This window comes from Bufo gargarizans, chromosome 1 (assembly GCF_014858855.1).
Source record: "Bufo gargarizans isolate SCDJY-AF-19 chromosome 1, ASM1485885v1, whole genome shotgun sequence".
In the NCBI taxonomy this organism is placed as follows: domain Eukaryota; kingdom Metazoa; phylum Chordata; class Amphibia; order Anura; family Bufonidae; genus Bufo; species Bufo gargarizans.
Genome location: NC_058080.1, coordinates 510032975 through 510103752, shown reverse-complemented (window position 1 = coordinate 510103752; position 70778 = coordinate 510032975). Strand labels below are relative to the sequence as shown.

General features: G+C 46.0%; 1 protein-coding gene across 3 annotated transcripts; it reads left to right on the top strand.

The window, feature by feature from the left end:
* The first annotated feature begins 24713 nt into the window (after positions 1-24713).
* On the top strand, positions 24714-68892 carry LOC122924320 (GAS2-like protein 1). 3 transcript variants are annotated; one of them, XM_044275288.1, is made up of 7 exons: positions 24714-25255; positions 28118-28772; positions 32462-32569; positions 43865-43961; positions 45149-45395; positions 64268-65317; positions 68679-68892. In XM_044275288.1, the coding sequence occupies exons 2-6, from the start codon at positions 28149-28151 to the stop codon at positions 65310-65312; spliced, it is 2121 nt and encodes a 706-aa protein (XP_044131223.1). In that variant the 5' UTR covers positions 24714-25255; positions 28118-28148; the 3' UTR covers positions 65313-65317; positions 68679-68892. The 3 variants fall into 3 exon arrangements, with proteins under 3 accessions (XP_044131223.1, XP_044131222.1, XP_044131221.1); XM_044275287.1 differs by lacking the exon at positions 68679-68892 and having other exon boundaries at positions 24714-25251; positions 64268-66787; XM_044275286.1 differs by lacking the exon at positions 68679-68892 and having other exon boundaries at positions 64268-66787.
* The last annotated feature ends 1886 nt before the right edge of the window (positions 68893-70778 follow it).

Genomic DNA, 70778 nt, shown 5'->3' with positions numbered 1-70778 from the left:
GACAAGTATAGTGCTGTTCTATCAGCGGCCAGCTGTTCCGTAAAATACGGAACGCGCATGGACGTCATCCGTATTTTTTGCGGCCCGCTAAATCGCTACGGTTGTGTTCATGAGCTCTAAGAGAGATGGTGCAGCACTCTGAGCCTTTGATAAGAGGAGTGTAGGGTAGTGTGAAATCCACTTCCATCAGACAATGCAGCTAAGCTGTAGTAATGTTAGAGCTACACTTGGACACAATATTATTGTCTATAGGATGTGCTTTGAGTAGCTTAGTCTTTGCTGAAGCAATTTAATTGTTAGGGCTGAAGCATGCAGCTTTTTTTTTTTTCCTCCTGTCATGTGTTTTCCTTTTGACAGCAACCACAATGAAAACTGACCTATTAAAGAGTCTGTCACCAGAACAGTCACTGTCAGACCAGGCATAATTCCTTGTAGGGCTAGCTCAGCTGAATGTAATGATATATTTCACTTAGGCCTCATGCACACAACCGTTGTGTGTTTTGCAGTCCGCAAATTGCAGATCCGCAAAACACAGAAAGGCAAATTGCGGAACAGCCATTGATATAACTGCCTATTGTCTGCAAGACAAGGACAAGAAAAGGACTGTTTATATTTTTTGGGCGGAGAGCACACAAGGTGCTGTCCGCATCTTTTGCTGCCCCGTTGAATTGAATGGGTCCGCATCCAAGCCGCAAAAACTGCGGCTTGGATCCGGACCAAAACAACGGTCGTGTGCATTAGGCCTTAGGCCTCTTTCACACGACCGTATGGCTTTCAGTGTTTTGCAGTCCGTTTTTCACAAATCCGTTGTTCCTTTTTGTTTCCGTTGTGTTTCTGTTCTGTTTTTACGCTAGGCATAACCTTTTCAATAGATGGTTCCGCAAAAACGGAACGGATACGGAAGACATACGGCATTTCTGTATGTGTTCCGTTTTTTTTTTCACGGATCCATTGACTTGAATGGAGCCATGGAACGTGATTTGCGGGCAATAGGACATGTTCTATCTTTCAACGGAATGGAAATACGGAGTCATTCTGTTTTTTTTTTGTGGAACCATTGAAATGAATGGTTCTGTATAGAGACCGTAAAAAATGGCCTGTAAAAGAAAAAAGGCCTTAGAGACCTTAGTCTGGGTTTCCATGTTCAATTTTTTTATTTTTAATCAGAAGCCAGGAGTGGATTCTAAAAGAAGACTATTGGAGTCATTTATCAAACTGGTGTAAAGTAGAACCTGCCTAGTGCCCATAGCAACCAACCAGATTTCACCTTTCATTTTTACAGCTCCTTTGGAAAATGAAAGGTGGAATTTGATTGGTTGCTATGCTAAGCCAGTTCTACTTTACACCGGTTTGATAAGTGACCCCATAAGATTGGCTTCAAAAACCCAAAATGTAAAAGCACAGCATGAGAATAGGTTCACACACAAGTTTTTAATGGCATTTTTGCAGTAAAAACACCAGCTTCAGATGTTAGGTAAAAGTTTATGGGAAAAATGTATGCAGGGCGTTTGCTACTTATGTTTTTGGTAATAAAGTAGTGATTTTTTGAAAACTCAGCAGGCTGAAGCTTTTGGCGTTTTTTGGTCTACCCTTTTGACATCACTATAGGGGAAAAAGCCAGGAAAGTGTTTTACTCGGTCATTTAGAAAAAAGAAAACTGCAAAAAAAATTACCATATAAACTGCATGTGGTTTTTATGGCTTTTTTAATAGGTTAAGAAGAGTCAGTGTAGCTCATGTGTGGGTAAGGACCCATAGGCCTCTTTCACACAGGCGTTCCGGATTTGCTCCAGATGCGTCACGTGTGCATTGTGGGAAAAACCGCGCGAGTAGGCACACAATTCCAGTCAGTTTTGACTGCAATTGCGTTCCGATGTTCAGTTTTTTCCGCGCGAGTGCAATGTGTTTTGCACGTGCGTGAAAAAAAACTGAATGTGGTACCCAGACCCGAACCCGGACTTCTTCACTGACATGGTTATAAGGGAAAATAATGGTATTCTTAATAAAATGTGGATTGAGGGGTTAAAAAATAAAAATAATTAACTCCTCATCCAATTGATTGCGCAGCCGGCATCATCGTCTTGCTTCTTCTTTCAGGACCTGCAAAAGGACCTTTGATGATGTAATCGCGCTCACCTCGTGGTGAGCGCTGTGACGTCAGCGCAGGTCCTGCTGAATGAAGATTTCTATCTTCATTCAGCAGGACTTGCGCTGACGTCACCGCGTAAGTGCGATCAATTGGATGAGGTGAGCTAATTTTTATCTATTTTTTAACCCCTCCATCCACATTTTAGTTAGCATTCTGTATTAAGAATGCTATTATTTTCCCTTATAACCATGTGTAATAATAATACAGTGAACACACTTTAATTGGGGTCGGGGGTTGCTTTCATCCCTATCATCTCCTAGCAATCATGCGTGAAAATTGCACCGCACCCGCACTTGCTCGCGGATGCTTGCGATTTTCACGCAGACCCATTCATTTCTATGGGGCCTGCGTTGCGTGAAAAACACAGAATATAGAACATGTGGCGATGTTCACGCAATGCACAAGTGATGCGTGAAAATCACCGCTCATCTGCACAGCCCCATTGAAGTGAATGGGTCCGGATTCAGTGCAGGTGCAATGCGTTCACCTCAATCCGTTACCACAGACCATAATGCAATTCTATGACGGAATGCCTTTAGAGGCATTCCGTTATTCATTCCATCATAACAGAAGTCAATGTACTGCATAACGGATCTGTCCCGTTATGCAGGAGAGGACTCCAAAAATCCCAAGTGATTCGTCGGTATAGAAATCACTGATGTTTTAACATTTCATTGGTTTTGGTAAGGCTTCTAAATTGAATCATTCATAGTTTAATCCTTATTCTTGACTTGCCATGTCATATTGCTATATGCATTGTCTGCTTTTTAAGATTTACTTGGATTGTATCTATTCTTTTGAGTTATACCGTGCGTGTATGAGTCTCAGTTTCTATGGTATAGTCAAGAGCTGTTAGCTGTAAGTGCTTGTGTATTCCCATGCAATTGACACAATAAACTTTTTTCCTGAATAAAAAAATATATTACATCTGTTTTCTCTGTGGAATGGAATAACCCTGATAGATGATCCAAAAAGCCAGGAGCCTCCAAAATCCAGGTTTCCTAGAAGATCTAAAAGCTTTTTGTTCACCCGTAGCAAAGATGCTAAACAGTGATGCCAGTAGTCCAGTGGGAGGTCCTCTGTCTTTGTTTTCTCAGGACTGGGAGAGAATTTTATCAAGTCCATGGACCTGGTCCACTATCAAGTATGGTTTGTGCCTAAAATTCTGTCTGCCTCATGCCAGAAGACAGATTCATGAAAGACCTTTATAAGTCAACATGCCATGGAAGCCAAGGTAAGATCCCTCATCTCAAAGGAATTTCTAGTGTCTGTTCTTCATGAGCTGAGCCCTGTCCATACACAGAGGATGTCGGCTGTGTAATACCCAAACTCCAATCCTGGTCACTTAATCCCTCAGATGCCGCAGTCAATAAAGACTGCAGCATTACATTTGTGGACGGAGCTCCTGCAGTGGGATTCCAATTGGTTACTATGACAGGGGCCTTGCAAAGGCTCACAGGCCTCTCATAGTAAGATGCCTGTTAAGCCCTGCCTGCGGCAAGTCAAGCTCAGGGGAAACACTCAAGCAAATTTCCCACTTATTGTCAAAACACATCGTTTTATAGCAGGTAATGAAAACAAAGAAGGCATACTGCCAAGGGGGTAGAAATTGAAACAAATAATTTGATTAGTTATTCTTTGAAGGCAATACTTCCTGACCATACTAACAGCATCTTAGTAGTTAAAAAGCTTCTGCAGCATCTTATCTCAAGGTTAGGCTACTTTCACACTTGCGGCAGTGTGATCCGGCGGGTAGTTCCGTCGTCGGAACTGACCGCCGATCTGCCGCTGACTGAAAGCATTTGTAAGACGGATCCGGATGCGGATCCGTCTCACAAATGCATTGCAAGGACGGATCCGTCTCTCCGCTTGTCATGCGGACCGACGGATCCGTCTTGTACATTTTTCTCATTTTTACCGATCTGCGCATGCGCATGCCGGAACGACGGATCCGGCATTCCGGTATTCTTAATGCCGGATCCGGCGCTAATACATTCCTATGGGAAAAAATGCCGGATCCGGCGTTCAGGCATGTCTTCAGTTTTTTCCGCCGGAGAGAAAACCGTAGCATGCTACGGTTTTCTCTTATGCCTGATTAGTCAAAACGACTGAACTGAAGACATCCTGATGCAAACTGAACGGATTACTCTCCATTCAGAATGCATGGGGATATGCCTGATCAGTTCTTTTCCGGTATAGAGCCCCTGTGACGGAACTCTATGCCGGAAAAGAAAAACGCAAGTGTGAAAGTTCCCTTAGCCTTCTTTAGCAACATCATATGAACACAGAAAGAAAAGAACCTGTTTGAGCTTAAAGCTACAGTTTACAACAGTGCAGACCTTTTCCATCACATGTTGTGAACACCACATTTGGCCGATTTGCTTGTTTTTATCACCTACTCCCCTTCCCCAAAAGAAAATAGAATAAAAAGTGATAAAAAATTTGTACTCCAAAATGTTACCAACAAAAACTATGGCTCATCCTGTAAAAACAGACAAAAAAAGCAATATAACATCTCTGTAGATGGAAATATAAAAAAAAACTGTTATGGGTGTCAGAATATGGCAACTTGTCCCACAAAAAAATAAGCCCTTATATGACTATGAGAACAGAAAATGTTAAAAGTTATGGGTTTTAGATGGTAGGGAGAAAAAAAACTAAATGAAAATTGACTGGTCCTTAAGAGTTTAAAGGGAACCTGTCACCGGGATTTTGTGTATAGAGCTGAGGACATGGGTTGCTTGATGGCCGCTAGCACATCCGCAATACCCAGTCCCCATAGCTCTGTGTGCTTTTATTGTGTAAAAAAAACTATTTGATACATATGCAAATTAACCTGAGATGAGTCCTGTCCCTGACTCATCTCATGTACAGGACTCATCTCAGGTTAATTTGCATATGGATCAAATCGTCTTTTTTACACAATAAAAGCACACAGAGCTATGGGGACTGGATATTGCGGATGTGCTAGCGGCCATCTAGAAACCCATGTCCTCAGCTCTATACACAAAATCCCGGTGACAGGTTCCCTTTAAGCGGTATCTGTCCAAGGGTCAGTAACTCATCACGTACAGAGACTTACCATTTGGAATAACTCAAGCACCAAGAGTGTTTACCAAGATTACCTCATTACTCTTTCACACCTGCGTTCTTTTCTTCCGGCATAGAGTTCCGTCGTCGGGGCTCTATGCCAGAAGAATCCTGATCAGTTTTATCCTAATGCATTCTGAATGGAGTGAAATCCGTTCAGGATGCATCAGGATGTCTTCAGTTCCGGAACGGAACGTTTTTTGGCCGGAGAAAATACCGCAGCATGCTGCGCTTTTTGCTCCGGCCAAAAATCCTGAAGACTTGCCGCAAGGCCGGATCCGGAATTAATGCCCATTGAAAGGCATTGATCCGGATCCGGCCTTAAGCTAAACGTCGTTTCGGCGCATTGCCGGATCAGACGTTTAGCTTTTTCTGAATGGTTACCATGGCTGCCGGGACGCTAAAGTCCTGGCAGCCATGGTAAAGTGTAGTGGGGAGCGGGGGAGCAGCATACTTACCGTCCGTGCGGCTCCCGGGGCGCTCCAGAGTGACGTCAGGGCGCCCCACGCGCATGGATGACGGATCCGTCTTCAAATGCTTTCAGTACACTTGTGTTTTTCCGGATCCGGCGTGTAATTCCGGCAAGTGGAGTACACGCCGGATCCGGACAACGCAAGTGTGAAAGAGGCCTAAGGTTAGTTTCACACTAGCATATTTGCTGGGTTGCAGCCGGGCTTTCCGCAATGCTGGAATGCAGAGCTCCAGCGGGCTGTTCTCTGCTGATTCACTAGCCCTATTTATTCCATACTTCCTTCAGAAAAACAATGTCAGGTTTAGGTCTTCTGATTTGCTGACGTGAGATGGGCACAGTGCAGATTTCATTCCCACAGATTGACAGTAAAAAAATTGGATAAACTCACTGGATTTGAGTTTTTTCCTTTCTTCGGGTTATCACTGTTGTGGTGGACCATCCTCCAGGGGCAATAAGCAGAAATTCAAGCAAAGGAGTCCTCAAACTTCAAAGAACTACTAGTTGTCTTTCAGACTCTTTCTCACTCAGATAGCAGGCCACAACATTAGAATTTATTTGGACAGCAGAATTACAGTATCTTCATCAACAGATGGGGCACCAGATCAGAGAAGATTCTGCATCTAGCCCTGAGAATTTTTCATTTGGCAGAAAGTATTCTCTCCCTCAAAGAGCAGATTGAGTCAGGTAAGACTTAGACAGGCAAAATGTGCTCTAAACCCAGTACTTTTTTTTTTCTCAGAAATGGGGGGTGCCTTTGACTTATTTGCGTCCAGATCAAATTGGAAAAAATGAAGATTCTTTTCCCTGAAACCAGAAGACCATCCTACAGATTCATACAATGATAAATGCTTTGACACTGACTTCCCACAGGTCTTTCTCAACTCAAGGTTGTGAAGAAGATACAAGAATACGAGGCTGTAGTTATCCTCTTTGCCCCTATCTGGCCAAAGAGGGCTTGGTCCATGTACCTGAACAGTCTGTTGAGGGTCCATTCACACGTCCGTTTTTTCTATCCTGATCTGTTCCGTTTTTTGTGGAACAGATCTGGACCCATTCATTTTCAATGGGTCCTGAAAAAAATCGGACAGCACAATGTGTGCTGTCCGTTTCCGTTGTTCCGTTCCGCATGTCCGAATAAATATAAAACATGTCCTATTCTTTTCCGCAAAAATCGGATCCTGGTACAATACAAAGTCAATGGATCCGCAAAAAACGTAAGACATTCGTATGTCATTACGTATGTCATCCGTTTTATGCGGATTCCGTTCCTGGAAATTAACTCCTGCAAACAGAAACTTTTTTTTTTTCAATTTTTTTTCAAAGAAATCCAAACAACTTTATTTGCATATTGAAATTTATACATGTTTCCGTTTTCTTGCGGATCCGCAAAAAACGGATGACATACGGAAACATTTTCAGGAACAACGGATCCGCAAAAACGGACCGAAATTCGGGATATAGAAAAATACTGACATGTGAATGTAGCCTAACAGATCCATCCTGGATTTTCCCAGACAGATCAGATCTCCTCTCCAGGACCCAGTGCTACACCCACATGTTCATAGGCTTGATACGTTACAGAAAGGGTCACAGACAGTCATAGACACAAAGCATAGTATAGCATAGAAAGTATATTAGCATCTACCTTAGAGTTTGGAGAATTTAAATTTTTTTTTGCAGAGGGTAGACAGGATCCCTTAGAAGAACCAGATATTCTCTTGACTCTTGCTAAAAGTCCAGGTGTCAGTCCTTAAAGGGGTATTCCTATCTTGGACATGGGGGGCATATCGCTAGTATATGCCCCCAATGTCTGATAGGTGAGGGTCCCACCTCTGGGACCCTCACCTATACTTAGAGCAGAGCCTGCAAAGCGCCAGAGGTTGCACCGCACATGCATTGTCAGCCTCCATTCATTTCTATGGAAGTGCCAAAAATTGCCGAGTACGCCAGTGTCCAAGATGGGAATAACCCTTTAACTACTTCCTAAACTCTGGACTGGCAGAACATTACATGGTTAGGAGATTCCTGAAAAGTGGCCAACAGACTCAGACTCTTCATAGCTCTAGGGTGCTGTCCTGGGACCTGAATCTGGTTCTAAATGACCTAACCTGTCCACCCCTTGGATTCTATCTATATTTAAAAATATTTCAAGATATCTTTCAATTACCATCCTTTTTATCTAAAGCTATGGTCTATGGTCTTATCTTCTTTCCGTGATAATACCAAAAGAACAAGAAGGAACAATCTTTTCACTGCTTGGATCTTAGAAGATGCCTTATTCTTTGCATTGACTCTACTAGGGAATGGAGGACATTTGGGAATTTATGTTTGAAAAGTATTTATTGAGGTTTTACATAATAGTAAAGTACGGAGCACATCGTGCACAAAATAAAGGACAGTTTGTCCAGTCAAATGATCAATCCAAACAATTAAAATAAGAGACATAGAGACAGAAACAAAATACACAAAAATAATAAGAAAGAAAATAAAAATAAAAAAATATATATCCAATAAGGTCAGGGGTAGCAATCATGTAATGATGTATCTATTAGACTTAATCTCAGGTGGCATACGGGAAGGAGAAGACCCGGAATCCTATCACCCCCCCAGTTGCATATAGAACATACTGAATCCTATCATAGTTCTGGGTAGAGAGAAAGATTAGTAGAATGGGGGGGAGGATGACCAAGGCTCCCAGACTCCCCCAAATAAGGAAAATGTATCTGCGCGGATAGCCGATAGCCGCTCAAATTGATAAATCTTGTTTATCCTATCAAGCACCGCCTGGTAATTCAATGTTAGGGAACGCCACTGGGAAGCAATATATACCCTGGCAGCAAGCAAAATATACTGGGCCAATTTCAATTTAGCGTTTGGCAAGTGCGATGGCTTGTCACCAAGAAGAAAGACCGAGGGTGTAGGGGGGAGGGCGCGTCCCAACAGGGATGAAAGCAGATCGCTAATGCGACCCCATAACCTGGAGACTATGGGACATGTCCACCAGGTATGAAACATCGTACCCTCCTCTTCACAACCCCGGAAACAATTAGAAGGGACCTCTGGGTAGAAGTGATGTATTTTGGTCGGCACCAGATAAGTCCTGTGAAGGATCTTAATTGAGGTCTCCGCCAGGGTGGTTTGCCATGACCCTCTAGAGAGAGTCTGGGAGCGTTGGTACCATCTAGATACACTGGATTCCTCTAACAGATCAGCCTCCCACTCCAACATGTAACGAAGCTTAGATTCCTCTGGGGGTGCAGTGAGGATAGTATAGATTCAGGACAGTAAACCCTGTTTATATAGGGAGAAAGACGTTAGCCTTTCAAAAGGGGTATAGTCAATTTTATGGGAACCGTTTTTTAGGAAATGGAGGAAGGAGAAAACTCTCCGGACATTAAACAGTTCTCCATGAAATTTTGCATAGATAGGATTTTACCCCGAATTAGGAAAGCCCGGAGAGGGCACAATTTTTTTTCCACCCACCACGAAAAGGCCCCAGATTGAAGTCCCGGGAGGAAAGCCGGATTACCCAGGAGATATTCTAAGGGGGACGGTTTAGATTGGAGAGAGCGCTTGAACCTAATGGATCTCCATAAGAATAAAGCGTAATAGGAGAGCAGGGATTTAGCACGGAGTGTAGAGGGTAACGAGGAGGTGGTCCAGATAAGGGCTCTTCAGGAGTGCGGTGCCATCAAGGACTGTTCAAAGGAAACCCATATAGGTTGTGCTCGTGCAGAGAGATGCGTCAGGAACAGTTGGGCCAATCTGGCTGCTTTGTAATATTGCGCTAAGTCCGGCACTGAAAGTCCGCCATGAGCTTTGTGGCGACACATTACAAGTTTAGAGATGCGAGCTTGTTTATGAGCCCAAATAAATTTAAGGATATCAACCTGGAGAGCCCTTAGGTCAGATGCTGGGACCGGGATCGGTAAAGTGCGGAACAGGTATAGGAGCTGCGGAAGAACCACTATTCTTACTATGTGAATCTTACCCACCCAGGACACCGGGAGGGACTCCCAAGCCTGCAAATCTTTCCGAATCTGAGTGAACATGGGGGGATAATTATTTTTATATAGGGAACTGAGAGTCTTAGTTAGTGATATACCCAGGTATGGTAGGAAGTGTGGATTGTGTTGGAATGGGAATCCGTCCCGAAGGGTCTCACAGACCAGAGAGGTGACATTACTCAACAAAAGCTCAGATTTGGTTCATCTGTAGGCCTGACGCAGCTGAGAAGGACTTAAGGAGGGACAAAAGGGAGGGGAATGATATGATGGGATTGGTGAGTGTTAGCAAAAGGTCATCAGCAAAAAGGCTCAATTTATATTCCACACCCCCAGCCGAGATACCAGTTATATCTGGGTGGGACCTAATCTTAATCGCTAATGGTTCCATAGCTAAGGCAAAAACGGCCGGGGAGAGAGGGCAACCTTAGCGCGTCCCTCTGAAAATTGGTATAGAGGAAGGATGCAAGGAAGGTAATTTGAGGCTAGCTTGAGGCGAAGAGTACAGAGCTTGAATAGTGGGAAGAAAAGGGCCCCTAATGTTGAAATGAGAGAGAGTCCGCCAAAGATACAGTGTCAAAGGCCATACAGTGTCAAAGGCCTTCTCTATATCCAGCGCTAATAAGGCTACTGGAGTTGCTGTCCTGTTCGCCTCATGAACTAGGCCCAAGACCTTCCTTATATTATCAGGGGCTTCCCTGCTGGGAATAAAGCCAACCTGATCTTTATGTATCAGGTCGGGGAGAATTCTGTTAAGTCTACGCGCTAGGATAGAGGTAAATAGCTTATTATCTAGGTTCAGGAGTGAGATGGGTCTATAGTTGGAGGGCATGAGGGGATCTTTATGCGGTTTGGGGATCACTGTGATTTTGGCTGCTAGAAACTCGGGTGGGGGTGTGGAGCCCTGTAGCAAATGATTACAGTATTGGGTAATGAAGGGGGTTAGCTGATCGGCAAATTTCTTAACGTAAAGTGCCGTATAGCCATCGGGGCCTGGGGCCTTTCCCAGTTTCAGGGTTTTGATTGAGTAAGTCACCTCCTCCGTCGTGATAGGACTATTGAGTTCCCCTAGTGCTTCAGAGGAGACCTTTGGGAGGGAAGTAGAGGAGAGGAAGTCAACTGTCTTGAGGCTAGGGTTGTCCTTTTGTACCGAGTATAAATGTTTGTAGAAGGATTGAAAAGTGTTATATATGGTGTCTGGGTGAGTGGTGGTTCTGCCGGATCGTGTACGGATTTGGTAGACTTGATTGATTCTCTGCGTGCCCTTGAGCTGGCGAGCCAGCATCTTATCCGGCTTATTGGCATACTTGTAATAATAAGAGGACGTCTAGCGGAGAGCCTTCTCTGTATTGTTTGAGAGTAGTGCATTCAATTGAGTTTTAGTGTCTTTTATTTCTTTTAACAAATACAGGGTCGGGGATTGCTGATGGGCCCTCACCAACTTAGCCAATTTAGACTCTAGCGTAACCTGGGCTAAAGATCTATCTTTTTTAAGTCTTGAGGCAACCTGAATGAGTTTGCCCCGCATGACAGCCTTGTGAGTCAGCCACAGGGTCATTGGGTCAATGTCCGGAGTGTTATTGATCAAGAAAAACTGTTTAAGTTCGTCTAGTAACTTAGTAAACACAACCGGCCGGGTCAGCAATGATTCGTTTAGGCGCCAAGTGAAAGGAACATTGGAGCTATTGGTTAGTACAAAGTCAGCCATGACCATGTCATGGTCCGATAGAGAGGACACAACATGTCCGGAGTAAGCTAAAGAGGGAAGGCAAGAGGAGGAAGCTAAGATTAGATCAATTCGGGTGTATAATTGATGGGAAGGTGAGTAGTAAGTGAATCCCCTCTGGGGGCCGTTGTGCTCTCTCCAGGCGCCCGCCAAAGACAGGGATTTCAGCACATGTTTAATTTTGACGTTGTGGGACGATGGACGTGTTTGAACCGGGGGGGTGGAACGGTCAAGTACTGGGTTGGGTACAAAATTAAAGTCACCACACCACAATAGTTTGTGGAAGTTGAGGGGCACAATAATAGAGTGCATAAATACAAAAAAGGCAATAGGATCCTCCGTGGGAGCGTACACGTTTACAATACATAGGGTTTCTTCTCTGTAAGTGAGAATTACATATCTCCCTTTTGGATCTATTATGGAGCGTAGGGGTGTAAAGGGGAAGGAGTTACGCAGTAGGATGATAGCCCCCCTGCTTTTAGAAACATAAGTGGAGGAATAGAAACGTGTATACTGTGGATGGAAATATTTAGGGTGGGAAGTGGGCGTGAAGTGGGACTCCTGAAGGCAGATCACATCGGGTGTATGCTTGACATACGTGGAAAAAGCAGACTGGGGGAGTTAAGTCCCCTTACGTTGTGCGACAGCAACTTACACATGGTAGGATGACAAGAAGTATGTAGCAAGAGCAGAATGTGCCCATACGAGCCGCCTCAGGAGTGCCACCTCAAGTCGCCACCTATATAATAGAGCAATATGAGCAATTCCCCTGACATGGACAAAGACAAAAAAAGGAAAAAAATCATTAAGTTGGAAACATACAAAACAATATAGAACTAAGCCTAAGTAGGCCTGAGAAAAACAGGTGAGTGCAATAGGGTGGGGTGTGGACTCAAACGGAGTCGTCCAACCCAGCCTAAAAAGCCCAAACATAGGGGCAAACATGACAGTCCTTCACGCCGAGTCCCCAGTAGATGTTGAGCGTCGGGAAAAACAGCAGGTATTAGTGAAGGGACTCCAAATTCAGAACTAGTGTTTTAAAACACCAGGAGGTGAGAAAAGGGGTATGAAGTGGGACCGTAGGCGGTCCAGGAGGAGACGAGCAGAAGTCTCAAGCAGGTGGTGACGAAGTCGGCCTCCGCGAAGTAGAGGGTACCGTTGTCCAGACCCTGGCTGGCCGTTGCGGTTCTGGAGCGGCATCTGGAGCTGAGTCCTGGTCACATGGGACTCCAGCCTTCCGTAGGTTCTCGATTCCCTCTCTGGGTGAATGGATCACATGGTCCCGAGATGTCACGACCCTTGGTCATGGTCGTGACTCCTTGGGTGCCGCATGCTGTTGCCCGCGGTTTGGGAGTTCGTCAACCGCAGCTGGGGCACTTAGTTGTTTGCCTCAGGTGCGGTTGCCGCGGACAACTAGTGTGCGTGCGGTTGCCCTTGGCAACGGGTTTTGTGTGAATGCCCGTTCGTATGTCTGTGTGCACTTTGTGTTTGTTGTGCACGAGGTGATGTTTTATATGCACCTGGACTCCTCCCTTCACCTGCGGTTGTCCGCGGCAACGTCTGGCGATGTTTGCATGCTGTGGAAGTGTCTCGGCCTGTTGGCTGTTCTGGAGGACACGGTTGCCACGCATGCCGTTGCCGTCGGAGACAGGTGAGTGAGGTTGTGTGCTTTCCCCTTTATGTGAGTTTCCCTTCTGTGTTGCTGGAAGGGTTAACTCCCTTCCCAGTGTGTGTGACTTCACTGGGTGTGTGCTGATCGTTGGGTGGGGCCTCTTGGCCTATAAAGCCTCAGTCCCTGGCTGGGCTCAGTAGGTTGCTCTCAGCCATGCTGGCTGGAGCAGCCTCCTGTCTCCTCCATCTGCCTGGTGGGGACCATCCTTCTGGTCATAAACCTCTGTCAGTTTATTCTGTGTTTCATGGTGTTATCTAGGTGTGTGCGGGGTTATCTTGTTAGTGCAGCTTATGGTTTCCTGGTTTCCCTTGTATGTCTGGTGTGTGCTGTGTCCTTTATGTTGCTGTGGACATCAGCACTTGTTCATGGGTTCCAGGTTTGTGTGTCTGTGGCAGGTAAGTGCAGGACTAGTCTCACTTACCTGTCATTTCCATATGTCTGTTGATGTTCCCCCTGTGTTGCTTGGCCGTTGAGACTCCTGCTCCTCCGTGTCTAGGAGGAGCAGGTCGTCTTACTCTGTCCCCTAGTTCAGGGCCGACTTGAGGGCTTGTAGGGACTCTTAGGTTCCGGCGTATGAGCCCTCCTACCACCGAGGTCGGCTCATACAGACAGGAGACAGGGTCAGCGTTAGGGACGCTATAGGAGGTGACCTGCTCCCTAACTCTGTGGTCCCGGCCAAGGGGTAACCCCACAATCTCCTGGCACCGCACGGCTGGGGGTTTCCCCCACCGCCAGCCGTGACAGTATGACCAGAAGGATGGTCCCCACCAGGCAGATGGAGGAGACAGGAGGCTGCTCCAGCCAGCATGGCTGAGAGCAACCTACTGAGCCCAGCCAGGGACTGAGGCTTTATAGGCCAAGAGGCCCCACCCAACGATCAGCACACACCCAGTGAAGTCACACACACTGGGAAGGGAGTTAACCCTTCCAGCAACACAGAAGGGAAACTCACATAAAGGGGAAAGCACACAACCTCACTCACCTGTCTCCGACGGCAACGGCATGCGTGGCAACCGTGTCCTCCAGAACAGCCAACAGGCCGAGACACTTCCACAGCATGCAAACATCGCCAGACGTTGCCGCGGACAACCGCAGGTGAAGGGAGGAGTCCAGGTGCATATAAAACATCACCTCGTGCACAACAAACACAAAGTGCACACAGACATACGAACGGGCATTCACACAAAACCCGTTGCCAAGGGCAACCGCACGCACACTAGTTGTCCGCGGCAACCGCACCTGAGGCAAACAACTAAGTGCCCCAGCTGCGGTTGACGAACTCCCAAACCGCGGGCAACAGCATGCGGCACCCAAGGAGTCACGACCATGACCAAGGGTCGTGACACGAGAGTTGATTCTGAATGATAGGGAAAAGGGGAATCCCCATTTGTAACGCACTTGGGCGTTTTGCAGTGCCGTGGTTACCGACTTCATGTCCCTGCGCCTGCGGAGGGTGGATGGAGCCAAGTCGGCATAGAGATGCACTGAGGAGGGGAGACCGGGGAGTTCAGTGAGGTTGCGGGCGGCAGCCAGAACTTGGTCTCGTGTGCCCGGGTGATTAAATTTGAGAATAACGTCCCTCGGTAAGGCATCTGAGCGAGGTCTCCCCAGAGCTCTATGGACCCTATCCATCAGGAGTCTCGCCGGGTCTGCCTGTAGCAGCAAGGCCTGGAACAATGCGGACAATGTGGCCGACAGGTCTGTAAAGATTTCGGGCAGGCTCTTGATCCAGAGGTTACCCCTCCTGGTTCTATTCTCCAGGTCCTCTAGCTTGAGCTCCATCGCTGCAATCTGGGCCACATGGGATAAAATGTCCGCCTTGTCTGAATGTAAGGCGTCTGATAGATCATCAGTACGCGTCCCCAAGTCAGAGACCCGGGTGCCCAGGTCGTGGATCTGGCGGGAAAACTCGTCCACAGCTTGGTACAGCTCGGAACAAAATAGGGAGGCGATGTGTTTATAAAGTTCAGCCTGACCTGGGTCTTGAATGTCCGGAGGCAGCGAGCTGTTGCTGGCTTCCGAGGATGCAGGGACCGGATCCGCCATATTGCTGCGGCCTGAGTTCCTGAAGAGTTCCGGCAAGGTCTGCGAAGGCACGGGTGTCCCCATCGATTTTGTCTTCCCTTTGTTGCGGGTCATCATAGGAGTCCCTTGCATGAATGTTCGAGCCCGTGGAGCCGAGTAATCGGCGCTAAATGCGGGGTAAGTTCGTAGCGAGGAGCGGAGCTCAGGGGAACACGTCCGCCATGCGAGCCTCACGCATGCGCCTCCCATTTGAGAATTTATAAGCCCAATACCAGGGCAGGAATAAGGGCTCTCCTGCTAGCAGGGCCACTAGTATTAGGTAGATTAAACAGGCTATCAGGGTGGTTTATGACAGTCAAGACTTTTTGGGGGCTTACACCATGAGAGTTTCCACCGTCTGGGCTGAAATAGCCTCCTTAGATCAGATTTATTAGGTGGCCATCTGAAGTTCTCCTCATACCTTTTGTCATTTCAGTCGCATATTATAGCATATTGCTAGAATATGCCACCAATGTTAGATAGGTCCACCTATTTCTATAATGGGGCACCCAAGGTGAAGTAGAACACCCCGCACATGCGCAGCATGCTCTCCTTTAGGCTAAGTCTACACGACGACATTTGTTGCGCGACAATAAGTCACAACTACACTGCAACATTTGTAGCGCAATATTTTGTTGCACCAATGTCGCGCAACAATTTTTATAATGGCAGTCTATGGTGTCACACTGCAACATGCTGCGACTGTCGCAGAAAATCCAACACATTCCCGAAAGAGTAAGGGTACTTTCACACTTGCGGCAGGACGGATCCGACAGGCTGTTCACCATGTCGGATCCGTCCTGCGGCTATTTCGCCGTGCCCGCGGACCGCCGCTCCGTCCCCATTGACTATAATGGGGACGGGGGCGGAGCTCCGGCGCAGCACGGCGGTGCACGGAGAAAGGCCGCCGGACTAAAATTACTGCATGTCAGGCTTTTTAGTCCGGCGGCTTTCTCCGTGCACCGCCGTGCTGCGCCGGAGCTCCGCCCCCGTCCCCATTATAGTCAATGGGGACGGAGCGGCGGTCCGCGGGCACGGCGAAATAGCCGCAGGACGGATCCGACATGGTGAACAGCCTGTCGGATCCGTCCTGCCGCAAGTGTGAAACTAGCCTCATCCAGCTTTTCTCCAGACTGATCACTTAGACTAGTTTTCCACGTTTAGATTTTTCGATGCAGCTTTTGAACCAAAAGGAGTGGATTGTAACTAGAGTAAACGTATTAAGGAAAGACTGAGGGGGAGATTTATCAAAACTGGTGCAAAGAAAAACTGGCTTAGTTGCCCATAGCGACCAATCAGATACCACCTTTTATTTTATGAAGGAGCTGTGAAAAATGAAAGGTGAAATCTAATTGGTTGCTATGGGCAACTAAGCCAGTTCTATTTTACACCAGTTTTGATAAATCTCCCCCTTAGTCTTCTCCTTTAAAATCCAATCTTGGCTTTGGCTTCAAAAACCACATAAAAAAATTGGAATATGGAAACCAAGCCTAAGCCTTCATGGACGTGACTGTATTTTTTTTTTATCTGTGTGCTGTCTGAATGTATTATGGATTACACACAGCGTTTTTCTATTCTGCAAATTATAGAACATGTAGACTAGTCCTTTCTATTGATGGGTGTGAGAAAAATGCAGAAAGCACACCGGAGGGATCCGTATTCTGCGGACAGAAATATGCATGGGGCCTAAGTGAAGGGTGTTACAGTCAGCTGAGCTAGCCTTAGTTGTGCCTGGTTTTAGGCTGTCACAGAAAAGTCATGCAAAAAAAACCATGTGACCTGTCTGCAACTTTTAAAGCTGTGATTTGGCTGTAAATGCCCAACCAAGTCACAGAAAAGTCTCAGGCGAGTCTCATGCGACCGACATTAAAATCAATGGAGTAAAAGTGAAGGATCGTTTGCGAATGTCATAACGCAGCATGGCTCATTGTTGGGTTTTTACAGCGTTTTTAGTGGAAATATTTTGCGCCTGCTTGTTTTTTGTTTTTTTTTTATTGTGGCAAAAACGCCAGCTGCTGGTCCGAACCACTTTTTAACCGCCTAACGCAGGATTGCGTTCCGGCGGCGGTCGATTTGTTCCTCCTTGACGCGCCGGCGCGTCATCTCGTGAGACGCGAGATTTCCTGTGAACGCGCGCATACAGGAGCGCGTGTTCACAGGATCAGGAGGTAAACTAGTTCATCTACAGCCTGCCAGCGGCGATCATTCGCTGGCAGGCTGTAGATGCGATTTTTTTTTAACCCTTGAAAGGTATTTCAGACGCTGTTTTGTTAACAGCGTCTGATATACCTGCTACCTGGTCCTCTGGTGGTCCCTTTTGCTTGGATCGACCGCCAGAAGACACAGGTAGCTCTGTAAGTAGCACCAAACACCACTACACTACACCCCCCTGTCACTTATTAACCCTTTATTAACCCCTGATCACCCCATAAAGACTCCCTGATCACCCCCCTGTCATTGATCACCCCCCCTGTAAGGCTCCATTCAGACGTCCGTATGTGTTTTGCGGATCCACAAAACACATACGGACGTCTGAATAGAGCCTTACAGGGGGTGATCAATGACAGGGGGGTGCTCACCCCATATAGGCTCCCTGATCACCCCCCTGTAAGGCTCCATTCAGACGTCCGTATGTGTTTTGCGGATCCGCAACACATACGGACGTCTGAATGGAACCTTACAGGGAGGTGATCACTCCATATAGACTCCCTGATCAACCCCCTGTCATTGATCACCCCCCTGTACGGCTCCATTCAGACGTCCGTAGGTGTTTTGCGGATCTGCAAAACACGGACACCGCGGATCTGAAAAACACGGACACCGGCAATGTGCTTTCCGCACATTGCCAGAACTATATAGAAAATGCATTTTCTTGTCCGCAATTGCGGACAAGAATAGGACATGTTCTATAGGCTCTACAAAAAAAGCAGTGTTCGCCCGATCAGGCCTGATCTTGTGCGCACACTTGCGTTCAGCCCGCCCCACTGCAGTGACAGAATTTTTTTTAATGATCACTGCAAAAACACCGTAAAATCGCTGCGGTGCTATAAAAACATTACTTTTGAGGGGCATGGCGAGTTCATAGAAGAATTTATTTTTTTGGCACAAGTTAGCGGAATTCTTGACAAAATGACAAAAAATAAAATCTCACATGAACTCACCATACGCCTCACGGAATCCAAATGCGTCAATTTTTTTTTACATTTATATTCCAGACTTCTTCTCACGCTTTAGGGACCCTAAAATGCCAGGGCAGTATAAATACCCCACAAGTGATCCCATTTTGGAAAGAAGACACCCCAAGGTATTCCGTGAGGGGCATGGCGAGTTCCTAGAATATTTTTTTTTTTTTAGCAAGTTAGCGGAAAATGATTTTTTTTTTCTCTTACAAAATCATTTTCCGCTAACGTGTGCCAAAAAAAAAAATATTCTAAGAACTCGCCATGCCCCTCACAGAATACCTTGGGGTGTCTTCTTTCCAAAATGGGGTCACATGTGGGGTATTTATACTGCCCTGGCATTTTAGGGGCCCTAAAGCCTGAGAAGAAGTCTGGAATCCAAATGCCTAAAAATGCCCTCCTAAAAGGTACTCATTGGAATTTGGGCCCCTTTGCGCACCTAGGCTGCAAAAAAGTGTCACACACGTGGTATCGCCGTACTGAGGAGAAGTAGGGCAATGTGTTTTGGGGTGTATTTTTACATATACCCATGCTGGGTGAGAGAAATATCTCTGTCAAATGACAACTTTGTATTTAAAAAAATGGGAAAAGTTGTCTTTTAGAGAGATATTTCTCTCACCCAGCATGAGTATATGTAAAAATACACCCCAAAAAACATTTCCCTACTTCTTCTGAGTACGGCGATACCACATGTGTGACACTTTTTTGCAGCCTATGTGCACAAAGGGGCCCAAATTCCAATGAGCATCTTTACGATTTTACAGGGCATTTTTTACGCATTTGGATTCCAAACTACTTCTCACGCTTTAGGTCCCCTAAAATGCCAGGGCAGTATAACTACCCCACAAGTGACCCCATTTTGGAAAGAAGACACCCCAAGGTAATCCGTGAGGGGTATGGTGAGTTCATGTAAAATTTAATTTTTTGTCATAAGTTAGTGGAATATGAGACTTGAAAAATAAATAAAGAAATAAATTATTTTCCGCTAACTTGTGACAAAAAATAAAAACTTCCATGAACTCACTATGCCCATCAGCAAATACCCTAGGGTGTCTACTTTCCGAAATGGGGTCATTTGTGGGGTGTTTCTACTGTCTGGGCATTGTAGAACCTCAGGAAACATGACAGGTGCTCAGAAAGTCAGAGCTGCTTCAAAATGCGGAAATTCCCATTTTTGTACCATAGTTTGTAAACGCTATAACTTTTACCCAAACCAATAAATATACACTTATTGCATTTTTTTTTATCAAAGACATGTAGAACAATAAATTTAGAGAAAATGTATATAGAAATGTAGCTTTATTTGAAAAATTTTACAACCGAAAGGGAAAAATGTCATTTTTTTGCAAAAATGTTGGTAAGTTTTGATTAATATCAAAAAAAGTAAAAATGTCAGCAGCAATGAAATACCACCAAATGAAAGCTCTATTAGTGAGAAGAAAAGGAGGTAAAATTCATTTGGGTGGTAAGTTGTATGACCGAGCAATAAACCATGAAAGTAGTGTAGTGCAGAAGTGTAAAAAGTGGCCTGGTCATTAAGGGGGTTTAAGCTAGGGGAGCTGAGGTGGTTAATTCATTAGGTGGCCATTTTTTGTCTTCTTTTAAAAAACAGTGGGGGAGATTTATCAAAACTGGAGTAAAGTAGAACTGGCTTAGTTGCCCACAGCAACCAATTAGATTCCACCTTTCATTTTTCAGAACTCCTTTGATAAATGAAAACTGGAATCTGATTGGGTGCTATGGGCAACTAAGCCACTTTTCCTTTAGGGCTGTTTCACACGAGCGGATGCCGTGTGTGACATCCGCTCCGTGAATGACAGCCAAGACCTGATGCGGACAGCAGAAGCACAGAGCATTAACATGACTGATAATGCTCCGTGCCTCTCTGTGACCTCTTTAGGGCTCTTTCACACTTGCGTTGTCCGGATCCGGCGTGTACTCCACTTGCCTGAATTACACGCCGGAAAAACGCAAGTGAACTGAAAGCATTTGAAGACGGATCCGTCTTCAAAATGCGTTCAGTGTTACTATGGCAGCCAGGACGCTATTAAAGTCCTGGTTGCCATAGTAGTAGTGGGGAGCCGGGGAGGAGTATACTTACCGTCCGTGCGGCTCCCGGGGCGCTCCAGAGTGACGTCAGAGCGCCCCATGTGCATGGATGACGTGCCATGTGATCACGTCATCCATGCGCGTGGGGCGCCCTGACGTCACTCTGGAGCGCCCCGGGAGCCGCACGGACGGTAAGTATGCTGCTCCCCACTACACTTTACCATGGCAAACAGGACTTTAGCGTCCTGGCAGCCATGGTAACCATTCAGAAAAAGCTAAACGTCGGATCCGGCAATGCGCCGAAACGACGTTTAGCTTAAGGCCGGATCCGGATTAATGCCTTTCAATGGGCATTAATTCCGGATCCGGCCTTGCGGCAAGTCTTCAGGATTTTTGGCCGGAGCAAAAAGCGCAGCATGCTGCGGTACTTTCTCCGGCCCAAAAACGTTCCGGTCCGGAACTGAAGACATCCTGATGCATCCGGAGTGCGTCAAAAGGTGCAGGGAGGAAAGAATACGTATGCAAATCCTGATGAAATCCAGAATACTGAATACTGACGGATTTCTATATGCTCGTGTGAAAGAGACCTTCGGCCAATTTCACAGGAACGTATACAGAGCGAGAAATCTGCTCTGTGTCAGAGGTATTTCCCGTCCTGAATGCTGCTCCTATGACATGGACCCATGGCGTTATAATGATTTATAATGCTGTGTGTCTCTGCCCGACCTCAATTGTAGTGATTTGTACTGACGGCGTTATGCGAGTACAACTCATTACAGTTAGGCCTCCTGCACATGAACGTGTGCGCCCCGCAATGCACGAACACCGTCCGTGCTGCGGTCGCAGACCCATTCACTTTAATGGGTCCGCGATCCAGCCGTTCCACAAAAAGATAGGACATGTTCTATCTTTTTGCGGAACGTAAGTACTGGACGAAACCCCACAGAAGCACCCTGTAGTGCTTCCGTAGGGTTCCGTTCCGCATCTCCGGATTTGCGGACGCATTGAAGTGAATGGGTCCGCATCCGTGATGCGGAATGCACACAGAACGGTGCCCATGTATTGCGGATCCGCAAAACGGCAACGGGACACCTACGGTAGTGTGCAGGAGGCCTTATTGTGAGCCAAAGCTAGGTGCAGGTCAAAAACACAGAAAAGGAGATCTTTATACTTTTTCTCTGGGTAGGCTTCACTACTGGTTTTGGCTCACAATAAAGGCTTAAAGGGCTTCTGTCACCCCACTAAAGTGATTTTTTTTTTTTGGGCTGGTGAAATTAGTTATATTGCGATATATCACAATATAATTCTGTCACTTACTTTGATCCAGCAGTTTCTTCCAAAAACGAAGTTTTATCATATGTAAATTAGGTCTCTAACAGCAAGTAGGGCGGCTACTTGCTGCTAGCTGCTGCAGAAATCCGCCCTCTCGTCGTGTTGATTGACAGGGCCAGCCGGGATCTCCTCCTCCGGCCAGCCCTGTCGGCATTTCAAAAATCGCGCGCCTCTGTGGATTCGGCGCAGGCGCTCTGAGATGAGGAGGCTCGTCTCCTCAGCACTCCCTCAGTGCGCCTGCGCCGATGACATCACCGAAATAGAAGACGTAATCGGCGCAGGCGCACTGAGGGAGTGCTGAGGAGACGAGCCTCCTCATCTCAGAGCGCCTGCGCCGAACCCACAGAGGCGCGCGATTTTTGAAATGCCGACAGGGCTGGCCGGAGGAGGAGATCCCGGCTGGCCCTGTCAATCAACACGGCGAGGGGGCGGATTTCTGCAGCAGCTAGCAGCAAGTAGCCGCCCTACTTGCTGTTAGAGACCTAATTTACATATGATAAAACTTCGTTTTTGGAAGAAACTGCTGGATCAAAGTAAGTGACAGAATTATATTGTGATATATCGCAATATAACTAATTTCACTAGCCCAAAAAAAAAATATCACTTTAGTGGGGTGACAGAAGCCCTTTAAGCACACGTCTGTATGTGTTTTTGCGGACTGAAAATCGCAGATCCGCAAAACGCGGATACTGGCCGTGTGCATCCCGCATTTTCCTTTCTGTAGGTCCCTCAATATGTCCACAAAAACATGTCCCAAGAATAGGACGTTGAATTTTTTTTGCAGGGCTATGGAATGGACATACCGATGCAAAACGCACACGGCGTGATGTCTGCATCTTTTACGACCCTATTGAAATGAATGGGTCCACATCCGATCCGTAAAAAAAAAAAAATGCATATGGGATGCGGACTGAAACTATGGTCGTGTGCATGAGGCCTAACTGATGGAAATAACTGACCAAATACCTGAAGTGTAAACTGGGTCTAATGCCTCATTCACACGTCAGTCACTGAGCCAAAACCAGGAGTGGAGCCTCCACAGACATAAGGTATAAGGCCTCATGCACACGACAGTGTTTTTTCACTGTCAGTGATTTGGCTTCAGTGGTCCGTGTCCAATTTTGCTTTAGTTGTGTTTCCTTGTGTCTTCCTTTTTTTTGGTCTGACAGGGGGAAAAAAAGGAAGGTTAATGAAAAGTGTAATTTTATTTCACCAAGGTCTTGTAGAAAAAAACGGACACAGACGCGGATGACATACCAGATGTGCATCCGGTTTTTTTTTACGGACCCATTGATTTGAATGAGTCCCTCCTCCGTTTTCCACTGACAAGAATAGGACAGGTTATATTTTTTTGACGGTCTGGAATCACGGATCACGGACACGGAGAAAAAACGGAGGACTATCTGTTTTTTTTCACAGCTCCATTGAAATGAATGGGACCTCCGCTAAACTGTGAAAAATGACGGAATGGACGCGGATGCACACAACGGTCGTGTGCATGAGGCCTAAGGCAAAGATCTGCACCTCTTCTGTGGTTAGAGCAGCACCTGGTTTTGGCTCAAAATCACTGATGGAAATAACTGACCGAACACTGACGTGTGAATGAGGCATTAAACAGGCTGTGTAGATTTGCACCAGATTTATCACAGGGGCTCAGGCTGGATGATAAATGTGGCGCAGATATAGACACTTTCTCTAACTCTATACCAGGGATCAGCAACCTTCGGTACTCCAGCTGCTGTGAAACTACAACTCCCAGCATGCACACCCACAGAAGTGAAAGGAGGATTCTGGGAGTTGTAGTTTCAGAACAGCTGGAGTGCCAGAGGTTGCTGATCCCTACTATTGGTTGGCTTACTTTGTGACAAATTTTTGCTCCAGAATTGCGCTGAAAGTTTGGTGCAAAGTGATGCATGTAAGGGTACTTTCACACTTGCGGCATGGCGGATCCGACAGGCTGTTCACCCTGTCGGATCCGTCCTTCCGCTGTTTCGCTGTGCCGCCGCTCCGTCCCCATTAACTATATTGGGGACGGGGTGGCGCTCCGGCACAGTATGGAAGTGCACGGCGAAAGGCCGCCGGACTAAAAGTGAGAGGGCATCGTTATTTGTCATCCTCATGTGGGTATTATAGAATTAGGCTACTTTCTCACTTGCGGCAGCGTGATCCGGCGGGCAGTTCTGTCGTCCGGAACTGCCCGCCGGATCCGCCACTGACTGAAAGCATTTGTGAGACGGATCCGGATGCGGATCCGTCTCACAAATGCATTGCAAGGACGGATCCGTCTCTCCGCTTGTCATGCGGACAGACGGATCCGTCTTGTATCTTTTTTCACATTTTTACCAGGCTGCGCATGCGCAAACTGGAAGGACGGATCCGGCATTCCGGTATTTTGAATGCCGAATCCGGCACTAATACATTCCTATGGGAAAAAATTCCGGATACGGCATTCAGGCAAGTCTTCAGTTTTTTTCGCCGGAGATAAAACCGTAGCATGCTGCGGTTTTATCTTTTGCCTGATCAGTCAAAACAACTGAACTAAAGACATCCTGAACGGATTACTCTCCATTCAGAATATATTGGGATATGCCTGATCAGTTCTTTTCCGGTACTGAACCCCTAGGACGGAACTCTATGCAGGAAAAGAAAAACGCTAGTGTGAAAGTACCCTTAGCCTCTTAGGCTATGTTCACACACTGCAGATTTAAACATCTGTAACAGATCTGCCATTAGGAACCGCACCTCTGCCTTCATGGCATCTGGCAGCAGTTTTCTAGGATAAATCAGGGGTGGCCCTGTAAGAGTTAACAGCCCAGCCACGCTTTTTTTCCGCATTGGCCAAGACGTTAAAATATTTAAACTTGGGAGAGAAGCCAAAGAGTCTGGAGTCTGAAGGGAAGGCGGCCTCGCCCTCCTCCGCCCGACTTGAGCTCATCCTTAAAGCCGCCGGCTGCAGCCAGGGAGTGGGACGCTGCTGGCCGCCGTCACCTCTGGCGATGATAGTGTTAAACGTCCCGCCGCCAGCCACGGCGCTTATTAACCCTCCCCTGCCCGGAGCTCTGGGCTTTCATTGCAGCAAATGACAGGTTGTGGGTCTGTAATTGCGTCTTCTGAAGTAACCGGAGCCCCCTCCTCCCAGTAATGAATGGGCACCCCGGGAAGGCAGGAAGTTGTAATGAAGCCCTCTGTCTTCTAGATGCTCCCGTCCCTCCCAGAGCTCCGGGAAAGGGAGGAAGTGCGGGGCCGTGTGGTCCATGACAGGACGTAACGCGGTGTGACAGGGATGCTGCTGCCCGCTGCCTTCAGGTGACGATGAGGACGGGCGGCTACCGGCAGAGGATTACACCGCCCGATTAACCTTGTGGAGAGGGCGAGGCAGCCCGTCCCCGCCGCCCCTCTCTGGGCTTGTCCTGCCCTGCCCGGACTGCAGAGAATGCGCAGGCTGCCTTGTGAGCGGGGGTGACAGCCGAGGACGGCGCTGTGTGTGTGACAATGGCGGGGAGCCACTGAGTGCGGTAGGTAAGTCCTCCTCCGGGCACTCTCTAGTAGCCACGAGGCTCCTCAGACTTCTGTATGATTCCGGTGGCAGAGCTTTCTCCCCAGCACCCCATTGCCCTGGCGAACACTACAGTCACAGTATGTCCTATGTTTTCCTGTCAAGATATGTCACACAGTTATGTCACCTTTCTTTTCATTAACGATGTCACGCAATTGTCACCCATTTTCCAGTTACAGTATGTCACACAGTGTCACCTGTTTGTCACGCCACACAGTTATGTCTTCTATTTTTCCTGTCAGGATATGCCACACAATTATGTCTCCTAATTTTCCAGTTATGTTATGTCACACACAGTGTCACCTGTCTTTCTACTCACGATATGGCACACAATTATGTCACTCATTTTTCCATTTGCAGTATGTCACACAGTGTCACCTGTTTTTTGTCACTATATGGCACACAATTATGTCACCCATTTTTCCAGTTACAGTATGTCGCCTGTTTTTCCAGTCCGGACATGACACAGTTATGTGCCCAGTTTTTTTTTTTTTTCAGTCACAATATGCCACACAGCTTTGTCACCTATTATGCCAGTCCCAATATGTCAAAGTTATGGCACCCATTTTTCCCATTACGGTATGTCATACACTGTCACCTGTTTTTCCAGTCACCATATGTCACACAGTTATGTCACCTGTTTTTCCAGTGAAGATATGCCGCACAATCATGTCACCTGTTGTCGCAGTCACAATGTTGGTCATAATGTCACAATTACAACCATGTGTTGTGTATGGATCCTGTGATGCTGGACTGTCTTCTGCTTTAGTTTTCCACATAATGCCACATGCTCACAGTAATGCGTCACCTTCATCGGGACACATTTATCAAATGGCGCTGGGTATCAAGTTTGATCGGTCTGTGCAGATTCTGGTGCACACGGACACAAAATACTGCAGAGGCTGACACTGCCATGTGTTACTGCATGGTGTGTACTGTACTGTACAGAATGGGTGGGCTTTACACCGCAGCTATACACGCGTCATATAGGGGGTCGGCTCAGTATGTGGTGTGTGTGTGTGTGTATAATATATATATTATAGATCAGGGATAGCAGTCATTGCCTTCTGTGTATTAAAGGGAGTCTATCAGCAGCTTCGACCCTCAGAACTGCTGACAGTACTATATAGTTGACAGGGACTAGTGTGAGCATACCAGATTGCATGGCCAAGAAATACACCTTTTAATCCCCCAGTGCCACGGAGGCGGTCCCTTCCTGTTCAGTGCCGTCAGCTCTGTGCACCTGGGTGATGTAGCTTCCAATCAATAGGGATTAAAGGGGTTATCCAAAAGCTAGACATAAATCCCATAGTGGTCACCCAGCGGTACCCGTGCTGGGTTCAGTATGTAACGCTCCCGGACCAGCTCTTCCTCTCCCTGCTGTGCTGAGATCAACATCCGTCAATGGTGGGGACACATGACCTCTGCAGCCAATTACAGGCCACAGCGTTGGACTGCTCACCCTTTGTCACATGACCAGTTGTTGTGCAGGTCACCTCTGCAGCCTGTTATTGACTGTAGCGGTCCCATGTCCCCTTCGATTACGGATGTTCATCTCGGCACAGCATGAGCGTTCCACACCAAACCCAGAGATGGGGACCAGGTAAGTAATCCCCACCGCTGGACGACCACTCTGGGATTGCTGTCGAGCTCTTGGATAACCCCTTTTAAGGCTGGGTTCACACCTGAGCGTTTTACAGCGCGTTCCTACGCGCTGTAAAACGCTCAACAAGGAGAAAACAATGATTCCCTATGGGAATGGTTCTCACCTGGGCGTTTTACAGCGCGTACGATCGCGATGTAAAACGCCCGACGCCCCAAGAAGTACATGAGCTTCTTTGGGGCGTCTTGTCGCGTGTTCCCGTACATAGACTTTCGGGAACGCGCGACAATGGGCGTTCGCTTGTCTCTGTATGCGCTATTGCAAACGCCGGTACAATCGCGCATACAGAGCGCTCCTTTCAGAACGCTCAGGTCTGAACCGAGCGTAAAAGTTGGGGTGCTTAGGGTACCTGCACACATTGTGTATTTGTATGCAGAAAATTCGCATAAAAAAAAACCCACATAACAACCACACATAAATTTGCATCATTTATAGCGGGTTTTGTGTGTGTGTGTTGTTTTGGTGCAGTCTATGGGGAAAAGCACTACATAGAAGGTGCGGTATCACACAAACAAGTGACGTGCTGCGGATTAGTCTCCACATGTATGGAATACGCAGTGTGTACACAAGATTTGGTAAATCTGCTTCACTTTGCTGGTGCTGTTTCTGCACAAAATTCTATGAAAAACCGCACAAAATCTGCAATGTGTGTACATACCCTTCCACTGCGCCTCCCATTATCCAGAACCATACGCACTGGGGGTCATTTATCATGATTCCTGATGCCAGTTTTAGGCATAAAAGAGCCACATGGCCCCATTTTGCAACTTTTTAAACGCCTGTGTGCCTAAATTTAGGAGCATGCAGCATTTTGAAGCCACCCTCAACACTGGGGAGTGCCGGGGGCATGGAGGAGGCTGGACCATTGGTGCCGACCAATTCTCAGACTTTTACGCCAGGTTCTTGGTGTAAATGATGATTGAAATCTACTCCAGTCAGGGCCTAGAGGTGATATCCATCTAGGCACAGGGACTGTCAGAGGATGCACCTCATTTTTAATAAAGCCTGTGCCCCGTCCTACGGCAGTGCAATGCGTAAAATGCCAGTCTTTGATAGATGACCCCCACTGTCTTTGGACCTTAATTATAATGTGCTGATGGTTAAATAAAGCATTCACCGCTCTGACAATGACCCCGTGATATATTGTGTGTTCTCTGTGTAGGTCAGCTCACTGAAGGGTGGATTGAGAAGAAATGGCAGACCAGAGCCAAATCCAGTCATCTGCTTCCAAAAGCATCCGACCGTTCCGCTCCAGTGAGGAGTATCTGGAGGCCATGAAGGAGGACCTCACTGACTGGCTCAATATGCTATATGACTTAGACATGGAAGCCACCACCTTCCTCGAGGCTTTGGAGACTGGCTACACATTATGTCAGCATGCTAACAACCTGAACCGATTGGCTCGAGATTTTAAAGTACAGTATCCAGATGCTGCCGCTACCATGCGGCTACCAAATAAGGAGGTGACCTTCCAGGTTAAAGGTGCAGTTCCCAGCTCATTCATTGCCAGGGACAATGTGTCGAACTTCATTGGCTGGTGCCGGAAGGAACTTGGTATACCAGAGGTGCTCATGTTTGAGACCAATGACCTGGTGTTGAGGAAGGGGGAGAAGAGCTTTGTATTGTGCTTGCTTGAGGTCGCCCGGCGAGGTGCACGCTTTGGCATGCCCGCACCAATTCTCATTCAGATGGAAGAAGAAATTGAAGAAGAACTTAGCCGGGGCAGGCCCAACGCTGATCAGAAAGGATACCCACGGCCTCAGATGCCTGCCAGGCCTCCTCGTACTTTATGTGATCTCAAGAACTTGGATGAATTGGTAAGCTCACATCTGAAAGGGCAAAGTAGGTGCTCCAGGCGTTGGGCCAGTGTACCCATGTACGTTTTTTTTTTTTTGTTTTTTTTTTTACCATATAGAACGGTGTAAACAATTGTAGGCACAGGCATCCAGTAAAAAATTTGTACGCTGCATTATGTGGTTTTTAACACTGTAGCCCATGGGCAACATATGTATGGTATGCCTTTATGCCAGCATTAGTTGGAGTTATACATTAGGTATCCTTTGTATACTGTTGACATATACTTGTATAGGGAAATAGAAGCATCTTGTTTCTAGCTTGGGTTGAATTTGATAAATGGGGCAACCCTTGCGGTTGTCCATTATCCTCCAGCATTTATCTCTGTCAGGGCTGGAGGAATATTGTGAGCCTTGGGTCAATCTGGTTTACAAGGCTCACCAGAGTGCAGAGTGGCTTCAAAGAGTGTCTCTTTCTCTGGAGGACCCAACACGTCTGTGCACCATGTTGATGACCCATTAAAGGGGTTATCCTGGAATTTAAATTAATGACCTTGTCACGATACCAAAATTTTGATTCGGTTTCAATACTATGAAAAAGTATTGCGATACCACGCGAAAAAAAAAAAAACGTGATATTTAAAAAAATATATATTTTAAGAGTTTGGACGTGGCGATATGTAATATGTTTATTTAATATGTAAAATTAGGAAAGGGGGTGATTTATACTTAATATTTTTATTTATTTTTTGCAGTAGGAAGCTTACAATGGCAGCCAGGGCTTCAGTAACTTCCTGACTGCCACGGTAACCAATCGGAGGCCCGCGATTACACTGCTGTGGCTCCGATCGGAACTGCCACTGCACCACCAATGATTTAAAGGGGTTGTCCGGGATTGGGGACATGGGTCTACATGTACAATGGTCCCCTAAATATTACATTCATGCCTGTCCTTCCCTTACCAGACATTTCTGATGGCCCTTTTTCACTTCACAAATTTTCAGCCGGAAGTGCAGTTTCTATCACAGTCAGTGACGTACCGGGTCCCTTTCTGCATAGCGAAGCCTCTCCTTCCGCTTCACAAGGAGCCCAGTGACGTCACCGTCAGCCTCTAATTATTCCAAGCGCATGGAGGGGCAGTAACTATGCGGCAACAGAAGCGCTAAGCCACGCCCCTCGCCGAGCAGGGCGCATTCTTAGTAAGGAAGGAGGCGTTTAGCTGCGCTGGGACCCAGAAAGCATTGAGGCAGGAAGTTACCGGACACATAAACAGAAAGGTAAACAATCAGTGGGGGACTGTAGGAGCCCTGCTGAAGTGTAAAAATACCTAAAAACATCTGGGGGGACATTCAAACCGCTATTAATAGTGATTTAACTGGTTTAAAAAAAAATCTTGATCCCGGACAACCCCTTTAATACTGGGAGGGTTGGGGACACACACCGCCACCAATGAAGATAACTAACATTTAATACAAATGCAGGAGGCGGGTGTCGGTGGCAGAATCACATAGTCAGCAATGACCTCTATGACAGGGAGGTGCGATCAGGTAAAGGGCAAATCCTGGTATCAAATCAATACCGGTACAAAAGTATTGATAATTCGATACCTGGTGCAAACCTATCATCGATATCAGATCAGTGGAGTTGAGACCCCTGCCGATCAGCTGTTAGAAGGGGCTGGCACTCTGTGAGCGCTGCAGCCTCTTCCTCGGCCGTGTGACGTAACGGTCATCGGTCACATGGCCTAGTTGCAGCTCAGCTCCATTGAAGTAAAAGGTTCTGAGCTGCAATACCAAGTTAGGACTTGCAGTGTACTTTTGTCGTATTCACTCGGAAAGCTCCCAGTGTATTTGTCAGGCATATCCGTAGCCTTTTTCCTGTATAGAATAGCATAGTCGGCTATACTATTCTATGCAGTTACACATTAGCGGTATACATTTTAAACTCAAACCATGTACAGTGTGAATGCAGTTTTATTCAGTAGCTATGGGAGGCTTTAGCTCATCCTCAAACAGCTGCTTTTATATAGTCATAATGTGCGTCTACTCACTTTTATACCTCGCTGATTATAGGATCAGGTATCGCGTAGAAAGGCTTGAGGATGTGTAACGTCCACTGACGCCTATGACGGTAGAATTACCGGCTGATCCAGCAAGTCGTAAAGTGAAATAATAATCTTTATTTATATAGCACCAACCTATTATGCAGCACTGTGCAATCAGGGAGTCATAAATAACATAGCAACAGACAGGCTTACAATCTGAGGAGATGGGGGTGACACAGAAGGTAACAAGTGCTTGATTTGTACAATGGTCCGGCCATCTTAACACAATAGGGGAGTAGATATAAAACTGCATGAGCCAATATCTGGGATGGATACTGATGGATCACATTCAGAAGAATAATTGGGTGAATGAAGAAGGGTTACATTTGAGATAGGCTAACATAAAAAGATGGTTTTTTTAGGGAGCGCCTAAAACTGTGGATGCTGTGGACTAATTGCTTGGGGTGGGGCATTCCAGAGAACTGGTGCAGCTCGGGAGAAGTCTTAGAGATGGGAGTGAGAGGTCATAAGTCATGTGGTGTGGAATTGGGAGGTGCTGGGGAGCATCCCGCATGTATGTAAGGCAGTGCGGCTAGTGAGTCTTTTTACCGTTCTAGGAGCAATAAGTCCCTTTCCCCGAGGAACCTTATTATATAGGTTCCAGCGTCTGCCAGGATACTGCTGTCTTCATCCAGTCGGATCAGTTTAGGCTTAGTAATTTCTATTAATATCCAGCATGTACGTCCTCCCGGCGTAGGATTTGTCAGCTATTAGCATTAATTGCCATTGTGCTACAGATCAGTGAATGTAATTATAGTTTTCTGATCAGCCGCCGCCTGTGTGAAGGAAGTGGTGTAATGACTTGTTTTCCTGTCACTACTTTTTTCTTGGGGAGACTTTCCCTAATGTTTGTATATCTCCAAGGTGATTGAGACGTCCTAACCTCATATCCGGTAAAATAGAAGTGGATATTTATATGGCTGAGTGAGTCATTTCTCTTCTGTGCATACACCACTGAAAAGCCCATTGTGTGCTGCCCATCTGAGGTAATGCTGCTTATTCTAATGAGGAGGCTTCTCTGAGTAACATGGATAAATCATATCCTGAGAAGTTCCCTTTAGGGCTCATGCACACTAACATATTTTCTTTCTGTGTCCGTTCCGTATTTGTTTTTGCGGACCGTATGCGGAACCATTCATTTCAATGGGACCACAAAAAACGGACGTTACTCCGTGTGCATTCCGTTTCCATATGTCCGTTCCGCAAAAAAATAGAACATGTCTTATTAATGTCCGCATTACGGATAAGGATAGTACTGTTCTATTAGGGGGGAGCTGTTCCGTTCCGCAAAATACATACGGTCGTGTGCATGAGCCCTAAAACTGCGTTCAGTGGACAGGTATAAACCAGCATGAGATCTCAGGAGCACACTGGGATTACATGTATTCTACACAGCTGTATAAATGGCTGCCTCCAAGGGCTCATTTATCCTCTTCTACGTCAGTTTTCTGGTGGCAAAGAAGACTGAAATCTACGGTAGCTCTGAGCTGCCATAGATTTCAGCCTAGGCACAAGGACTTTGAGAGGATGAACTTGCGCCTCCTCATAAATGATCTGATAAATTCTCATTATTTTATAGTCTCTTATTCGGCTCTGTTTTGCTCCACAGGTTCGGGAGATACTTGGCTGCTGCCGTTGTCCTTCACAGTTTCCAATGATAAAAGTGTCAGAAGGAAAATATCAAGTTGGAGACAGTAACACCCTCATCTTTGTGCGGGTATTTACTACTTTTTGATGTATTCTTCCTTAAAAACATGCACATCTAGACTACAGCCTAAAATGGTGTTAAATTGGTTCATATTCCTATTATTTGCTTTTACTTTCCGTGCAAGTAATTCATCATAAATTACATAACTCGCAGTTATTCGCTTGTCCTTAGTGTTGTTGGTCAACTATGTCCTCCAACCCTCCCATACACATGCATGATCTGTTCTGCCAAGTATGCAAGTGTTCTAAATGGGGGGGGGGGGGAGCAGAGTAAGCGGCTGCCAGAAACCTCTGAGGACAAAGGATTGTGTACATTGAATTTCAACATGCCCAATCTTTCTTTTACCCCCATACATTGCCTGAATGGATGTTCAAAACACGTGGTTTGGCCGCCCTTAGTTTTAATTGTATGGTCACATTTATTTTATAAAGGTAGGCCCTGAGAATGCCTCCTCATCCTATATGGACACTGTCCTCAGATTTGTCTAGTTTATGACTAGGTGTGCGTCTAGTCATAAATTAGGTGCATCTCTGTGGCAGTCCTTGCGCCTGACAGGGGCATAAATGTTAGTAAATTTGCTGGGGCTGATGTCATGGCCCCTGCCATGCATCGCCCAACTGGCAGACATGGCATTAAACCAGCAGCGCTACAAAGTATCGTCACTCGACTGGTTAAAAAAGGGGACTTGTAATGATTTCACGCCTAAAATAGTCACAAGTTCCTTAGTGAACGTGCCCCATTGTTTTTTATAAGACAACCCCTTTAAAATTTGGATCAGGCATTCGTGACTGGTGACGTCATCAGAATCATGGTGTATTATAAAAATTTCTCGCCCAGTTTCCTTGGGGGACACAGAAGACCTTGGGTATAGCTATGTCCTCTAGGAGGCGTGACACTAAGAAAAAACTGTTAAGCCCCTCCTCCACAGCTATACCCTCAGCCTGGAGAGAAAGGCTGCCAGTTTTTGCTTAGTGTCCAAGGAGGCAAGACACTCCCTGCTCTGCAGGGCTGTTTTTCTCCTTGTTTAAATTTTGATTTTTACCTTTTTCTTTCTTTTTTTGTTCCAGACAATCAGGGACAACAGAGTCGCACTAGACCTCTCTGTTTCTCCCGGGGTCGAGCTGCGCCAGTGCCGGTCATCCGCACTGCTGCCTCCCCCACAGAAGGCAAGGTGGACCAGGGCAGCCCAGCTCCCCTGCATCCCGCCAGCGCAAGGGTCGCCCGCACGCCAAGCCCCTCTTCCAGCGTCCTGCCACTACGGTGCCAGTAGCTGAAGGGGCGACCCTGCTGGAACGGACCGAGGGTGAAGACGGCTATGGTGAGAGAGTGGCTTCTCCAGCCCTACGACCCTCTCCCCCCACCCCGGTCTCCTGCGTGACTGACCCCCATACTGGTAGCCTATCAAGCAGAGTGGCTATTGGACCTAGGCTGGTCCTAGGCTGGTCCCTGGGGTGTCGCAAGGCGGCAATCTGCTACAGCACTCACCCATTCCTCCATAGATCATAAGCTGGCTGCAGGATGGAGGTCCGCGCAAAGAGGGGGCGCTTGCCGGTGCGCTGCTCAGGGCGCCGCAAAAAAAAATTTAGTCCTTCGCGGCCCGCTGGGCCGCACCATCCGGTGCTCCTTCCCGGGCGCCTGACTCTTCCTGGCCGCGGGGTGGGCTCCCGCGGCCGGCGTTACATGTGCGAGCTATGCTCCAACTAGGTCCGGCCGACCATCGGTCCGGTCGGCCGGACGCCGCAAATTTCGGCCCAGGCATCGCGCCTGCTGGGCCGCACCTCACGCTCCTCTCGGGTCCCTGATTCTTCCGGCCGCGGGGTGGGCACCCGCGGCCGGCATTGGCTAGAGCTGTGCTCCAACAGGCCCCGGCCGGCCGTCGGTGCATTCCGGCCGGCCGGGCGCTGCATAGTTTGTTTAGGCTTCGCGGCCTGCTGGCCGCAATTCCGGCGCTCGGGGTGGGCACCCGCGACCGGTATGGGGGCTCCGGCGGCCGGTATGTGGGCACCCGCGGCTGGCTTAGGCCCGGCCGGTACTTTAAATGCTTGCGGCCCCGGTCGTCCGGGCGCCGCTAAAATTTAGGCCCCGGCTTTACGGCCTACTAGGCCGCAAATTCAGGCCTCTGTGGGGGGGGCGGGAACTCTCCAGGCGCGAATTCTTCCCGCCTGGAGGTTCCCCCGCCCCCAAGAGTTCGCAGCGCGCCCCCCAGCCCAGGTGCCTGTTAACCCTTTGGGTACTGGCCGGCTCCTGATGGGCCTGTACGGCCTGTGCCCCTGTATGGTGGCCCCCCTTTCTGCCTCAGGGAGGCTGTAATATTAATAAAAATAAATTAAATAAATAATAATAATAAAAAAAATAAAAAAAAAAAAATGAAAAAATTATAATTTTGTTTTAAATAACTGGGCTTGTGGGCTGCGCAGGATGAGGCAGCCTCATCATTCGGTATGCTGTCTGTAGGCATGCCCCCCTCTCTTAGGCGGTGTGTCGCGCTCCCCGGCTGCGGCGCTGGCCAGGGCATGTTCCCCCTCCCAGGCGTTTTCTTGCCCTCTCCCGGGATACGGCACTGGCCAAGCGCATGCAAAATTTCTGCCCAGAATTCGTCACCCAGTTCTGGTGGCTGCAGGTGCATGGCCCTCCTTCCTAGGCGGAATACTGCACTCTCTGGCTGCAGCCTGGCCGTGTGCATGACCCCCCTTTTCTAGGCGGACTGCTGCACTCTCACCGGCTGCGGTGCTGGCCATGTGCACGACCCCCTTCCACAGGTTGCACTCACTGGATTCGCTGCCGGCCATGTGCATGAACCCCTTCATAGGCGGAATACTGCACTCTCACCGGTTACGGTGCTGGCCATGTGCATGAACCCCTTCCATAGGAGGTATACTGCACTCTCCCCGGATACGGTGCCGGCCATGTGCACGTTCCCCTTCCTAGGCGGAACACTGGACTCTCACTGGATTCGCTGCCGGCCATGTGCATGAACCCTTCCATAGGCGGAATACTGCACTCTCACCGGATACGGTGCCGGCCATGTGCGTGTACCCCTCCCATGGGAGGTACACTGCACTCTCCACGGATACGGTGCCGGCCATGTGCACGTTCCCCTTCCATAGGCGGAACACTGAACCTCACTGGATCTGTTGCCGGCCATATGCATGACCCCCCCCCCCCCTTCCGTGGGCGGTGTGCCGCACTCTCACTGGTTTCGCTGCTGGCCTTGGACATGTCTCCTTTCCTCAGGCGACATACGTACACTCTCACTGACTGTGTTTGTTCTCTCGCCAGTGCGTTGCTGGCCATGTGCATGGCCCCATCCATGGCGGGGTGCTCGCACGCTCACTGGATGCGATGATGGCCATGTGCATGACCCCCATTTCTGGGCGGAATACTGCACTCGCTGGGTGCGTTGCCGCCCTCTACCTTGGGTGGAATGCTTGCACTCCCATTGGAAGCTGTGCTGGTTATGTGTATGGCCACCCCTTATTCCATGGGCGGCATTTTGCACGCTCACGCGATCCACAGCTGTCCGTGTTTATGCGGTGCTGGACTGGTACACGTCCCCCTTCATTGACGGAGTGGTGCACTCTCACGAAATTCGGTGTTGGGTGGATTTTTGCACAATCACTTAATGATAGAATAACCCTGTGCATGCCCCCTTTCCCTAGGTGTACCTTCCTGCGTTCTGCTGGACATGTGCGGCCATAGGCATGGCCCCCTTCTGGGCGGAATATGGTATGTCCTACTTTTCCGAAGTAGGTACTGGCCTTGGTATCCCCCCTTTTTTTGTGGCGGGCTTCTGCACTCTTGCCGACTGCAGTGTTGGCCAGGTCCATTCCCCCCTTTTCTGGGCGGACTGCTTGCGTTCCATTGCATGCCGTGCTGGTCTTGTGCATGACTGCCTTTCAGGTTGCACTTTGCACTTCCGTTAGTACGGTTGGACTCTGGCTGACTCTTCGCTGAGTGACTATTTTTTTGCAGTGAGCGGACTTTCTTGTGCGCTCTGTCCGTTGTTTGGGCCGGGTGTGCCTTCTCCTCCCATGGGTGGGTTGGCCTTCTCACTGCTTACGGGGCTACTCGTACGTATGCCTCCCGTTCTCCTGCGACATACTTTTTTTCTCTTGAGATACGATGCTTGCAGCAAGCCTTGCGCTATTTCTCTAAAGAGCTCGTTCTGTCCACCTGTGTGAGCCTAAGGTGGTGTTCAACAAACAGCGAATGACTGCCCAATGTATTCAAAGGTATACCTTATGTATAAGTAGACGAGCTCTACTTGTTCGCTACTGCACCGAGCTGGGTGGTACTCATTCCTTTCGTTGGCCCTTCCGCCCGGGGTGTGTTCGTGGTCCCTAGATACGTACCCATTCGTCCTCCCGCGGCATTGTTTCCCTGCGTTAGTGGTCACATGGTCGAGAGTGCTGCACCTTCATCTGCCAAGCGCACATGTAACAGAGCTGCGTCCCTCGAATTCTGCGTTTTCTCTGGCGGGACTACGGTTCCCTCGCCTACTACCATTTCCTCCTCTTCAGATGCGGTGTGGTATGAGTCCTTCCGGCTGGCGCCCTCAGCGCTTCAGTCTGATCTGTTACCAGGTTCGAGCCGCTCTTCTCGGGAAGGTCACCCAACTTCTCTTGGGTGCTCGCGTACCCAGGTCCGGAGGACCTCCATCTTGGGTTCTTCAGGGTATTCGCCTTCTGCGAGGCGGTGAACCGGGCGTCTCGGTGTAGCGGGGTTCTGCTCTCGAGCTGTCCTATGGCTTCCTTGTTGCCCACCCCTCCTTTCGGTTGGAGGGTGTTATGCCGGCCTCTGTCTCGACTGTCTTTTCTCGCCGGCTCTGTTTGGCTCCCGCTCGGTACAGATCACTCCGATGTGGCTTCTGTCCCGGCCACGCTTCAGAGGCTGTTCCTTCACTGCCCTCCCCTCTGGGGAGAGCATGGTTGTTCATGTGGATGGTTCCGGTGTTCCTTTTGGCCTCGTACTGTCTCCCTTGTTCACACTGGCTGTACTAGCTGTGTGTCTATTTACCGGGTCTGCCGCGTTTTGTCCTCCAGCTGGGTGCAGATTACGTTTTTTCCATTCTCGGCAATGGTTCTGCTATGGACTTACCTTCTCGGTAACTTGGGAGGACTACCATTCGGTCAGGATTGCCCTTGGATCTCCCACACCGGGACTGTAGAACGTCTTCGGTTCTGCCCGTGTTACTGGTCTGCGCCTGATCTCGTTGGGTTTTCGCCCGCTTGCCCAGGCGACTCTAGCGGACTTGTTAGTGTTCGCTCCTGGCCGTGTTTCGTCCAGGATCTGTTGTAGGACTTAGGGTTGTTACCTGGGGTTCTATGGGAAGCTGGGCGTTTTCCCCTCTCTGCCTTTCTTTCTCCATGGTTCTGTCTTTCTCCAGTCCAGCCTGGACCTGGGAATGGGACCCTGTTGCTTCGTGTCGGCGCTGTCCCTCCTCTTTCAGCGTTCCACGGCCCTCTGGGTCTGTCAAGACCTTCTTCCATGGAGCGGCTCTTGGGTTCCTTTTTGTACTGCCCTCCGGTACCGCCCTGGGATCTACATACTGGGTTCTTGGCGCTCCTATCTTTCCTTTGGAGCCGTTACAGTAGTTTTCTCTACTCCTTCTGTCCTGTGCGGTTGTGTTTCCGTAGCCATCGGGTCTCTGACGGGTGCCTGAGTGGCGGTCCTTCTCGTTCCGAGCCTTCTGTCTTTCCCTAGGACTGGGCTGTTCTCCATCCCGTCTCTTCCTTCCTTCTGGAGGTGGTGTTTGTCTTTCAGTTCCGCGAGGCATTCGTCCTCCCCTTCCCGCCCCCGGGAACGGACACTTCACCGTTTGGACGTTGTTTGGGCCTTGCGTTTTTACTTGGAGATCTCCGGCTCTTGTCGACGTTTGGTCTCTTGTGTTTCTAGGAGGTCCGTGCAAGGGTTGCGGCCTCCAGGGTGGCTTTCCTCCGCTTTCTCAGAGTGGCTATTGCTGTGGTTACCGCACCAGGGGCAGGGTTCTGCTTTTGGTGTCACTGTTCATTTTCCAGAGCGGTTGGTGTCCCCTGGGCCGGGGGCATTGGGCTTCGGCCATGCATTTGTGCAAGGCGGTCACTGGTCTTCCTTGCACACCTTACCGTGTTCTACAGGGTGCATACTCGGGCTTCAGCGGATGCTGTCTTGGGCTGCCTGGTCTGCAGGCGGCGGTTTCTTGATGCCTTCGGGTGCTTCGCCTTGGTGTTGTAGTCCCTCCCCTCTTGGACTGCTATTGAACGTCCCAAGGTCTTCTGTGTCCCCCAAGGAAACTGGGCGAGAAAACGAGATTTTTGTATAACTTACCAGTAAAATCTCTTTCTCGCTCTTTCCTTGGGGGACACAGCACCCACCCATTCTTTGTTTTTTCTCTACACGAGTTTCCGAGTTTGTTTTACCCGTTGGGTAGTTGGCTTGTTGGTTCCACTTCTTGGGCTTTGCCTTTTCTCACTACTTGGACACGCAACTGGCAGCCTTTCTCTCCAGGCTGAGGGTATAGCTGTGGAGGAGGGGCTTAACAGTTTTTTCTTAGTGTCACGCCTCCTAGAGGACATAGCTATACCCAAGGTCTTCTGTGTCCCCCAAGGAAAGAGCGAGAAAGAGATTTTACTGGTAAGTTATACAAAATCTCGTTTTCAATCTGTCGAAGAAAATATGATGTTTCGTATGTTGCTTCAGAATTTGTACAGGGTTTGCCGAGGGTTTCAGTATCTGAACTGCAAAGGGTAATTCTGCAAGATAACAGGCAAGGGAAAATCCACAGCATGCCCTGAGAAGCCTCTACAGATCTGCCACGTCTGAATGTAACATTACAGTTTACATTTTCTTCATCGTCATCATTATTATTATTATTATTTTATGTTTTACATTTTTTGACCTGATACACAGGCTTTATATAGAACATAAATGACCATAAGGGTGTGTTCACATCATGTTAGAAAAAGGATACAAAAATACAGCACAACACGTTCTTGTATCCTGCAGAGTCTGGTATAAAAAACATGTACTGTACCTTTTTATTTTTTTTACAATGGTAAAACTATACTTTTTTTTAAATGGAGCTCTATGTTGAACAGATGCCACTGTATGGCATCAGTCTGAAGCATCCATTTAAGGTATACAATTTTTGTATACTCTTAATGGATCGGGAAAACGTGATGTGAACCCAGACCAGGGCTGGAATTACATGGTGGCTTTAGCTGTGGCAAGCATCGCGCCATCAATCATCTCTGTGTAGCAGTGCAGCCTCAAAATATAACGGAAGTAAATGGGGCAACCCCAGAATGGCAAAAAATCCAATGTTGCTGGATTTTTGGAAACGTAGGAGTCATGTTTGCAGCAGCCTGCGAGTTGCGCTGAAACCCCATTTACTTCCATTCTGTTTTTAGGTTGCACTGCTTTGGTCGCCAGCTTTATCTGCACGTAGTTTGTCCTTTTTATTTGCTGCAGGAGCCTGGACTGGCTTTACCTCTGTAGTGAACAGGTTAATGAATTCAGCCTCCCTTCACTGAGTACTGACAATAAGACTGGTGACTGACAAAACGTGTAACATGAGCTGGACTTTGAATAATGTAGGATTGACAAGTCACCCCATCCTCTCGTCTCTTACTTCATCTATTAGTAATACATTTTGCCACCATTCGTACAGGGTTTGATCATCCCGTGTCTGTATATTTAGTATGTCTGGAAATCCTTATTATGGAAACTAAAAATGTGTCTAGCGTTATTGCCGATCAGTTTTCTGGAGTCCCCGTTCTTCTCCGCAGTTCTTGGACTGTCCTTGGCACCTGTAACAAGACTATGGGAAGGAACGTGTCATTTCTCGGCTCGCACACTTTTAATACATGTCTGCAGACTCCAGTGATTTCAGTCAGGGGCGTAACTACCATAGCGGCAGACCATGTGACTGCTATGGGGCCCAGGGCAAGAGGGGGCCCAGTCTTAGTTGGGATTATCTCCTCTTCTGCGGGAGGTGAAAACTTGTTCAGGACTCTACCCTCTAAAGCAGGCATGTCCAAACTGCGGTCCTCCAGCTGTAGCAAAACTACAACTCCCAGCATGCCTGGATAGCTTACAGCTATTAGGGCATGCTGGGAGTTGTAGTTTTGCAACAGCTGGAGGGCCGCAGTTTGGACATGCCTGCTCTAACCCTGGGTTCACACCTGAGCGTTTTACAGCGCGTTCAAACGCGCTGTAAAACGCTCAAGACATGAAATCCAATGCTTCCCTATGGGAATGGTTCACACCTGGGCGTTTTACAGCGCGAACGAAATGCGCTGTAAAACGCCCGACGCTCAAACAAGTACTTGAGCTTCTTTGGGGCGTTTTGACGCGCGTTTGTGGCTATTACAAAAAACGCGCATAAAAACGCGCGTAAAATGCGCGTTTGCGCAACGCTCAGGTGTGAACCCAGGGTTAAGGAACAACTTTTAAGCAAACGAGGCAGTGGAAAAAATGGCCCAAGGGTCATTGAAAAGGGTTTAGACTGAAATCCTTCTGTCCTGTGTGGGGGGTCTGGTTTAATACTTGCTATGGGGCCCTTACTTCTCTATGTATGCCACTGATTTCAGTGGGATCACAGGCAATTCTATGTGTCCGGGTCGTCCTAAAACCAGATGTCAGTGAAATAATGATTGGGCATGCTGGATTCTAATGTCTGCTGAGGCGTTAGCCGCTGGTGGAAGCTTCTGGCAGCAGATTGTCTTCTTCTCTCCTAATGAATAAATGTCCGTCGGAGTGGCTCCGCACCATTGTACAAAGGGCCCTTAGAGTGTGAGAACCGACAGATTTCTGCTTTCTGTCTACTTATCATTTTAATATCATACCAGCAACTCTATTCTGTGCTCCTTTTTTCCTTTTGTCTCTTACTTGTATGCATTCTACATTTAACTGTTTGAGCAGAGAACAACCCCAGCCAGTGATGCCTAGCCGGCCTGGTCATAGGACAGACCTCGTAATCGGGGCAAATACACAAATTATATGGAGCTATTGTGAATGGCTGTAAGCAAAAAACTGCCTCCTAAAGTGGCAGGCAGGGAAAAGGGGAAAAAGCAGATGGACCCTTTCATCCTCTAACCACCAGAGCTGATCAAACTTAGAGGTTGTCACACACAAAAATATTCTACAGTTTTCAAGCCAGCACCTGGACCTGAATACTTATGTAATTAAAAGTGTATTATAGCTGTGGTTATTCAATGGAATCTAACTGTATAGCTGTCCTGCTCGCTGAGACGGAAGCACATGCGCAGTTCCATCCTTCAACTGTCACTATAAAGGACATGCCGCTGAGAAAGTCCATACTCCTAAGCTGCCAGCTTGAAATAAGGGTACTTTCACACTAGCGTTTTTCTTTTCCGGCGCTGAGTTCCGTCCTAGGGGCTCAAATCCGGAAAAGAACTGATCAGTTTTATCCTAATGCATTCTGAATGGAGAGTAATCAGTTCAGGATGCATCAGGATGTCTTCAGTTCAGTCTTTTTGACTGATCAGGCTTTTCAGAAAACCGTAGCATGTTGTATTTTTACCTCCGGCCAAAAACCCTAAACACTTTGACTGAACGCCGGATCAGGCCTTTTTCCCATTGACTTGCATTAACGCCGGATCCGGCGCCGTGTGTTCAGTCAAACCGGATCCGGCTTTTGCATGTTAAACCCGAGAAATGTGAAAAAAAAGTTAGTCCATAAATGGCGGATCCGTTTTTTCCAATGCATTTTTTCATTGTGATCAAAATCCTGATCAGGATTCAAATGTAATCCGTTTTCACACGTTTTTCTGGATCCGGTGGGCAGTTCCAGTGTCAGAATTGAACGCCGGATTTAAACAACGCTAGTGTGAAAGTAGCCTAAGTCTAGCCAAACAATTGGAGAAATGTCTGGGGAGATCTCAAGATTCAAGTGAGGGAGGTACAGGACTGGTACTATATGATGTCTGATTTTCATTTTTTACATTATTTATGAGATAACCCCTTTAATGTATTATCTCTGCCCGAATCAGGGTATGGTGTGTGCCACGTCTGTCAACTAGTTCAGCTTTGGTACAGTCATCCTGATGTAGAAATAGCCTGTCCTAGTTAAAAAGTCAGAGAGAACCCATCACCTCTCCTGACATGTTTTAATAAATGCTTGTATTCTCCAAGAAATAAGAATTCTGGGGCATCTTTTTCTCGGTTTGCATCAAGCTGTTTCTGTGCCAAATGGATATTTCTGAATAAATTGACAGTTAAAGGGGTTGTCTCGCTTCAGTAAGTGGCATTTAGTATGTAAAGAAAGTTAATACAAGGCACTTACTAATGTATTGTGATTGTCCATTTTCCATCCTTTGGCTGAATAAATTTTTCCATCACATTATACACTGCTCGTTTCCATGGTTACAGACCACCCTGCAATCCTTCAGTGGTGGCAGTGCTTGCACACTATAGGAAAAAGCACTGGCCTATGTGCGCTCCCACGGTCCCAGCCACCAGAGAGGCTGATGCTTTTTCCTATAGTATGCAAGCATGACCACTACTGATGGATTGCAGGGTGGTTGTAGCCATGGAAACAAGCAATGTATAATGGATGGAAAAATGAATCCCGCCAGCAAAGGAAGCAATATGGACAATCACAATACATTAGTTAGTGCCTTGTATTAACTTTTTCTCTACATGATAAATGCCACTTGCTGAAGTGAGACAACCCCTTTAATGGGGTTATCAGAGACAAAAAAAGTCCCCCATATGCCCAGGCCCCTCACACTGAATATAATTACATGGCTCCCCGCTCCCTATGACGTTCCTTGTCCCCATACCGCCAATGCTGCTTCTCCCCGTCTGCGGATGAAAACCATCTGGTGTTGGGGGGGAGCAGCCAATGGCAGGTAAGGACGGGGGAGGAGAGCCTCCCTAACATCGCGGGTGATGCTAGGGAGGCTCCCCCCCCCCCCTTCCATCCCCGCCTGCCATTTGCTGCTCCCCCCCCTACATCAGATGTTTTCATCCGCGGACGGGGAGAAGCAGCAACGACAGTGCAGACTAGCAGGTACGTATATTCAGTGCGAGGGGCCCGGCATATGGGGGGATGTTCTCGGATAACCCCTTTAAGTGATACCAGCTGGAAAGTGTCCCTACACTGTTTAGCCCCTCAACTGGTAACATCCAGTTGTCTATTTATGTTTCTAGGAGGAATAACAGAGGAATGGCATAATACAGACATCTTAGAAAAGATGTTCCAGAATTGTTATTTTGTGAGTAGAAATGTTTACTAGCGGACAGGTCCTCTTCACTGGAAGCAGCACATCTGTATGCAATAAATGTGTCCATGTCTTTCAGGTTCTAAGGAATCATGTTATGGTGCGTGTAGGGGGTGGATGGGATACTCTGGAACATTATCTAGACAAGCATGATCCCTGCAGATGCCAGTTTGCTTGTGAGTATGTACATATTGATGCTTGCCATTAATGAGGTTTTCCAGGACTTTCCTACTGATGACCTACCCCTGGCATAGGTCATCATCAATACAGGGGTCTGGCTACGGGAACCCCTGCCAGTCGGCTGTTTTCACTGGCTTGTGATGCTGGAACCAGGCACTCGAACTAAACCTCTCCGGACACTGATTACTGCAGTGCTGCTCCTGTTTCTCTTCAATGGGAGCGCTGCCGCAGGAACCACACCGTGTATGGACCTGTGTGATTCCAGTGCCGCAGTTTCTGAAAACAGATGGTCAGCAGGGAGGCTGGGAGTCAGACCCCTGCTGATCTGATAGAATAAGATCATCAATCACTTTGATGTGAGATATAACTCAATACCTTCTAGGGGATACAGTACAGAAGGTGTGTATATATAATTATATAAATCCAGGTATTATGATTATTTCATAAGACAATATACTTAGTTGTAGAACACTACATTTAGGGTTTAAATGGATGATAAAAAGTACAATTATCCCTCACCAGAAATCACATGCATATTGCAGCGCAGCATTTATGGATTAAAATACACTTCAAGGACTTCAGGCGAGCCTATGGCCGCCGTTCCCGTGTTTTGGACTGTAAATAGCTGTCGGCAAAACACTGGCACTGGCCGTGTGCACCCCATGCTGCAGATATGTACCCATTGACTTGAATGAGTCCGTGATCCGCAAGATACGGCAAAATATAGGACGTGTCCTATCTTTTGCGGTGCAGAGGCATGGACCCGAAAGCCCATGGAAGGGTTTCCATGGGCTTACAATGCGTGCCTCAGCTCCGCAAAAGATGACATAATATCAGTCTCTCATTCTGTGATATAGTTTAGCGCTTATGTTATATTAACCAAACCGAACAACAAAAATACCATGTACTGTGTGCTGAAGGGAGAACTACCAGATCACACAGTAATCTGAATGTCAGCCTCATACTCTAGAAGAAATGTCAGTGGAAACTAAGCTTTACTTTTAAGGGGTTTTCCCACAAAGGTATTAATAATCTATGCAAAGGTGATGGGTTTCATTTGTGGGATAACCCCATTCGTTTTCTGGACTGTTTGACTGTTGGTGAACTGTTAATTGTGATTTTATTCAGTGTCATAATTTGTTAATAAATTGGTCATCTCATTAACTCTCATCCCCATCTACAGCCCATCGAGCTCCAACATCTCGCCCCATAACATTTTCCCCGCAACGTGGAGCTAACCTTCCTCCTACCCGAACTTCCAGCCCCTCCCGGGGACGTTATTCAGAGGGCTTGCCCAGAATTATTAAGAACCCAGAGGCTAACACTCCGCGGCGATCCATTCCGGGCCCAGTGTCCTCTCTGAACAGCACCTCCAAGACAACGTTGCCTCAGAAGGAGCTCCCAGGAATGCCCGGAATTAACTCCTTCAGGTATGTGGCATTACTCTTTCGCTTGCCATTCATTGTGCAAATTTGAGCAATAGTGAATGCTGCCCATTAAATGTAATTACCATGGTTAAATTCCAAGAAACAAAGAAAGGTGAACTTTGATCGTCAGGTTTACAGTAAGATGTGAACTCACCCAGCTATGTGACATGAATATTGATATGTGGCTTGGGACATCTGGAGTATTGAGGTTATTCAGTCTAGATAAGCTTAGCATTTGGCAGGCCATCAACACTAGGTAAGCAGATATAAATGGAACATGTCCAGTTGTCATGGCAAAAGGCATACTGCCTGGTAGGGTTGATTCTGCAGATTAAAATACCTGTCTTGTGAAAATCAATTGCAGTGTTCCTAGAGACCTTTTTTATTTTTTTAATCTTTTCTTTGAATAGCTGTAACCAATTTTCACAAGATGCCTATCTTTTTAATCGGCAGAATCAACCCTACCAGGGGAAGATCTTGCTGATGAGTGCTGCTTAAAGGGAATCTTTAACTTACTTTATGGTGTCCTAAGTCCCCTACCGCTGATTGCTATAGATAGAAAATATGTTGATCAGAAAGGGAGGAGGAACCTCATGACTATAAGGACTCACTGGTGCATGCTGTGCATTGAACAGCTCCAGCACTGTTCAATACAAGACTGACCCAGGGTTTTGCCAAGGGGATCTGGAACCAGGTCATACTGCCCGTAGATCAACATAACACTTGTGACAGATTCCTGCTCACATGTACAGGTAGCAGTCATGTGGTAGACAAAAGCTGCACCACTACCATGATGGAAAATAAAACGGACAAATCCATGTTTATTTTTTTTATTTTTTTCTCATGCCGTTATCAGCAGAAAGTTAACTCCGCCAACTATTTGTCTCGATGTAAACGTGCACTGCATGCATTTATATGATGGGCAGATGATGTTAAAAGTTTCAGTAGAAAGTTATAGGTACTTTTACTGAGTATTCAGTATATTGTATCAGAAAAGGTTATAGCAGAGTAACTTCCTCAAAGAAAGCAACAGCCTGGGATTACCCTAAATGATCAGATTGTGTAAAGACTGTACAACAGCGGAAACCTAAACCACAACTGGCTGGTGGTAATACGATGGATGGCATTGTTTAGATGGATGGCTAGATTGGATAGATTATAAAAGAACTGTGCTGGATTCATCCATGTGTAAGATCCCTTACTTCCTGGACGTCCTACGGCAGCACACAATGGGTTAACTCGATTGACCCCTTACTCAAAGCAGAAGACATGTTAATCAACAATATTAATTAAATATGCAAACCATCAATCACTTTGGCCCATCCCCTTTTGGTGCCTATAAAGGGTTGCACACAAGACAAGACAATGTGTTTGTTTTTATTTTTTCTTCTCCTCAAGCAGTGACATGGATTTAGGTCTCCTGTATACTAGCGGTGTCGCTAGTCCCTCATGGCAGGGCAAAACTTTATGTAAAGCATGCTGGTATACAAGAGGTGCTCTTGTCCCTCAGCCAAAACATGTCCTAAATGCATATGACTGACACAAGCAGTGTGTTTGTTCCTCAGGTGAAACCTCTGGTCTCCTACCCTGCCTTCTGTGAGCTGGTGCTTTCGGTTGCGAGGTTTCAGTGGGTGATGAAGAGGTCTGGTTAGAGTTACTCTAGTGCACCCGCCCACTCGGTGTTCTGTGTAGTAGAGCGAGACCAGCCATGCTGACGCCTTGGCTCTCGCGAGATTACAGGCATAAATATTTTAAATTGCAGCGCGCGCTCAGTCGGCGTCCGCTCTGCCGGGCAGCAGATTCCTTTAGTGCAAGAGAATGAATTTCCATAAGAGGAAATGCAAGTCCAGACAGAGTGTGTTCAACCTGCCAGCAGCCCTTACCTGATGATATTAAAGGGAGCATATGTCTGAACTGCCAACCAAGCTAATATATCTTCAGCTTTTTAAACCCAGGCCTCTTCATTTATGGACTGGTTCAAGTCTCAGATTACTGAGACATTGCGGAATCTGCTTCCAGTGCACGCGGCTAAGAAAGCTAAAAGAGTGCACAGAGAAATGACACCACAAGTTGTACAGACTGCCTCTGATTCTGACAGCGCTGAGGAAGGTATATCTTCAGACGATTCATCTATAAGGGCCTCTGAGGATCTGTACCTGTTCCATAGTGATAGTCTCCTCTCTCATGAAAGCAGTTAAACAGACTGTGAAATCGGAAAAGAACACAGAAAATAAATCTAAAAAAGAGCAACTAAGGGCAAATACTTCCCTTCTAATCCTGTGCTCAAAGAGTGCCTAGAGAGTGAGTGGCTAAAACCAGATAAAAGAGCGGATCAAAGCCCAAGGTTTAAAGCAATTTACAGACTAGACCCAAAAGAAATCTCCAGTTGGAAAGCACAGCCTAAGGTAGATTTGGCAGTCGCCAGGCTCTCTTAAAGAGCTGTGTTCCCTTCTCAGGATTTCTATGTGCTTAAAGAGCCTTTAGACAGAAAGGCTGACTCCTTTTTAAAGAGAGATTATATGGCCGCAACCTCATCTCCTTATTGCCTTGTCCTCAGCTCCAGTAGCAAGAGCCCTAAGGATCTGGCTTAGTCAACTGACAAATGATCTACAAGAATGGGTTCCTAGAGAATACATTTTGGAGAATCTTTCTATCATGAAATCTGCAGCAGATTTTCTATGTGATTCTCAAGTGGATGCGCTGAAGTTCTCCGCCGGATCCATGGTTCTCTCAACAGCAGCCATAAGAGCGTTGTGGATCAAACAGTGGTCCGGAGATGTACCATCGAAGTATCACTTCTGTGCTTTGCCCTTTCTGCCAGCTTCACTGTTTGGTCAACTGCTGGAAGACATACTGAAGAACCTAAATGAAGACAAGGGTATATCATTTCCACAGGCTAAGATACCAACAACTAAACTTTTTTGTGGCTAAAGCAAAAGATCTCAGAAGTTTAGAGTAAGATTTACTGAAAGGAACCAGTTCAGACGGAAACCAGACAATAAAAAGATCACTACGACGCAAGATCATCAATCCCTCCAGTTGGTGGCAGATTATCAGCTTCTTCTGATGTTTGGTCTTTGTCATCAGACTCTTGGGTGTTCTCTATGATAAACAGAGGTTATTCTTTGGAACTGACACAAGTACCCAAAGACCGTTTTTTTTTTTTGTCAGAGGAGGAAATCCAATTCTTCTGCAACTATTAGAAGAATTTTTATAGCTAAAAACGACCTAGAACCCATTCCTCCTGCAGAAAAAGGAAGGGGCGTCTACTCACATATTTTTGCAGTCATGAAAACAGGAGACAAATGGCGCTTAGTGATAAATCTTACTTATTTAAACAGATATTTAATAAAGAAAAAGTTCAGAATGGAGAACATCAACTCCGTTACAGCATTCCTGCAAGAAGACTATTTTATGTCAACAATAGACTTGAGAGACTCCTATCCCATATACCAGTCGTTCCAGCCCACAGGAAGTTTCTAAGAATAGCAATACAGATACCCTCTCATGTTCTTCACCTTCAGTTTACGTGCCTTCCCTTTTGGAATCTCAGTAGCCCCACGTGTGTTTACGAAGGTGATCGTGGTTCTTACAGCGGCACTCAGATTACAGGGGATATTCGTTGTCCCATACTTGAACGACTGGTTAGTCATAGCCTCCTCAGAGCAACAATTGAAGCTTCACCTACAGGTGACTCTGGAGATGCTTGCCATGCACGATTTTCTGATCAACTTGGAGAAATCGAGTCTCAATCCATCCAATCCTCTTCAGTTTCTGGGATTCATCATCGACACCAGACGAATGCCGATCACTGTATCAGACGACGGAATTCTGAAGATTGTCCAAGGAGTCCACCATCTGGTGAAGAACTCCCTGGTGTCCATCAGGACAGCGATGAAGGTACTGGGGTCTCTAACCTCAGCGATAGACTGAGTTCCCTGGGCGAGAGATAATTTTCGTCATCTACAAACAAATATTTTGGACTTCTGGGACAAGAATCCTCTCTAATCAGACAGATTCCTCTTAATTTACCCATCCACAAAAGTAGATCTAAAGTGGTGGCTGAATATTCCTCGGCTGAAAAAGGGGAGATCTCTGACAGCTCAATCAACAGTGGTTCTCACTTCGGATGCATCAAATTGGGGCTGGGGTGCCCATGTAGGAGGGGAATGGTCTCAAGGCAAGTGGTCCTGGGAAGAAAGAACTGGGCATCAAGTTGACAGATTCCTCTTAATTTACCCATCCACAAAAGTAGATCTAAAGTGGTGGCTGAATATTCCTCGGCTGAAAAAGGGGAGATCTCTGACAGCTCAATCAACAGTGGTTCTCACTTCGGATGCATCAAATTGGGGCTGGGGTGCCCATGTAGGAGGGGAATGGTCTCAAGGCAAGTGGTCCTGGGAAGAAAGAACTGGGCATCAAGTTGACATTGCGTCATTTCCAGTCTACCCTCCTTTAGAAAGATGTACTAGTTCAGTCGGACAACTTTTCAGCGGTGTTTTACACAATAAAGGTTCACTTCACAGCCATTAATGCTCACCTAAGTGGAAGAATGACCAAACAAAATGTGGTACATAGGTTTTTTAAAGCAATTAAGAACCTAAGACCAGTATTTCATCCTCCAGTTCCCACGTGGGACTTGGCAATCGTTCTTAAGCAACTTACCTTGCCACCCTTTGAACCTCTGGAAACTGCCTCTAAAATATATATATCCTTTTAAAACTCTTTCTTGTTGCTATTATTCTGCGAAAAGAGTGGGAGAACTGCAAGCCTTATCCTCCAGAGAGCTTGATCTCGGATATCTCTCTGACCGCCTAGTTCTTAGATTCCCCCCAGGTTTTCTACCTAAAGTTAATTCTGCAATTAATCTGAATCAAGAAATAGTTCAACCAATATTAAGATATAATCCTGAATACTCTCAAGAACAGTCTCTACATTTGCTGAGCGTAAGAAGAGCGGTCCTCTTTTATATTGAAGCATCACAAGAATTCAGAAGGGACGAAAACCTCTTCCTCCAAAAGCTTCACTGTCCAGGTGGAATAAAAATGTAATCTCGGATGCATATCATCTGGATGGTTGGGATGCTCCTTTTCCTCTAAAAGCACACTCTACGCGCTCCACGTCAACCTCATGGGCAGAATTGGCACAAATTCCAGTGGATCTAATTTGTAAAGCTGCCTCATGGTCCTCAGCCTCTACGTTTGTAAAATACTACAGACTGAACGTCTATGCACTAGAGGGGTCAGCCTTTTGGCAAAAGAGTGATCGAGAAGCAGTTTGTGTATAACCCTCCCTCCATTTTATTTTTTTCCTATTGCTACAGAACTCCTATTGTGTGCTGCCGTAGGACGTCCTCGAAGTGATAAAATTTACTCACCGAAATTTTCATTTCCTGGAGTCTGTAGGCAGCACAACTTCCCTCCCTTAATAAATGTATGTTATTGCTGCAGATAATACATGGTCTTGTCTTGTGTGCAACCCTTTATAGGCACCAAGATGGGCCAAAGTGATTGTTTGCATATTTAATTAATATTGCTGATTAACATGTCTTCTGCTTTGAGTAGGGGGGTCACTCGAGTTAACCCATTGTGTGCTGCCTATGGACTCCAGGAAATGAAAATTTCGGTGAGTAAGTATCACTTCGAGGACGTCCTACGGCAGCACGCAATGGGAGTTCTGTAGCAAGACCGTGTTTCTTCTGACCTACCTGTATTGTTCCAGAGACTAATAAATCCTCTCATAGAATATAAATACCCAAGTATGAAGGCACTTTTACCAAATAATGCAGGATTCTCAAAAGGACCTACGTTAACAACAATCTGATTTCAAGAGAGTAGACACAGTGTCCTTTGTTAGCTAAAGAGTCTTAAGGAAAATCAGCTGACATTAAACAGCAAGGTCACTGGCAGTCAAGCAGATCACATACTGCCTCCTGACTTTACCACTGTATAGTTCATTATTCACCGAAAGGCTCGAGCCAAAAAGTGTACTAAAATGCAGTTAATGAAATTGACTTATAGTGGCGGCTCTTTCAGAAACTTTAATGGGAACCTGGCACCATGAAATTGCAATGTAAGCTGCCGGCAGCAGGTTATAGAGCAGGAGGAGCTGAGTTGATTGGATTGTTTCAGGTTCAGTAAAACCTGTGTTGTATTCATTTAACTCTCTTCTCATTCTGGGCTGTGAAGTCAAGGACTCGGTCCTATCAGTGACAGTTTTCCTGATATGACTGTGTGTACGGAGACAGCTGTCAATCACTGATAGGACCGCCTCCTAGACTTCACAGCCCAGAATGAGCAAGAGCTCAAAGGAATGAAATACTGAATCTATTCCCATAAAATCCCAAACGAATAGATAGAAAAAAGCAGACGGCACTCACCGCTGTAAAGTTTGTTCCTTTATTCTTGGCATCATGCTAAATACAAGCCGAATACATACATCAGGGCTGGGGCGGACTCTTCCTACACAGGACGCTAAATGGCGACGGGCGTTTTGCTCTACTGCGCTTCCTCGGGCTACTGACCTGATGTATGTATTTGGCTTGTATTCAGCATGATGCCAAGAATAAAGGAATGAACTTTACAACGGTGAGTGCCTTCTGCTTTTTTCTATCTATTCGTTTGGGATTTTAAATGTCTACATGAATGGACTGAGCACCACATTGCTGTATATATGACAGAGTGCATGGAGAGCCATCAACTATAGTGAGACATTTAGCAGTGCCGCTCCTTTTTATTACTCTACTTTATTGCAATACTATTCCCATAAAAGTTATACTTAATCTATTCCCACAAAACGATGCATCAATCTCCTCAGCACATTCTGTCTGCAGCTCAAACCTCATTGTGCAATTTGACAGGTTCTCTTTTAAGCATAGTGCACAGTCCTATAAAGGGATTTCATATTGCCACTTGTATGCAAATGTATACCTCTGTAATATTTCTTTGACATGAAAATAAAATAAGATGCTATATCCTAGAAGTGATAGACTTGTGTGCCCCTGGTGAGTATTCTGAAAACTTGCTTGCATGCAATAATTACACAGAAGATGGGTCTTGTTATATAAAATGATGACCTATTATTTAAATCACGTTTTTTATGTCAAACATATTTTTTTAAACATGCTCCCTTAGGAGGATCATACCCCAGAGCGGTACGCCTAGAGACCCAACCTGGTTGGGAAAGGCGTTAAATCCACAAGCTAAGCGTCCTAGGTGGATCTCCTTCCTATACCACTCCTTATTATCGAAAGCCTCCTTGAAAAAACCTGCATTTATTGCGAGTTGGGAAAAGGAACTGAACAGGTTTTTTACAGATGCAGAATTAGTCAGGATAATGCTCAAATCATTTGGATTTTCCAAATGTGTGCGCATACAGGAAAACGCTTTCAAAGTTTTAACTAGGTGGTACAATTACCCGAAAAAAATATTCATAGCTGGACTGTCTCAAAGTGACAGTTGCTGGAGGTGCAAACAGGGACCTGGCTCCCTCATTCATATCTTTTGGAAGTGCCCTCTCGGGTTCTGGAAAATGGTAGAGGGCGAAATCAATCAATTGTGTGCGTCACATGTTAAACTGACCCCAGAATCAGTTTTGCTCTGGCTGCCTAATGAGACGTGGTTCCCAGCTAAGTCCAACTTGCCTACTCATCTGCTGATCCCCTATATTGGCTTAGCACTGATACTCCTTTTACGGAGCAATGGTTCGACAAAATTAACTAAATATACAGAATGGAGGGTTGGACGGCTATGAGGCATGACCGCTTTCTCAAACTGTGGTTACCCTGGAAACAGTATATAGATGCCCAGAGGGTCAAAAGCTGATTGAAAATTGGGGTTATTTCGTCCACTTCCTGTCCACGTCACCCCATCTATAGGGGTGTTGTGTATGGTGACTGGGTGAAACCCCCTATATTGTCTCCCCCTATAGTTGTAGTTTTCCCTATTGCATTGAATCGTTCTTTTTTATTTTGAGTATGTGAAGTAAACTGATTTAAGACTATATGTATTTTTAGTCCCCAAGATTGATCTCTTACACCTACATGAACGATGCTGTCTACTGAAGCCAATGTAATGTTTTCTCATTGTATATTCTGTATACTCAAGAATCTGATTGTCTGACTATGCCTTCTATTACTAAGTGCTTACTTTTATTTAGGTAATAAATAAAAATGATTTATTTAAAAAACATTTTTAAAGAATTTTTTTATGATGTTGTTTTTAGTTTTCCATGTCACGATCTATATTTAAATAAACTCCTTGTTCTGTACATATTCATGTACAACAAATAGAAGAAACAGATCTGAGATTCACTACAGTTATTTATTTTGTGAGGACTTTTCTTTATTTTAGGTTTAGTGGTCGTACCAGTTCTTTCAAGTCATAGTAATGATAACATGGTATATCTTGCTTTAATTGTATGCCCAGTTTTTTGCTTTCTACTACATACTGCAAAATTCCTTTAATTCAGAAGATAAGAAAAAGAAAAATCATTTAAAATGAGTTGTCTGCTTTTGACAACTCCTTTCTAAATGCCACAGAGCATATAAATGTGATAACGTGGGGTCCTCTGCTTGGGAGCAGAGACCATCACAAAAGAGCCTCTGTTCCTGCAAAGCAGGGGTGCACAACCTGTGGCCCCCAACCATCTGGTCAGACATGCTTGTTTGTGCCTAGTGGCTGCTCATATATTTTAAATGTCAGAGAGAAAAGAAGTGGCACATACAGGGACACTTATTAGGGCATTAAAGTCTCGTATTATGGTGAACTTCATGTGTGCACCATAATTTGTGATTTTGAGCTTCTCTGCACTTTTCAGAAGCGCAGAGAAAAGGGGCCGTGGCTTTGCGCCGCTGCCGCACTTAGTATAACTTTCTCCAGAAAGTGGCAGAAGTTATGGCTGAGGTCTATGCCAGCTTGTAGCTTCTGAGGCATGGCGGGGCAAAGATGCGCCTGACTTGTTAAGGCGCATCTCACGCCCACCGCAGGGCGGATTGGATCTGCGAGCCTTGATAGATCTCCCCCATAGTGTGAGATCTATCTCTAGGACCCACATATATTGGCAGAATGGTGGTCTTCTGATCCCTATGCGGCACTCCAGAAAGGAGTAGATTGAATGGAGAGCTGGCCATGCGTGCATTTAGCTTTCTTTATTGTACATTATGGGTGTAGGGAAACCTGTTTCAACATCTCACATGGTGAGGCACACTTTCTGAAGTGCAAACTGGGGAGAAGAGCATCCCATTCTCTCAATCAGTGGCAGTCTGGTAAGGCAAGTCGTCATGCAGACTTGTGATATGCCTAACTGCCTGAAAGACCATTAAAAGTAAAAGAATAATTATTGTATCAACTAAGATTTAAAACACTGCATGGCCTGTACTTATGTGAAACAGGCTCTCTCTTGATCTATTGATCATCATTTCCTCATCAAACCTAATCTTACTGAGGAGGGATCAAGGGGTCTACAGTCACTGGAGTGGGAACACCTGCATTGTTAAACCCTCAGACAAGGGTGGGGAACATTGTAGAAATGTGCCAGCACCGTCTCAGTAACGATTCCTGTTATCGTATTTTTGAGCAGCTGAGTGCCATTCTTTAGAAGGTCGGAGAAGATGAAAGAACTAGCTTTCTTGCTCCCAACCCATCCAGTGATGGCAGTATTGTATAGCCTGCCAAGATACACAAAGACGTACATCTATCAAGGGACAGGCCAGTTGTCTCTGGCATCCGTAGCCTCACACAAAATATCACACAGTGTGCTGTCCGCATCTTTGAAATTTATTGGGTCCGCATCCAATCCTCAAAATTGTGGAAAAGATGTGTACATAAAAATACGGTCGTGCGACTGGGCCATAAGTTTGGGACGGGCAGACTAACTGCTAGAATGTTTTGTAAAAGTAATGCCACAAACAGCCTGTTGCGCTGGGAGAGTTGTCATCCTATGCCCCCAAATGCCAATATCTGAGAGTGTGCTGCAACTGCTCAGAGATGTCTGACTTCATAGCGGCTGCGGGAGACTTAAAAAATAAGTTTATACAACAGGGATACCCACATGAGTTCTTGAAATCAGCCTATCAACACACTTTGTTGTAAGAGGGAAAGTCTTCTTAACCCTAAGATGAGAACTGAGTAGGATGAGACTGTACGCATTATCGGTCGGCATGTTTGATTCTGTCCACCGGGAAATTAAGGTGGTCTTGGACACATTGCGGGATCCTCAAAACTGATCCTGACATCGGCCACATGGCAGGTGGTCATTCAGTACCACATGACTAGTGAATAGGACGGTTGGCATATTTCGTTGTGGTTCTTGCTTCGCTAGTGAACTTATCTGGCGTCTTTGGTGGGGCTTCAGGAGCTCCACCAAAGACGTCGCCCACAAAAACAGATCATTCATAAACAAAGCCATTAGAGTAGTATATCTGGTCACTTGTGTCTGTGGGGGCTAGTACATCAGGAAAACAAAAAGGGAGTACATATATTAGCGACATAAGGAGACGTGCGGACACCACTATAGCCTGCCATGTCTGTGACGAACGTGATGGACTAGTATCTACATTGAAATTTCAGGGTGTCAAGCAGGTGCATCAGCATCCCACAGGTGGGACTTTGGATAGGAAATTACTGCAAAATTATGCTCAATGGATCTTTTGGCTACAGACAGTCAAGCAAAAGGGTCTCAATGGTCTGATTATCATTCCCTTGTTTCCTATGACAGAGTATTACTGGGTGCCATATACACAGTATAGATACCCTCTCCAAATTCTACTTTTTGGTTCTATCAAAAATAAATAAATGGGTGTGTGTGGAGGAGGTTTTTCCTCCTGCGCTGCTCATTTCCCTCCTTTATACAATATGTCCCACTCTCTGGTACTTGTATTATATGTATATGTTTTAATTGACTCTACTGCTATATCCACTTGATTCCTCCCATGGCTTTACCTATATCTGTAAGTATTTACTGGCTCTGATTTACTGGTTATGGACACAGTTTGTCCAGATTGGTTACTGAGGATATTTCTACTGCCTTAGGGTCCTCCAGTTACTTTATATACGGTACTATTTAGTGTCCTCCGGGGATTAATTTAGCACACTAGGACGACATCCATCTAGGGGTATGTTACTTTGTTTACTTACTCCCGGATTGGGTCTCCCGTGCTTCACATTCCTGGAGGGATGGGTATATCTGTTAAATGCAGTGTACTCCTGGTGGCCAGTATGACCATACTAGTGTTAAAGGCCCTGCTAGCCACACACTCTCCGCAGTGGTCAGGCTTACTTACCACCAGTGATACATGTTTGTGTTCCCTCTAGCTCCTGGTAATGTGCACTCACACTAGTGTTGGGTGATACACTGGTATCCACAATATATCGCAATATAAAAAAACAGCGATATCACTGTTTTCTTAAATACTGTGACATTTTAATGGCATCATAGGGGCGGTTGAAAAGCGCTGACCGCTTCTAAAACGGGAGCCAATACACTCCATAAAGCAGTGGCATTATCTGAGTATGTGCCCTTTGGTGAGCCTTATGAACTACACATCCTGCAACGCACTAGGCTAACAGTAGATGCTGAAGTCTCCTCAGCTTGTGACAAGAAAGTGGTGTCATATGGGAGAAGCGCACTGGAGCATATAGCGCCCTCCCGCTCCTATTTCCTCAGCATTGGTGTATGAGAAGCATAGTAAATTACAACTGGGCAAGTCTGTTTGCTCCCTGGTATGAGGCTCTACTGCAGTGTTTCCCAACCAGTGTGCCTCCAGCTGTTGCAAAACTACAACTCCCAGCATGCCCGCACAGCCAAAGGCTGTCCAGGCATGCTGGGAGTTGTAGTTTTGCAACAGCTGGAGGGACACTGGTTGGGAAACACGGCTCTACTGGAGGGTTTAGCTGGGACTTGTAGTTTGTAGTTTCCCTGAAGAAGATACTCTTTGTTAGGCTGAAGAGAGAGCTTACTGTAGAGGGAGTGCAGCACTAGCAGTTGTGTTATGGCAGTGGCATAAATACATGATCTACTGATGTCCGACCGCTATCCCACAAGTTATTTCTCAGTATAGTGCACATAGATGTGGATGCAAGAGGTGTGGGGTGTACTAGGCCCAAGGGGAATACACAGGTCACGATTCCCATGGAGAGTATAAGCCCCATACAGTAGGATGTCTCCTTTTTGCCCCCATACAGTATGATGTCTCCTTTTAGCCCCCACAGTATAATGTCTTTGTTGGATTGGTATTTATCATGATATATATTGTTATTGCAATAAATTTCTTAATATTGTTATTGCGGGAATATTTTTGATATTGCCCAACCCTAACTCACACAGCACGATAAGCAGGAGCGTTCCTATATTGGCACAGGCTGTGTTCGCTGCTGTGAAATTTATGCAGTGTTTGTGGTTTTTCAATCTCCCACATTGAGTGTTCCCCCAATTCCCCTGTGTGTGGTGGATTCTTGTGGATCTTGGTTTTTTGGACGTGCAACAGGGTTATTTGCCCAACCATGTGGGTCGACCCTATTTTAAGTGCCTACTTAAGAGCCTGTTTTACCTAGGTACACGGTATGCAGCCCATGTATATAAAATCTTGTTTGATACAACCAATATTCTTTAGAAAAAGAGGAGTGTAGCAGCTCTCACCTGCCCTTCCTTTAATTGTGAGCGCGGACAGCCCGTGTCAGGTGCGGGCGGCAATGAAGAAAAGAAGTTGAGAAAATCCAGCTCCACTTAGAAAGGAATAGACGTTTATTCAGCTTGCGGTTAAAAACTCATCCGAGGATACAAAATAACAGTCTTGTCTAAGCTTTTCGGGCTACTAGAAACAATTCCAGCCCTTCTTCATGACACAGAAAAACATTGAGAGTGAGACCTCTTATAGGGGAGGGTGCACCTGTGTTCACTAATGTTCCCACAGGCCTGTAACCGCCCCCAGAAAGAGGTACCACACCTTCAAGTTAACTCTTCATATGAAAATCAATTTAAAGAAAAAAACGTAAATATATAACCATATGTATGCATAGAGAAAATATATGTGGCCAATAGCTATACACAAACTATGTCATACAAGGATGTACATATATAATGGATACATGAAATATAAACTGAATATGTAACAGTATTATGCCAGAATATAATGGAATATAATGGAGATCACATTATCAGAGAATTGAGTACCGTAATACTTCCAGAAAAAAGAGGAGTTCACATATCAGATCCCTGGTATGTGAGTTATTGCTGCATGATCAGATCTAGACGTTTATTGAGCCCCTCAGGTTGACGTGTGTTCAGCGAAAAAATCCAGAAGGATTCTCTATTTAATAGTTTCCTTCTATAATCTCCTCCACGCTTAGGTAGAAAAACCTTTTCTATACCTTGTACTACCATGTCTGATGTGTCCCCATCATGGCAGACAGCAAAATGCAGACTAGCTGCAGACACATTGCGACTGCCATGATGGGGCACATCAGAGATGTGTTTGCGTATTCTAGATTTTATAGCATTAATAGTGCAACCCACGTATTGCAGTTTACATTTAGTGCAAGTGATCAAATAGACAGCATGGGTTGTATTGCAGTTGAGATACGCTTTCATAGGAAAAACTCTGTTATTTACTGTTGAGGAAAAGGTCTTGGATTTAATCATGTGTGTGCAGCAAATGCATCTGTGGTGTCCACACTTATAACTCCCCTTGGTCCTAAGCCACACAGGTTGCGACTTTTTCTCCTCTTGATATAGACTAGGACTGACATAGTTTGCAATTGTGGGTGCCCTTCTAGCTGCACATTTAACCCCATCTGCAACTATGTCAGTCCATTGACCATCATAAGACAGGACAGGAAAGTGTTTTTTTATAATATGGCAGATCTGTTGGTACTCTGTACTATATTGGGTCACAAACAAATTATTCCTTGTGTCCTTGTCCTTGATATTGCAGTTTTTATTTCTGTTTTTGTCTTTACTATTGGTGTCTATATCAAGAGGTGGAACCTCCCTTTGCAATGGATCTTGCTGTTTAGAGTACAGGAGGGATCCCCTTTCTATAGTGGAGACCTGAGCTATGGCATCTTTTATGTGTTTTGCACTATAGCCTCTTTTGCCCAGTCTGTCGGAGATATATCCAGCCTCCTCCATAAAGCTGTTTTTATCCGTGCAATTTCTTCTTGCACGGATTATTTCCCCCCTGGGTATATTGGCAGTTACATGTTTTGGATGACATGATGTTGCATATAATGTAGTATTGCCTGCCATAGGTTTCCTATATGTGCAGGTAGATATCTGACTGGTGGCGGGGTCCCCCCTCAGGCGCAAATCCAAAAAAGCCACCTCCAGTGTGTCATGATGGACACTAAAGGAGATGGTCTCCACACACGAATTGATGTAACCACAAAAGGAAGGTATGGCCGCCACATCACCCGTCCAAATCAGGATCAGGTCATCAATGTAACGGCCATACCACCTGATGTGGTGCCAAAAAGGGTGGGTGTCGATGAAGAGAAAACACCTCTCCCACCATGCCATAAAAATGTTTGCAATGGAGGGAGAGAATTTGGCCCCCATCGACACCCCCGATATCTGAAGATAAAATTTATTATTGAACATGAAAAAATTGCGCCTGAGGAGGAAGTCCACCACCATCAGGACATATTCCTGCAGTAATGTTGCCATAGGTTTGTAGAAACCAGGTTAATGATTTAATAGCCAGTTCATGGGGGATATTGGTATACAGGGACACCACGTCTGCTGTGATCCAAACACAATTTGAGGACCATTCCATATTATCAATTGTTTGCAAAACAGACGTGGTGTCCCTGAGATAACCCGGTATTAATGGAATAAGTGGCTGGAGTATAGAATCAACCCATTGTGACATTCTCTCCGAAAAGGAGCCAATGCCCGCTACAATGGGCCTAAGAGGAGGTGGAAAAACATTTTTGTGTGTTTTTGGGAGTGCATGAAACACTGGAATAATTGGGGACATGGTATAAATATACTCTGATTCTTTATTAGTTAGGAAGCCTGATTGGATTCCTAAATCCAGAATAACCCTGAGTTCCTTCTGAAAGGAGGGGAGGGGATTGTCGCTAAGAGTGACATACACTGATGTATCACTAAGCATGGATTCAATCAGGGTTCTATATAGACCACTGTCCAGCACGACAACCCCTCCCCCCTTATCAGATTGTTTGATGACAACATCAGCTCTTGTTTTAAGATCCCGGAGTGCCTCTTTTTCTTTTTTAGAAATGTTACTACAACCTCCAGAGTCAAGATTGATCTGATCATGCAGCAAAACTAGATCACGTTCCACTAAATCCTGGTATCTATCCAGTGCTGGAGATCTGGACTGAATCGGGTAAAAGTCCCGATTCTTTGTATGAAAATTCATGGACCTGTTATACAGATCCAGATCATCCAGAACTGTGTTAGATTCCTGTAACTGACAGACATGCATCATCTCTAGAAAACTCATATGCCTATTATATAAGGTATACGCAGCAGCAGATACAATAGGATCAATATTGGACGCAACAGGGTGATCAGCGTCCCCAGCCTCCGTAGCACAAACATCATTACCACCCACCTGAAAATGCCGACGGAGAGTGAGGGCGCGAGCCAGCCTGTTGACATCCAAGAGCGTCCTGTATAGGTCAAAATGGCAGGTAGGAGAAAATGTTAAGCCTCTTTTTAGTATGCTAATATCATCCGCCGACAATATGGAAGCAGATAGATTGATTACTTCCAATTCATCCTGTCCTTTTTGTATCTTATCGGATATCGGCCGTTTGCAATGTTTTCGGCCTGCTCTCCGTTTTTTGAAGCCACTTTATGTGAAACAGTCTCTTGACTCTGTGCGGTTTGCGACGATGACAGGAGAAGATCCTGTTCGGAATCGGCAGAATCCATATCTGTTGAGCTGAAAGAAACTCTTTGTTGATTATTTCTTTTCTTTTTATTGCGCATATTTTTTAGGATTGAGCGAGGTGTATTCTGTTTGGAGTCTGTCCATGTGTACACCTGATTAGACTGATAGTCAAGCAGATCGCGGTTAAATTTCCTTTGCTTGAATTTAATAAGATCGTCCTCCATTTTTAGAAGATCATCTTTTAGCTTGTTATCCAGGTTAATAAATTCAGGATTGTCGATCTGTGTACATAGGGTTTCTTGTGTATTTTTAATGTTTGCTCTGTATTCCACAAGAACTTTACTCTCATTAGTAATGATCAAGTCCATCAATTTCAGAGAACACTCTGACAAGATGCTCTCCCATTCCTGTAAAAAGGTATCCGAATATATGGTGGTGGGTTTTTTCTTTAGTCTGAGCCCTCTAGGGATCATTCCTTTATCTGTATATTTTTTTAAGGAAGTAAGATCCCACCAGGTTCGGAGCTCTCTAGACATCAGATTTTCAAGTGAAGACATCGACATGATAAGTTGTATGTTTTCCTGGATGTATTTGTTAGGTGCATCATAGATAGCATTCATTCGCTGTAATCTATCTTCATCGTCCTCTAAGGGACGCAGCGACACATGTGCCATAGCAGAAAACACCCTTATGGAAAACCGCTTAATGAAGCTGAGGCAGGGAGTGCAAGCAATCCTGACTGTGAGTTATATAGAAAAAGAGGAGTGTAGCAGCTCTCACCTGCCCTTCCTTTAATTGTGAGCACGGACAGCCCGTGTCAGGTGCGGGCGGCAATGAAGAAAAGAAGTTGAGAAAATCCAGCTCCACTTAAAAAGGAATATGTACATCCTTGTATGACATAGTTTGTGTATAGCTATTGGCCACATATATTTTCTCTATGCATACATATGGTTATATATTTACGTTTTTTTTCTTTAAATTGATTTTCATATGAAGAGTTAACTTGAAGGTGTGGTACCTCTTTCTGGGGGCGGTTACAGGCCTGTGGGAACATTAGTGAACACAGGTGCACCCTCCCCTATAAGAGGTCTCACTCTCAATGTTTTTCTGTGTCATGAAGAAGGGCTGGAATTGTTTCTAGTAGCCCGAAAAGCTTAGACAAGACTGTTATTTTGTATCCTCGGATGAGTTTTTAACCGCAAGCTGAATAAACGTCTATTCCTTTTTAAGTGGAGCTGGATTTTCTCAACTTCTTTTCTTCAACCAATATTCTTTGTTACTTTTAAGATTCTTTTAGGCAGTTAAGCACTATTAATATCAGAATGTAAACCTAATTATTTGTAATTGTTTTTAACCCTTTGAGGCTTTTGGTATGCCAGGCATGTCTCGGATAGTAATACACCTTTAAATGGTCACTTTGCATAAATCAATAGTACAAGTGACCATAAAAAACTCTGTAATATATCTTATCAGAAATGTCTGGTTCTCCTGATATCCGATGGTTTACCTCCTCCTGTTTTCTAAACGCTTTTCTCTTTGAAATTTCACTGGAAACATTTCAGGAAGGACCAGCTCACTGAAGGATCATATTACATCATCTTATACAAATCTATGGAGAGGGGAGCAGGGAGTGAGTAAGAGCCGAGTTAGACAGGAGAGATATACACAGACAGAGAGATTGTATAGACAGTCTGTCAGCACAAGTGCTTTATTCATAGTATTCCTCTATAGTACTTCTCTATAATGTCCTCCCTGATACTGGGGCTGCTTTATGAGTAAGAAAGAATTATGAAACAGACTCCTCTACTTTCTGCGTGCAGTACTGTAGATGGGAGCTAGCCTTCACCCACCCACAAGTCTTCTCATAGATTAGGTGCATCCTTCTGCAGTCTGTGCACCTAAACAGAAATCTGACAGCTTGTGACTGCAGTACTACATTAGAAACTACATTGGGGAATTTAGAAAGTATATTGCATATTTTATTTTATTTTTAAAGAAATGCCCATTTAATAGGTTGCACTCTTGATAGTGAAAATAAGTGTTCAACTCAAAAATATTAATTTGTTGAGTGCTTGTTTTTTTCCCCACGTAGCGATGGTTCCAGTCTTTTTAGGTTTTGCAATAACAGGGTGTTCACTGATGAAAACTAATCCAAATGTGTCAGTCTTTGAGGAGCTGGATTAAAGGACCTTTTGCTGTAGTTTATATATTGTAGGGTCATGTTGTTTGGGAGTGTGACACTGCATGCGTATTTGACAGATTTAAAGAGCATCTGTCAGCATGATCCACACTTTTAAACCAGGCATATTGCCTAGTCGGGTTGATCATGCGGAGTAAAATGATACTATAGGGCAACAGCTGCCAATATATATATTAGGTTTTAGATGTATGCAAATTACTTATTTAGAGCACCAAGGGGGTGGCTGTAGGGCTTGGAGCAGTGCTAACTCTACACCCCTGTACATTCCCTACTCCCTTTTGACAGAAATTAATCTCTCGGTTAAACCTGTGTTCTCTCATCTCCACCGAGTTGGCTCAGTAAAAAGTAATATCTTGGCAGCAGGTATCATTTTATTCAGCATGATTGACCCTACCAGGCAATATGCCTGGTTTAATAGGGTTGATCATACTGGTAGATGTCCTTTAATTGTTTGTGTTATACACACAAGCATTAAATCGCTTTCTTATCTCTGTGTGTGTGATTATTTGTGCACGTTCTATTACGTTTCAGTAAGGGTCCATTCACACGTCCGTAGTGTATAGCGGATCCGCATTAAACCCGGCCGGCACACCCATAGAACTGCCTATTTATGTCCGCCAAAAATATTTTTTTCCAGAGCCGCGGATTGGAAGATCGGGGGTGCGCTCCGGAAATCCGCATGCAATTTGCGTAACGGATGCATTCCCATTCTATAGACGTGTGAATGGACCCTAATACATATTCTATACCTGCTTCTTTTCTTATGCCTTTTAGCACTTGTCCCTTGTTATCATTATACTCTACTTTATGTTCTAGGCCTCCTCGCCCCCGGCGGTATTCTGGTGACAGTGACTCTTCTGCTTCCTCTGTTCAAAGTGCCCCTGCTGGCAGAAAATCTGTTGATGTTTTGAGACCAGGGCTTCGCTCTTCTATAACACGCAGTCAGTCTCAGGACAGAGGCCCTATGTCAAAGCGATCACAGGCATCTCAGCCTGTCATGCCTGAACGTGGCCGAGTCCCAGGCCCTCCTAGTCGACGTGCTCGAAGTCAAGGACCTCCAGCTAACAAGAAAACTGTTTTGCTTATTACACGGGACAAGGGCGGACAACATTCATGGTCAACTCCTGTGACTTCTAAGCCCCCTAACAATCGGACTCAAACAGAACCTCCAAAATCTCATGCACGGAGACAGTTAGGATACGCACCTGCGCCATTAGATGTTCGTCAGGAGCAACAAATTTATTGCAGCCTCGAGAAAGAGTTCTTGGAAAATTCGCGAATTCTGGGGGCACACGAGCACACTGGGGGAACACAGGGGGCTTCCTTGTTACTTAGTCCACCTTTCAATGAGCCAGCTGCTGTAGACTCTGCATACTGTTCATCTAGTTCATCTTCATCCTCGCTCAACTTCTACATTACTGGAGGAGGACGGGAGCAGAATACAGATGGGAATATTGCAACAGTTCCTACATCTACATGGAGGAGACTTCCAGCCCTGTCCAGTTCCTCAGATGATAGTTGCACACCTGCCGTTGAAGATCTCCAGGAGCAGTCTGAGTCTGAGGAGGCCTCTGTAGTCCCTGAGGATGATGCAGAGTCCAGTGAAGTGGTGTTGAGACCTAAGAAAACAGTGAAACGACCAGACAGAGTCCCTTCTATCTATAAACTTAAACTGCGCCCAAAGATCCGGCCACGAGCAGACATACAACCAGACAAATCACCGTCTCGCATACCCACTCCACTTAACTACAGAACTGCAAATTCTCCACCTAAATCTGCACCTACCCGTTGTTCTTGGAGATCTCTACAAGCGGTTTTCTTCTCGGATTCTGGAGTACAAGCAGATAATTCATGTGGTTGAGCAGAGTATGGATCACTATTACCCTGATTTAACTATGAAACTGTGCTTTAGTAATGAGTCAGTACTGGATTCTCTTGAAAGCAAGCATGACATGTCATAAATCCATACCAAGGATGACAGTCTGCACATGAATGGTTATACAATCCTATATTAGCAGTATGTAATATCGCAGCATGTGCATTTTCAGGTGGCTGCTATGATACAGCAATAATGAGCATTTGCACGGCAGGGAAAGGGTGTAAAACCTGTTACTACTGCAACCTTACAGCTTCCTACCCGGTGGGAGAAGTCTATTATATTCTCTCTTTAGTTTTTATATATTTTAAATTTTTATTTTTGTTTTTAGTGCCCTTTAACCCTAAAAAATGTTTCAAAAAGTGAATAGGTTTCTATGTTGGAATTAGCATGTCCAATATTCAGATGTGGTACAGTACTTTGGAGCAGTACTGTGTCATGGGGCTACAATCATTACTATTTTTTTATTAGGGCAGTTAAATTGGCTGTTTTATACCTTTTTCATCCATGTTAGGCCTCATGTACACGACCATAGGCCGTCCTTGCCCTTGAATGGGACCGCAAGATGCAGAGCAGAGGCCCACGGTACGCTTCTGTGGGATTTGGGTCTGTGCCTTTGCGCCACAAAAAAATAGGACCTGCAAACAGCTGGCGCATAGCCGATGCCCGTGCATTGCAGACCGCACACGGCCCTTAGGCTGAAATCATCCGTGCAGGTTTTGATGCAGTTTTATGAGCCAAACACAAGTCTGGATACAAAATATACAAAGAGCAGTTTTTCTTTTTTATGCTTATCCTTCTTTTTAGACCCTCTTCTGGCTTTGGCTCAAAACACTACAATCTGCCACAAAGCTGCATGTGTGGTTCCAGCCTTAAAGGTAAATACCCTTATGGGTTTGAATCTCCTCCCAGAGGAAGACCTGTTTCTAGTCTGATAGTTGACGCTGTGTTCACACTTCATTTTAGCTCTCTGCAGGGGGTATACATTTGAATACCCAAAAGCGGTATTCAAATGTATGCTGCAGCAGGTACTCCGTTCAGTGAAGACGATGGTCTAAAGGAGGCATATTTGGACTTTGTCAGACCTGCTGTCCATTTAGTTTCTGGCTTTTTTTTGCCAGACATAATAAGCAGTCTACCAAGCCATCCTGTCGGAAAGACAAATGGAAAAACAGGTGCAATGGAGTGCAAAGATAAATCCTTTACCATCCGTCTCACTAAAGTGAATGCACATGTCATGGTATATATTTGAATGATGCTTTCGGGTATTCAAATGTAGATCCCAGAGGGCTAAAAAAAAGCAATGCGGACCCAGCCTTACATTAGTCGTACATATAAAGTGGCTTGTTCAATTAATTGGAACAGTCTTATGATATAGCAACTGCGTTTCCCACAGAAATGATCAGCAGATTACCATTTACAGTATATAAAACACCTTTCTATCATCCACTTAGCAAATACGTTTAACCCAAAACATGGATGCCAACGGAAGGGCATCTGTTTGCATCCATTTTACATACTTTGCTGCAATGTAAAATGGATAATCCTCCGTTGTCAGCCTTAGATGTATTCTAGTTTCTGCAAATAAAGCTTATTTATTGATGGAAACTTAAGCAAGTACTCGCTGAACTGTGACCGTACGTGTGATCACCACATGACCAGGACAGGTTTCCCAAGTACATAACATAGGTTCCTATTCAATAAGAGATCTTGAAAATGTTTACATCCAGAGAATAAAAATCTGCCTTGGTCATGTGGTGATCATTCTAGGTTCACAGCTCAATAGGCAGCAATTGCACAAGAAGGAAAGGTGTTTCGGAACATCTAAGGCTACTTTCACACCAGGGTTTCTGGCTCCGCATGTGAGCTCCGTTTCAGGGCTCTCACAAGCGGCCCAAAACGGATCAGTTCAGCCCCAATGCATTCTGAATGGATAAGGATCTGTTCAGAATGCATCAATATGGCTGCGTTTGGTCTCCGTTGCGCTTTTGAGGTGGTCACTGAAATGTGTCCGCCTGACGATGCGGAGCCGAACGGATCCGTCCTGACTTACATTGTAAGTCAATGGGAATTGATCCGTTTTTCACTGACACAATATGGTGCAATTGAAAAAGGATCCGTCCCCCATTGACTTTCAATGTAAATCAAGACTGATCCATTTTGCAAACGGATCCGTTATGAACGGATACGAGCGTTTGCATTATCGGTGCAGATCTGTCTGTGCAGCTACAAGACTGATCCGCACCAAACGCGAGTGTGAAAGTAGCCTAACGCTTCTGCTTTCTGGGGTATCCACTCCTGTCTTTGTCACAGGACGTTCTGGCTGACAAATTTGTTGGTTCATCACGTGTCTGGCAGCACATTTATATGGGACAATTACCGAGAACGCATGTACTCACCAACGCCCACTCCTGATAATTGCCCTGATCATCAGCCAGTAAAAGAGGCCTTAAGAACAGTATAAGAGGCTATTGTAGGTTCAGCGAGTGAAGTTTATTCATATTATAATGAAAAGTGACACCATTTTCTAAAAAGCTTTTGTTTTCAAGATCTCTGACTATAATCATTGAATGGAAAATCTTCTTACAGAGGATGAGAATCATTTGTGGTCACACAGACGTTACAAGTCAACTATCAGGGCACATAGGGTCACACATGGTCTTTCTCTGTACTGGAGATGCCACAGCAGGGGTTCAGCTCCTCCATTTCTTTGAGGTTCTGGGCTGTAAGAGAATTCGCAACATCCTTGATAATTGACCAATTTAAAACATTCAGATAGTTTTAAAGCATGCTACAAATACTGAGATCTGCTGGAAGCTAGTGTGGGCAGTGACCTCTCTGCAGTCATTGGCCTGTCCATCACTGGCTTGGCTCATTCAGGTGGCCGTATGCTGTGGATTAGATGTAGACCTATTCCCTGCAAAACAAATAAAACATGTCCTATACTTGTCAGTGAAAATCAGGACGTGGCCCCATTGAAGTGTATGGGTCCACAAAAATGCGGAATGCAATCCATTTTTTTTTGCGGACATGCTGAACTGTCCACAAAAAAACGGATCCACATTTTTGCGGACAGCATACTTCCATCTGAATGAGCCCTGATAGTGAAGATTTAAGTCTACTAGTTCACCCCGCGTCCAATTGTAGGCAGTGCACTAATCTGCATGGATGTCATTTGTTCTAAATCTAATAAAATGTCATTGCACTCGTAGCTAGCACGAGTTACTGCCCAAATACGACATTTCACGTCATTGTAACTCGCAACTATATGTCACTAGAAGTATATAATCCAGCCAGGCAATACTGACTGCTGAAGAGCAGGGCTAAACACTATTAAATACGTTTTCTCAGGAATCGGGGTCCAAATAGCAGAACGAATGTCTAATGTATTTTGAGAGGAAAATCCTGATGTATATTTTTGTTACTGTGTAAGTATTTGACTATATTTTGGCTTAAACTGACATAATTTGTTTTGACAAATGTTGACAAGTGAACCTTGGCCACCTTGAACATGGTTATGTTGAGTTAGGGCTCATGCATACGACCGTATGCCCTCTGAGACATACAGTCCGTGTGCGGGCCATATGTCCCGGAGCGGCATACATCATGCGCACAGCATCATGGGTTACTATGATACTGTGCGCATCGGGCCACCCTCGGGGCTATTGTCCCATGATCATATGAGTGCAGGACAATAGCCCCGCGGGCAGCCCTATGCGCACAGTATCATAGTAACCTATGATGCTGTGCGCGCGCTGTATGCCGCTCCGGGACATATGGCCCGCTCTCAGAGGGCATACGGTTGTGTGCATGAGCCTTTAAGGAGACAGAGTTTTAATTTGTAGCAGTAATTCTTTCAGATAAGGCCGGGTTCACATCTCCATTTATTTTTCCATTCTTATGATCCATCCGAAGAACAGGAAAATAAAGGAAAAAATGGATCCTGTAAAAAAAGACAAAAAAAAAAAAAACGGATGCTGAGCATTAGATGTGCACATTTGGCATCTGTTGGAGCCATTTCCATCTGATATCTGTCGTTTTAGACAGAAAAAAAAAGTCCTGCATGCATGCTAGGGCTGCACGATATATTGCAAAATTAATCGAATCGCGATAATCGGCAAATGTGATATAACTAGGCTTTGTGTGTAAAGTATTTTACTAGTGTGTGAAACAATCTCTCCTATTGATAACAGGTCCAGCCTCTGTACTCACTGTCACGATGAATGCACTGCAGCGAGCTGGCCGGCGCGTGACTGACGTCACTTAGTAACGCTCCTGCTTCCTGAAGTGGGAGGAGCGTTACTAAGTGACATCAGTCACGCGCCGGCCGGCCAGCTCGCTGCAGTGCATTCATCGTGACAGTGAGTACAGAGGCTGGACCTGTTATCAATAGGAGAGATTGTTTCACACACTAGTAAAATACTTTACACACAAATCCAGTTATGTGCGCAGTTTAGGACACATAGGGCCATGAGGGGGACCAGCATAAGATGCTATATGTGTGTCTTATGCTGGCCCCCCTCATGGCCCTATGTGTCATAGCGCACTTCCCCCATAACGGTGTCCTCCACAGATCCACCCCATAACGGTGTCCTCCACAGATCCACCCCATAACGGTGTCCTCCACAGATCCACCCCATAACGGTGTCCTCCACAGATCCACCCCATAACGGTGTCCTCCACAGATCCACCCCATAACGGTGTCCTCCACAGATCCACCCCATAACGGTGTCCTCCACAGATCCACCCCATAACGGTGTCCTCCACAGATCCACCCCATAACGGTGTCCTCCACAGATCCACCCCATAACGGTGTCCTCCACAGATCCACCCCATAACGGTGTCCTCCACAGATCCACCCCATAACGGTGTCCTCCACAGATCCACCCCATAACGGTGTCCTCCACAGATCCACCCCATAACGGTGTCCTCCACAGATCCACCCCATAACGGTGTCCTCCACAGATCCACCCCATAACGGTGTCCTCCACAGATCCACCCCATAACGGTGTCCTCCACAGATCCACCCCATAACGGTGTCCTCCACAGATCCACCCCATAACGGTGTCCTCCACAGATCCACCCCATAACGGTGTCCTCCACAGATCCACCCCATAACGGTGTCCTCCACAGATCCACCCCATAACGGTGTCCTCCACAGATCCACCCCATAACGGTGTCCTCCACAGATCCACCCCATAACGGTGTCCTCCACAGATCCACCCCATAACGGTGTCCTCCACAGATCCACCCCATAACGGTGTCCTCCACAGATCCACCCCATAACGGTGTCCTCCACAGATCCACCCCATAACGGTGTCCTCCACAGATCCACCCCATAACGGTGTCCTCCACAGATCCACCCCATAACGGTGTCCTCCACAGATCCACCCCATAACGGTGTCCTCCACAGATCCACCCCATAACGGTGTCCTCCACAGATCCACCCCA

Coding starts and splice junctions, on each gene's coding strand:
- LOC122924320 (XM_044275288.1), top strand. CDS start 28,149: ATGGCAGACCAGAGCCAAATCCAGTCATCTGCTTCCAAAAGCATCCGA. Junction 28,773..32,461: donor TCAAGAACTTGGATGAATTG/GTAAGCTCACAT, acceptor TTTGCTCCACAG/GTTCGGGAGATACTTGGCTG. Junction 43,962..45,148: donor CTGCAGATGCCAGTTTGCTT/GTGAGTATGTAC, acceptor CCCCATCTACAG/CCCATCGAGCTCCAACATCT.